Source organism: Arachis hypogaea, chromosome 12 (assembly GCF_003086295.3).
Source record: "Arachis hypogaea cultivar Tifrunner chromosome 12, arahy.Tifrunner.gnm2.J5K5, whole genome shotgun sequence".
NCBI lineage: Eukaryota > Viridiplantae > Streptophyta > Magnoliopsida > Fabales > Fabaceae > Arachis > Arachis hypogaea.
Window position 1 is genome coordinate 70,587,423 of NC_092047.1, and position 72,089 is coordinate 70,659,511.

Consider the following 72,089-nt stretch of genomic DNA (forward strand, 5'->3'; position numbering starts at 1 on the left):
CACAAATCCTAAATTGCTTGCTAATTGCCTTAGCAACAAATTAGCGTTAGTGGGAATAAGAACAATTAACAATCCAAGAATTGAAACTAAATGTTGGACATTTCAACTCTAGGAACCCAATTTCTCACTTTACCCAAGCCAAGAGCTAAAAATTTAGCCTAAAACCATGTTTGACATTTTGTCAAACACTTGGTGGGCATAAACCTTAAACATGGAAGAAATGAGAAAAGGCTTGAAACTAAAAGCAACAATTAATCTCAATCAACAAGAATAACACAAGAAAGCATGAAACAAACATCAAACATCAAATTCATCAACAAGAAATTGAAATTACAAGAGAGAAGTAAAATTGAACTATAACTTGAATTAGAAGAAAGAGTAATGACAATGTAACTATAAAGAGTAATAATAAGAGAATACTTACAATGAAAGCTAGCAAAATCCAAGATCAAAAATAGAAATGGCACTTGAATGTAAAACCCTAATATAAACCCTAACAGAGATGATGAAAAACTTAGAGAAAAAACTAAACTAAAAGCTTCCTACCACTACTCTTAAACTATACTAATGATATGCTATGTTATCCTCCTCATTTTTCCTTCAAATATGAGTTAGAAGACTTCAGAAATGGGCCTCCAAAGCCCCCAAAACACGAGTCACGTGCCATTTTAATGAAGTCATGCGCGGACACCTGTGCGGACGCACAGACGTGTGCGTTCACACACTTTGCGAAAAATCCCATCATGTGCGTACGCACAAGCAGCTGTGCGCATGCACACTAGGCGATGCTTGAATGGACGCGCGACGTGCTCGAAGCAATCCACGCGTTCTGATTGGGCAGCTGTGCGTACGCACAAGTAGCTGTGCACACGCACACGGCTCTGAACTCACCTCCTTTGATTCTTTTTGTTTCCTCCACTTTGCATGCCCTTCTTCCATTTTCTCTAACCATTCCTATCTTATACACCTGAAATAACTCACAAACAACATCAAGACATCGAATGGAAGGAAAATGGAATAAAATAGCTTAAATCAGGCACGAAAGAGCATATTTTCATAATCAAGGGCAATTCGGGATGAAAGTTCAAAAGCATGCTATTCCAGGGAATAAGTGCAAGTTTATGTGATGAAAATCCATTCAATTCTAACAAAAAATCATCATCAAATATGAATTCATTAATTCTCCCACACTTAAACACTAGCATGTTCTCATGCTAAACACACGCAAAAGAGATAGATGAAAGGGAAAATGACTTATGCTATATACTACTTAAATGCATGCAACTATCCTAACGCTAATCGCCAATATGTACTATGATGAGAGTTGGTAGAAACAAACTATGAAATTCCAATCTATCACAAGAAAATTTTAGAGCCAATGCAAAGAGTTCTTGCACTAAGATCAATGTCCAAAGAATTGAATTGAAGTTATCAAAACTATCCAATTAAACAACTTGCAAGAAGATACAATATGAGGCGTAAGAACATAGAATTGAGCGATCGAACCCCTCACCGGATGTGTATCCACTCAATTCACTCAGTGTTTAGGGTTTAACCACTCAATTCTCCTTTTATCATGCTTTCAAAGATTTGCAACTCATCTAACAATCAACTAGTATTTAATGCATGAATAACAAATATCATGAGGTCTTTAAAGGGATGTAACGGGGTTAGGGTTTAGGTAGGATAAACAATACAACCTTTCTACCCATTTTCTTTTTCTATCTCACTTTACCCATGCATTTTCTTTTCAAACATGGCATATGCATCCTTTATTTACTCTTTTATTTCATACTTTGTTATGCACAAGTTTTTTTTTTTAATTGAACTATGAATGCATATGTTTTAATTAATGAAATGCATGAGCATTACCTAATTGCCCAAAAATTTTCACAAAGAGTTCATGCCTCTATCACCAATGCTTCTCGAAATTTCCCCACACTTAGAATTTACACGCTAATCCAGCTAAGCTAATCAAAGAGTAATTCAGGAACATCAATGGTTTTCCACTTAAGGGGAGTAATGTGCTTTCATTAGAATAAAAGGGGATTCATATGCTCAAAGGGGGTTCACAAAGGTGAATGCAAGGGTTGGCCATGTAGATTGGTGAGTTTATCATCAAAGATGGCCTCAATAATGCTAAATGCATCCAAACACAAATACAGGACATAAAGAATCATGCAAATCAATGATCACAATAAAAAAGGAGTATGATCTCACACAAGAACAACATTATGGCTGAAAGGTGCAACCATCTATTAAAGCTCAAATCTCACAAGGTATGTTGTTCTAACTCTTTTCCATGTTCTACAAACAAAATACTCCAAACAAGTTGGTAAACACAATTTTTCTTCAATTCAATCAATGCTATGCCCCTAGAAAAGGTTTCATGGAAATTCTTTGGTGTTTCACCAACTTATTCCTTCTATCATGCAACATGCAAATATTAACTACTAAGTATCCATAAACGATAAAGAAGTATTTACAGCACCAAACAAGATGCAATAGGAATAAAGCTACTCAAAATGAAGAATAAGTACTACAAGAAGCATTGCAAAGTGTCTTTAAAAGAGAAATTTTTACCCCTTTGAAATCATCGATCCTCCCCCACACTTAATCTGTGCACGGTCCTCCGTGCATGCTTACGCTCCGGGAGAATGAAGAGGGGTCACCTTCAGCTGGTGGACTCAGGAGTGAGTTGGTCAACTGCATCATGCTCCTCCCCAGCTAGCTCGGATAAAGCTATAGGAATTGGGCCGGGGTCTCTTCCTTCTAGATTTGTCGCTATCCACTCAAAACGTTTGTGCTCCAAATGCTCCATGTGGTGGATATCGTGCAAGATGTCTCAGAATAGATCCAGAAGAGATCGGAGAAAGGGTAAAGCAGTTGATGAAGTTGGTAGATTTGAGGGTGGTGCTGTGGGTGTCTTCCTCTCGGAGGGTGTAATGTTTGTTGATCTTTCTAAATCTCCCCTCGGAATGAACTTGTTACCTCTAGGAACTCGGAACATAATGTCCATTGGTCGCCTCTCCACCCCCGCTACGTTTGCTAAGCGCATCACCATCGACGGAAATGGAATGCTGATATTCTTCTTCTCAACCAATTTCCAAATCGATTTGTGCAATAAAGGCAAGATGGCTATATGCTTCCTTTGCATAATAGCCCACAGTGGCAAAGCAGTTCTAAATCTCACATGGGTAGTGTGGGTGCTCGGGATGATGTAGTCCGCCATAATCTGATGCCATATACGAGCTTCAGCATTCAAATCAGAGTATGCAATACTAGTGAAAACAGAATTTCTCCCTTTGCTATACTCCCAAGATGCACCAGGACGGCCTATTCTCTCAAGAATGGGAGTTAGAGATACTCTTCCTTTGAAGACATCCACTTTTATCTTGAAATATTAATCCTTCTCAAGTGGAATGTGGGGGATGTTCAGAACAGCTTCTAGAGCTTGATTGGATGTATCCAACATCTTTCTCCAAAGGAAAACTGACTTTGGTTCCCAATCTTGGCAGTTCGCATAGAATTCCCGGACCATAGTCTCATTGACTTCAATGGGTTCTCGCTCGAGAAACTCCCAATGAAGCGAGGCAATCCTTTGGTGAATAGTCGCCTTGTATTAGCTTGGAACCTTCAACGGCCGCTCCCAATGGATTGTACGCTTTTTAATAGCCTCGTATTGAGAGTCAGCTCTTCGGTTAACCAAGGTGTTTGGTCTATCACCCTGGCGATTCCACCAAAAATCAGGAGAGCGAGCGGTGGTTTGCTCAAGCGGCAAAGTAACCGGTGCCTTACCTTTCTTTCTCATCCTAAAAATAAAAATAAAAGAATTTCGAGATCATAGGGTAACAATAAAGTAAAATCATTGAGGAAGCACTAACAAGGTTAAAAGAAGCTTATAGAAATAGTGTGATTTACAAAAACACGGTGTGTATATTCCAATGATGCGCGTGGTTGGAACACGCACCCCGGCCGGATATCACAGCAATCACACCCTTAAGGCAATTCACAGCTCAAAGCTTCACGACTTAGTGCTCAAGTTGCAAATATAAAAAAGAGAAATGCAAGCAACTTCAAGCAAGCACCTAAAGGGAATTGTCAATTGTTCATCCTCAAAAAGTGGTAATCACACATATAATGTTCTTAATTAGAAGCCAAAAGATGTTTGATCAAGACATCATTAAAAGTTGAACAATCGTAAAGTGATTGCCGAATTAAAATTTCAAGATGAACAATGTCAATTGGGTCTTATACAACACAATGCATTTTCAACCAAAATTGCACATCGACAAACAAGGAATTGCATTGGTCAATTCACTTAATTACCATCAAAAGTCACAATAGAAGTTGCACAATTCATACAATATGCCTATCGAGAGATAAATTGAACACATACGATGACCAAGTCATATGAATCAAACAAAATGTTCATTGAGGTATTTTATCGAACATGTGGTATGCAATGTGCAAGTTCATCACAATTAAGCTCAAATTTTATCATAACCAATCCAACAATCAAGCAACAACACTTTGCAATACAAAGAAACAACAAAGAAAGCAATTAATTTAATCTAAGCAACATAAAAGGAATGAAAGCAATTGCAAAAATATTAATACCCTAAATAGAAAGGAAAAACAAGAACCTGAGATATAGAGGTTGAAAAGAACAAGAACTAGGGAGGAACAATGGCACTTCTTATAGCCACTGCAAAATCACGGCATTTGGGTTTGCCAGAAAAAGAAGCACCGGAAGAGAGAACTCACCGGTGGTGAATAGAGAAAAGAGAAGGAAAAAAAAGAAAGAAAGAAAAGAGAAGAGAAGAGAAGTAACAGAAAGAGAAAAAGAGAAGTCACCAGCGATGGGCTGACGGCGGCGATGGCCGGCGGCAGGGACCGGCAGAGATGTGCAGAGAAGAGAGAGAGAGCAGCTATGAAGAAAAGAAGAAAAGAAGAAAAGAAAGGGCTGCCTCTCAACAGGGCAGGTTGCCCTGTTAATGCTCAGAACGCAATGTGTGCGGGCGCACAGGGACCTGTGCGAACGCACAGAGAGCGCAACTTAGAAAGGGTGCGAACGCACACGGCGTGTGATCGCTGCAACCAGAGAGGTTGCATAAAGACGTGCGGACGCACAAGGACGTGCGACCGCACAGACAGGCTCTCTCTCTTTTTTTTTTTTATACTTGAGGACAGAATCATGTGTGCGTGCGCATGCACAGAGGCTAAAAATGGGGGAGGTTGATCAGGCGCACAAGCTGTTCCCTCGCTCCCACCAGAGGGGTCTGCAATTGGTATGTGGGCGCACACGTCTGTGCGGCCGCACAGATGAAGCATGAAAGGGAACGTGTGCGTACACACGCAGTTGTGTGCACGCACAAATCAGAGAAAACAGGGCAGCGTACACGCACAAGCTGTGCTGGCCCTGCGACCAGAGGGAATATTAAGGTGTGTGCAGATGCACAGGATCGTGCGACCGCACAGATGGTGAAAAATACAGTTTTGTGCGCACGCACAGCTTGGTGCGTACGCACAGATGCCCTGTTTCAGCAAATTCTTTTTTCTTTAAAACTAAGGTTCCTATCCTTTGCATATCAACATACGAACTCCAAATCATGCAAACAAGCACAATTTCATAGTCCACAAGTAATTTAACTTATTCAACTCAAAATCATCAAACCAAACCTAAGCTAATCATTATATCACAAGAAAGCAAATAATTCAAAAGGCTATAAATAAGAGATAAAATTGGAACAATGTTACCATGGTGGGGTGTCTCCTACCAAGCACTTTATTTTAGAGCCCTAGGTTGGACTTGCATGGCTTCATTGGTCACTTGGAACCTTCTCCAAAGAGGAAAATCTCCAACTCCTTGGCATTCTTGGGTTGAGTGTGATAAAGCTTCACCCTATGACCATTAACCTTGAACTTAACTCCATTGATAGGGTGAATCACTTCCACCACCCCATAAGGCTTGACATCTACAACTCTAAATGGCCCGTCCCATCTAGATCTCAATTTTCCGGGCATCAATCGCAACCTTGAATTGTACACAAGCACTTCATCACCTGTCTTGAAGTTCTTCCTCCTAATATTCTGGTCATGGAAAGCCTTAGCTTTTTCCTTGTAGAGCTGAGCATTCTCATATGCTTCCAGCCTAAGGCATTCTAATTCCTCCAATTGAAGCTTACGTTCCATACCCACCCCCTTTAAGTCCGGATTGCAATTCTTCACCGTCCAATAGGCTCTATGTTGGATTTCAACCGGAAGATGACAAGGCTTCCCAAAAATAATACAGAATGGGCTCATTCCGATTGGGGTCTTGTAGGCGGCCCTATAGGCCCATAATGCATCTCCCAATCTAGAACTCCAATCCTTCCTCTGTGGATTAACCACTTTCTCTAAGATTCTTTTGATCTCCCTGTTGGATACTTTCGCTTGCCCATTAGTTTGGGGGTGATAGGCTGTAGAAACTTTCTGAATGATCCCATACTTTTTCATCAACGCCTCAATTTTCCTGTTACAAAAATGGATTTCTTGGTCACTCACGATTGCTCGTGGTGACCCAAATCTACAAATAATGTTATTTTTCAAAAATGAAGCAACGGTGTTAGCGTCATCGCAACGGGTAAGAATTGCTTCCACCCATTTAGAGACGTAATCCACTGCTAACAATATGTACACAAACCCATTGGAATTTGGAAATGGCCCCATGAAGTCCTTGCCCCAAACATCAAAAATTTCGCAAAAAATCATCGGTTGTTGGGGCATCTTATCCCTTTGTGAGGTATTTCCAGATTTCTGGCAATGATGACAGGATTTGCAAAATTGGTTGGCATCCCTAAATAAAGTAGGCCACCAGAATCCACAGTCTAAAACCTTTCTCGTTGTTCGTTGCGGGCCAAAATGACCCTCACTCTCAGATGAGCGGCAAAATTGAAGGATAGACTGGAACTCAGATTCTGGCACACACTTTCTAATTACTTGATCCGCCCCACACCTCCACAGATGTGGATCATCCCAAATATAGTATTTACCATCGCTTCTCAATTTATCTTTTTGATGCTTTGAAAATTGTGAGGGAAAAACGTGAGCGACCAAGTAATTAGCTATCGGGGCAAACCAAGGGGTGCTATGGGATATTGCTTGGAAGGTATCTAAGGAAAATGAATCATTGATAGGAGTGGGATCCGGAGTTAAATGTTCGAGCCGACTCAAATGGTCCGCCACTAGATTTTGGGATCCACTTCTATCTTTGATCTCCAAGTCAAATTCTTGCAAAAGTAATATCCACCTAATGAGCCTAGGCTTTGACTCCTTCTTCTTTAGCAAATATTTCAAAGCGGAATGGTCCGAATACACCACCACTTTAGAGCCTAGCAAATAAGGTCAAAATTTTTCTAGAGCAAAAACAATGACTAAAAGCTCTTTTTCGGTGGTGGTGTAATTCGACTGAGCCGAATCCAAAGTTTTTGATGCATATGCTATAGTGTTGGGAGCGTTACCATCGCGTTGTGCTAGCGCGGCACCTACGGTGTGATTCGAGGCGTCGCACATGATCTCAAAAGGTTGATTCCAATTTGGGCCTCGCACAATAGGGGCTGTGGTTAGCGCTTCCTTCAACTTGTCAAAAGCCTTTTTGCAATCTTCTCCGAAATGAAATTCCACGTCCTTTTGCAGTAGGCGGGAGAGAGGTAAGGCGACTTTGCTAAAGTCCTTGATGAACCGACGATAAAAGCCTGCATGACCAAGGAAGGAACGGATCTCCCTCACTGAGGGTCGACGGAGATTCCGTCTTTATAAACAACATGACCCAATACTATACCTTGCTTCACCATGAAGTGGCACTTTTCAAAATTCAAAACAAGGTTAGTATTGGTGCATCGCTCTAGATACCCTAACTAAGTTCCCTAAACAAGCATCAAAGGAGCTACCATACACACTGAAATCGTCCATGAAGACTTCCATACAATCCTCCAAAAGATCCGAGAAAACACTTGTCATGCATCTTTGAAACGTTGCCGGTGCGTTGCATAAGCCAAACGGCATTCTCTTATACGCAAACGTTCCAAAGGGGCAAGTAAAAGTAGTTTTCTCCTGATCCTCAGGAGCTATGTGAATTTGAAAGTACCCTGTGTATCCATCTAAAAAATAGTAATGGGATTTACCTGCCAAGCGATCCAACATTTGGTCAATGAACGGCAACGGGTAGTGGTCCTTTCGCATTGCTTGATTCAGTCGGCGGTAATCAATGCACACTCGCCAAGTATTCTAGACTCGGGTGGCCACAAGCTCTCCACTCTTCGTCTTCACCATTGTTACTCCGGACTTCTTCGGCACTACTTGGATCGGACTTACTCATTCACTGTCGGAAATGGGGTAAATGACGTCCGCTTCCAAGAGGCGAGTTACTTCCTTCTTGACTATGTCAAGGATTGTGGGATTTAGCCATCTTTGCGGCTGTCGAACCGGCTTGGCACCTTCTTCCAAGAAAATCCTATGGAGGCACACTTGAGGACTTATTCCCACAATGTCACTCAGGCTCCATCCGATCGCCTTCTTATACTTCCGGATAACCTCAAGGAGTTGTTGCTCTTCTTGATCGGAGAGATCGGTTGCCACTATCACCGAAAATTTATGTTCCTAATCAAGAAACAGATATTTAACATGGGGTGATAGTGGTTTCAAATCTTTTCTTGCTTCTTGGTGGGGTAACTTATCCTCTTGGTTGTGGAGACTTGGTGGGGCACTTTCATCTTCTTCATCCTCAAGGTCTCCCGCTTGTAAACTCTCTTCATCACTCAGACCTTTTTGAAGCTCATGGTGGCTACCTTGAAGCTCATGGTGACTACCTACCTCAAGTTTCTCCTCTCTCCCATCTTCAATTAAATTCGTGCCCCTATTAATAGATTCCTCCTTCGGAAGAGCGGGTTGAGGGTTTATCTCATTAAGCGGCTCACTTCCTTTCGGAGTTATAGCATCAATGCTAGATTTCGGGGTTGATGGGTGTGAAAAGGGTGGAGGGGCAAGGCTACTAGGGGTGGAGTGAGAGGGTGCTAGACGTGACAAAGCCTCGGCAAGAGTTGTCATGCAATTCTCTTGCTTCCTTTGAAATTTCCTTTGCTCTTGGATGAGGGCTTGAAAGCTAGGCTCTCCATAAGGGAAGTTAATGGGGATGGGATGGTGGTGAAAGCTACATTGTCCCGAAGGTGGCGGTAGGTAGGTGGGTGGAGAGGGAATTGGTGGTGGAAAGGGTAAAGGAGCTTGAGGGTATGATGGTTGTATCTCATGTCGAGGGTATGGAGCATGAGCATATGGATGGACAAAATTGTAATAAGGACGTGTTTCCGCTAGGTGTGAGAGGTTGATAGATGTTAAGATCATAGGGGCCCCGCAACAGTCCTTGTCGCCAAGAATTGATTGCTTGTGACCCTTCCTCGAATTGACCGCCCCTACCTTGAGTTGAACCAACGTTGAAATTGCTACCCCCTACAACATGATAACAACTAGACTCCAAGCCAAAAGGGTGATAATTCATTATGAATAGGAAAAATAGAACACAATGATATCAATAAAAGCAATGAACAAATGAGTATATATGTTCTAATTATATCTACTCATCTAGGACTAGAAAAACAAAAAGTGTTAGTTGTTATCAATACTAAGACAGAGGCGCCTCCTACCAATTAGTGCCAATTAGCAAACCAAAAATCAAGTATTTATACTACTCACATATTTACAGCAACCAAATTTGTAGCACTCATTACACTTAAAGTGAACTCCCCGGCAACGGCGCCAAAATTTGACAACGCCCAAAAGCACCGGTTAGGAACTTGATTATCAAAATGGAATTGGCGTTGTAAGTATAGTCCTAACCCAACAAATTGGCCATCAATCAAATTGTTAATCCAAAAGATAGTCACAAGCAAAACCAATTCAAAACCGAGAGTATTTGACTCCCGAGTCGTCTCCTAAGGACCACTTTAGAGCAATGAGTGTGCAATTCCGATTGTAGTGATCAAGGGACTGTCAATGAAGAAATGAACATATAAAGCAATGAAAGAACATGAAAAATTGTAATGATTTAACAAATATAGAAATTAAAGAACCGACTATGTAATATAAACAAGTAAAGTATAAAAGAGATTAACATATAAGCGTATGAAAGATTCAAAGCATAAAAAGAGTCTTGGCTTGGAGTGAGCAAAGGGTCCTTTCCTTGTTGGAACTACAACTATGACAATTATGATGAATTAATCTCATTTGATCAACCCTCACATCGGAAAATAAGTTAAATGAGCATAAGTGTTCTCAACCCACAAATCCTAAATTGCTTGCTAATTGCCTTAGCAACAAATTAGTGTTAGCGGGAATAAGAACAATTAACAATCCAAGAATTGAAACTAAATGTTGGACATTCCAACTCTAGGAACCCAATTGCTCACTTTACCCAAGCCAAGAGCTAAAAATTTAGCCTAAAATCATGTATGACATTTTGTCAAACACTTGGTGGGCATAAACCTTAAACATGGAAGAATTGAGAAAAGGCTTGAAACTAAAAGCAACAATTAATCTCAATCAACAAGAATAACACAAGAAAGCATGAAACAAACATCAAACATCAAATTCATCAACAAGAAATTGAAATGGCAAGAGAGAAGTAAAATTGAACTATAACTTGAATTAGAAGAAAGAGTAATGACAACGTAACTATAAAGAGTAATAATAAGAGAATACTTACAATGAAAGCTAGCAAAATCCAAGATCAAAAATGGAAATGGCACTTGAATGTAAAACCCTAATATAAACCCTAATAGAGATGATGAAAAGCTTAGAGAAAAAACTAAAATAAAAGCTTCCTTCCACTACTCCTAAACTATACTAATGATATGCTATGTTATCCTCCTCATTTTTCCTTCAAATATGAGTTAGAAGACTTCAGAAATGGGCCTCCAAAGCCCCCAAATCGCGAGTCACGTGCCATTTTAATGAAGTCATGTGCAGACACCTGTGCGGACGCACAGACACTTTACAAAAAATCCCGTCCTGTGCGTACGCACAAGCAGCTGTGTGCACGCACACTAAGCGATGTTTGAGTGGGCGCGCGACGCGCTCGAAACAATCCACGCGCTCTGATTGGGCAGCTGTGCGTACGCACAAGTAGCTGTGCGCATGCACACGTCTCTGAACTCACCTCCTTTGATTCTTCTTGTTTCCTCCACTTTGCATGCTCTTCTTCCATTTTCTCCAACCCATTCCTACCTTATACACCTGAAATTATTCACAAACAACATCAAGGCATCAAATGGAAGGCAAATGGAATAAAATAGCTTAAATCAAGCATGAAAGAGCATATTTTCATAATCAAGCGCAATTTGGGAGAAAAGTTCAAAAGCATGCTATTCCAGGGAATAAGTGCAAGTTTATATGATGAAAATCCATTCAATTCTAGCCAAAAAGCATCATCAAATATGGATTCATCAATTCCCCCACACTTAAACACTAGCATGTCCTCATGCTAAACACACGCAAAGGAGATAGATGAAAGGGAAAATGACTTATGCTATATACTACTTAAATGCATGCAACTATCCTAAGGCTAATCGCCAATATGTACTATGATGAGAGTTGGTAGAAACAAACCATGAAATTCTAATCTATCACAAGAAAATTTTAGGGCCAACGCAAAGAGTTCATGCACTAAGATCAATGTCCAAAGAATTGAATTGAAGTTATCAAAACTATCCAATTAAAGAACTTGAAAGAAGATACAATATGAGGCATAAGAACATAGAATTGAGCGATCGAACCCCTCACCGGATGTGTATCCACTCAATTCGCTCGATGTTTAGGGTTTAACCACTCAATTCTCCTTTTATCATGCTTTTCAAAGATTTGCAAGTCATCTAACAATCAACTAATATTTAATATATGAATAACAAATATCATGAGGTCTTTAGAGGGATGTAATGGGGCTAGGATTTAGGTAGGATAAATTATGGTTAAGTGGACTTAAAGAATTAGTTCTTTGATTAGCTTGAGTGTCCACCTAATCCTACGTCACCTATGTACAGATAACAATACAACCTTTCTACCCATTTTCTTTTTCTATCTCACTTTACCCATGCATTTTCTTTTCAAACATGCCATATGCATCCTTTATTTACTCTTTTATTTCATACTTTGTTATTCACAAGTTTTTTTTTTAAATTGAACTATGAATGCATATGTTTTAATTAATGAAATGTATGAGCATTACCTAATTGCCCAAAAATTTTCACAAAGAGTTCATGCCTCTATCACCAATGCTTCCCAAAATTCTCCCACACTTAGAATTTACACACTAATCCACCCATGCTAATCACAGAGTAATTCAGAGACATCAATTATTTTTCGCTTAAGGGGAGTAATGTGCTTTCATCAGAATAAAAGGGGATTCATAGGCTCAAAGAGGTTCACAAAGGTGAATGCAAGGGTTGGCCATGTAGGTTAGTGAGTTTATCATCAAAGATGGCCTCAATCATGCTAAATGCATCCAAACACAAATACAGGACATGAAGCATCATGCAAATCAATGATCATAATAAAAAACGAGTATAATCTCACACAAGAACAACATTATGGCTGAAAAGTGCAACTATCTATTAAAGCTCAAATCTCACAAGGTATGCTGTTCTAGCTCTTTTCCATGTTCTACAAACAAAATACTCCAAGCAAGTTGGTAAACACAATTTTTCTTCAATTCAATCAATGGTATGTCCCTAGAAAAGGTTTCATGGAAATTCCTTGGTATTTCACCAACTTATTCCTTCTATCATGCAACATGCAAATATTAACTATTAAGTATCCATAAACGATAAAGAAGTATTTACAACACCAAGGATTTGGAGCATTCAGAGCGAGGTACATCGTCCAGGCGACGCGTATGCGTGACAAGAAAAAAAAAGCCAGACGACCCGTACGCGTGACCCATGCGTACGCGTCACAATCAACACATGACCTCATTAAAGTGAATTCGCTATGGGCGATTTCTGAGCTTTCAAGGCCCAAATTCAACTAGTTTCTGAGGCTATTTCATGCAGAATTGAAGATAACATTGTACCTTCTTCCAGTGTTGGAGTTGACTAAATAGGATAAATTCTTGTTAATCATTGTATTATGATTGATGACTAGGATAGAATGCCTATATTCTAAATCCTTGCCATGAATGTCTCTCTTTATTAGTTGCTTCCTTTAGTTGTTACCTTTATTTCCTTACCATTTGCTTTCTTGTCTTTTTACCAACCCACCCCTTGGATACCATAACCAATAATATGCATACCTCACTGCAATTCCTTGAGAAGACAACCCGGGACTAATACCCTCGGTTATTTTAATTGGGTTGGACTTGTGACAACCAAAACTCTAAACTTTGATTGAGTATTATTTGTTGGCTAAGAACTATACAATCAACGAAATTATTGTGTGAAAATTCCTAACTGACGGTAATACTCTTTCAGGTTTTGACAAAGCAAGAGGAAGGAGAAGTGAGCCTTAAGGAGCCTAAGAGGAAGGCTATATTGGATGAATCCATTCTCATTCCATTCCCTTTCATAGTAAAGAGGGCCAAGAAAACTCTGGAGTCTGATCCAAACATGCTTCAAGTGTTCAAGAAAGTTGAGGTAACCATCCCACTTGTTGATGCCATTCAACAAATTTCGAAGTATGCTAAGTTTTTAAAGGACTTGTGCACACACAAGGATAGAATTGGTGAGTTCAAAACATTGTCATTGGGTAGTTCCATCTCTTCATTGATGAAGCCTATTCCGGAAAAGTGTAGTGACCCCGAACCATGTCTAGTATCTTGTTAGATTGGTGGAGTTGCTTTTTATGATTACATGTGTGATTTGGGGGCTTGTGTGAGTATCATGCCACTCTCTATATATGCAAGGTTGAAGTTATCCCCATTGAAAAGGTCGGCCGCCAAATTTGTCTTAGCCGACAAGAGTGTGATCACCGTAGTAGGGATAGCAGAAGATGTGCTTGTGACAATCAAGGATTTAGTGTTTCCGGTTGATTTCTATATCCTTGAAATGCCTCGGAAGGATAATGGAAGTTCTTCCTCCGTTTTGCTTGGTAGACCTTTCTTGAAGACCTCTAAATTTAAATTGAATGTCTTTACCGGCACATACTCTTTTGAGGTAGGTGACAAGACCATCAAGTTTAACTTGGAAGAGGCCATGAGACATTCACCTGAAGAGCACTCCGTCCTCCGTTGTGATGTGATTGATGAGGTAGTAGCGGAGATACAAAGAGAAGATTGCAACAGGTCGTACTATCCTGTTATTGAAGGGAAGGATAAATAAGAGAAAGCTGATGAGGATGAGCTTCATGATCCTGGTGAAAACGAACCTCAACTTGAATCGAAAAGTGAATTGAAGCCTCTACCTTCTTACTTAAAATATGCATTCCTTGAGGACAACCAAGGACTTCCTGTAATTATTACTAGTGAGCTCTCTAGCCAAGAAGAAGAGAAGCTCATAAAGGTCCTAAGAAAGTACAAGAAAGCAATCGGTTGGAGCTTGGCCGACATTGTGGGGATTGACCCCCGTATGTGTATGCATCGCATTTTCCTTCAAGAGGGAGCTTGGCCAGTTAGACAACCCCAAAGAAGGCTTAACCCCACCATTCTTGATGTGGTGAAAAAGGAAGTCACAAGGTTGCTTAATGCGGGTATTATTTATCCGATTTTCGATAGTGAGTGGGTGAACCCAGTTCAAGTTGTTCCAATGAAATCAGGAATCACTGCTGTAAAGAAAAATGATGGTGAAGTGGTCACAACAAGGGTGCAAAATGCTTAGCGGGTATGCATTGATTATAGGAAGCTGAATGCCGCAACAAAGAAAGATCATTATCCCTTGCCATTCATTGACCAGATGTTGGACCGACTTGTAGGTAAATCTCATTACTCCTTTGTTGATGGTTTTACTGGCTACTTCTAGATACATATTGCTCTTGAGGATTAGGAAAAGACCACCTTTACTTGTCCTTTTGGCACCTTTGCTCACAAAAAGATGCCATTTGGGTTATGCAATGCACCCGCCACTTTTCAACAGTGCATGACTAGTGTCTTTTTTAATCTTATAGAGAGCTGTCTGAAAGTCTTTATGGACAATTTCAGTGTATATGGGACTTCTTTTAATAGATGTTTAGGGAACTTGGCTAAGGTCTTAGAGAGGTGTGTTGACACTAGCCTTGTCCTCAATTTCGAAAAATGTCACTTCATGGTGAGACAAGGCAGTGTTAGGACACATAGTTTTAGATAAAGGCATTTCTGTGGACTCGGCCAAGACTGATGTCATTACCAGTTTACATCACCCCTCTTCTGTGAGGGAGGTCCGTTCTTTTTTGGGGCATGCAGGATTATATAGGCGCTTCATCAAGAATTTTAGCAAGATTGCATTGCCGTTATCGCACCTGCTACAAAAGGACGTTGACTTTGAGTTTGATAGTGCTTGTGCTGAAGCATTTGAGGAGTTGAGAAGAGCTCTTACCATGGCACCAATGTGAGGGGCCCTGACTGGACGCAGCCGTTCGAAATCATGTGTGATGCGTCAAATCACGCCGTAGGTGCCGCGCTTGCACAGCGCGATGGTAAGCTCCCTTACATTGTTGCTTACTCCTCAAAGACATTGGATGCGGCGCAATCCAATTACACCACTACGGAAAAAAGAGCTTCTAGCAATTATTCATTCATTGGATAGATTTAGATCTTATTTGCTAGACTCCAAAATAGTGGTCTATACAAATCATGCAGCTCTAAAATATTTGTTGACAAAGAATGAGTTGAAATCTAGGCTCATGCGTTGGATCTTGCTCTTGCAAGAGTTTGACGATGAGATTAGGGATCGAAGTGGGTCACAAAATTTAGTTACGTACCATCTGAGCCGCCTCGAAAATCTAAAGTATGACCCATTTCCGATTGACGACTCATTTCCTCTGGATGGTTTGCATGCTATTTTGGATAGTATTCCTTAGTTTGCACCTATGATGAATTACTTGGTTCCCAATATCTTCCCTCCCAACTTTTCAAAACATTAAAGAGACAAATTGAGGAGTGATTCCAAATCTTACATTTGGGATGACCCTCACATGTGGAAACAGGAAGTAGACCAAGTGATTCGTAGATGTGTCACTGAATCCGAATTCCAACCTATTCTTGAATCTTGTCATTCATCCGAGTGTGGTGGCCACTTTGTCCCACAACAGACGGCTAAAAAAATTTTGAATTGTGGATTCTGGTGGCCGACATTGTTCAAGGATGTTAACCAATTTTGTGTGTCATGTCACTAATGTCAAAAGTCAGGAAATGTATCCCAAAGGGATGAAATGCCTCAACAACCAATGTTGTTTTGTGAAATCTTTGATGTATGGGACATAGACTTTATGGGGCCATTTCCCAACTCAGGTGGATATCTTTACATTTTGTTGGCGGTTGATTACGTATCAAAGTGGGTGGAAGTGATACCCATCCGCTTTGATGTTCCACCCACTTTGATGACGCTAATGCGGTGGTTTCTTTCATTAGAAATAATATTGTATGGCGCTATGGGTCGCCAGGAGCAATCGTGAGCGACCAAAGTATTCACTTTTGTAACAGAAAGATAGAAGCACTACTCACGCGATATGGTTCACCCACACGCACGATTTCTCGGTTCACCACTTTTTTCAAAACCTGCTTTATTTCCCTTGTAGTACCCCATATCGTTTGAGTAGTGCATCTATCTTCCTGTTGCAAAAGTGAGTACCTTGGTCGCTCACGATTGCTCGTGGCGACCCATAGCGGCATACAATATTGTTTCTAATGAAAAAAACCACAGCATTAGCGTCATCAAGGCGAGTGGGTATCGCTTCCACCCACTTCACTTTGATACGTAATCAACCGCCAACAAAATGTAAAGATATCCACTTAAGTTAGAAAATGACCCCATAAAATCTATGTCCCATACATCAAAGATTTCACAAAACATTGGTTGTTGAGGCATTTCATCCCTTTGGAATACATTTCCTGACTTTTGACATTGGTGATATGACACACAAAATTGATTAGCATCCTTGAACAATGTCGGCCACCAGAATCCACAATCCAAAATTTTTTTAGGGGTCGTTGTGGGACAAAGTGGCCAACACACTCGGATGAATGACAAGATTCAAGAATAGGTTGAAATTCGAATTTCGGGACATATCTACTAATTACTTGGTCTACTCTCTGTTTTCACAAGTGAAGATTATCCCAAATGTAATACTTAGAATCACTCCTTAACTTGTCTCTTTGATGTTTTGAAAAGTTGGGAGGGAACATATTGGCAACCAAGTAATTCGCCAAAGGTGCAAACCAAGAAAAACTATCCGAAATAGCATGCAAACCATCCAAAGAAGATAAGTCGTCAATCGGAAATGGGTCATACTTAAGATTTTCAAGGTAGCTCAGATGGTCCGCAACTAAATTTTGTGACCCACTTCGATCCCTAATCTTAACGTCAAACTCTTGCAAGAGCAAGATCCAACGTATGAGCCTAGGTTTTGACTCATTCTTTGTCAACAAATATTTTAGGGCTGCATGATCCGTTTACACCACTATTTTGGAGCCTAGCAAATAAGATCTAAATCTATCCAATGAATGAACAATTGCTAGAAGCTCTTTTTCCGTAGTGGTGTAATTGGATTGCGCCGCATCCAATGTCTTTGAAGAGTAAGCAATAATGTAAGGGAGCTTACCATCGCGTTGTGCAAGCGTGGCACCTACGACATGATTTGACGCGTCATACATGATTTCGAACGACTGCGTCCAATCAGGGACCCTCACAATTGGTGCCGTGGTAAGAGCTCTTCTCAACTCCTCAAATGCTTCTGCAACGTCCTTTTGTAGCAGGCGCCATAATGGCAATTTAATCTTGCTAAAATTTTTGATGAAGCGTCCTATAGAATCCTGCATGCCCCCCAAAAAAGAACGGACCTCCCACACAGAAGAGGAGTGAGGTAAACTGGTAATGACATCAACCTTGGCCGGGTCCACATAAATGCCCTTATCAGAAACTATGTATCGTAACACTATGCTTTGTCTCACCATGAAGTGACATTTCCGAAATTGAGGACAAGGCTAGTGTCAACACACCTCTCTAAGACCTTAGCCAAGTTCCCTAAACAGCTATTAAACATAACTCTCATATACACTGAAATCGTCCATAAAGACTTCCAGACAACTCTCCATAAGATCAGAAAAGACATTAGTCATGCACCGCTGAAAAGTGGCGAGTGCATTGCATAACCCAAATGCCATCCTTTTGTAAGCAAAGGTGCCAAAAGGACAAATAAAGGTGGTCTTTTTCGAATCCTCAAGAGCAATATGTATCTGGAAATAGCGAGTAAAACCATCAAGAAAACAGTAATGAGATTTACCTGCAAGTCGGTCCAACATCTGGTCAATAAATGGCAATAGGTAATGGTCTTTCGTTGTTGCAGCATTCGGCTTCCTAGAATCAATGCATACACGCCAAGCATTTTGCACCCTTGTTGTGACCACTTCACCATCATCTTTCTTTATAGCAGTGATTCCTGATTTCTTTAGAACAACTTGAACTAGACTCACCCACTCACTATCGTAAATCGGATAAATAATACCCGCATCAAGCAGCCTTGTGACTTTCTTTTTCACCACATCAAGAATGGTGGAGTTGAGCCTTCTTTGGGATTGTCTAACTGGCCGAGCTCCCTCTTAAAGGAAGATGTGATGCATACACATATAAGGGTCAATCCCCACAATGTCGGCCAAGCTCCAACCGATTGCTTTCTTGTGCTTCTTTAGGACCTCTAGGAGCTTCTCTTCTTGGCTAGAGAGCTCACTAGCAATGATTACTGGAAGTCCTTGGTTGTCCTCAAGGAATGCATATTTCAAGTGAGAAGGTAGAGGCTTTAATTCACTTTTCGCTTTAAATTGAGGTTCTTTTTTACCAAAATCATGAAGCTCATCTTTGTTGGTTTTCTCTTGTTTATCCTCGTGTTTATCGTTCCCTTCAATAACAGGATAGTACGACCTGTTGCAATCTTCTCTTTGTATCTCCTCTACTACCTCATCAATCACGTCACAACGGAGGACGGAGTGCTCTTTTGATGGATGTCTCATTGCCTCTTCCAAGTTAAACTTGACGGTCTTATCACCTACCTCAAAAGAGTATGTGCCGGTAAAGGCATCCAATTTAAATTTAGAGGTCTTCAAGAAAGGTCTACCAAGCAAAACGGAGGAAGAACTTCCATTATCCGTCCGAGGCATTTCAAGGACATAGAAATCAACCGGAAACATTAAATCCTTAATTGTCACAAGCACATGTTCCACTATCCCTACTACGGTGATCACACTCTTTTCGGCTAAGACAAATTTGGCGGCCGACCTTTTCAATGGAGCTAACTTCAACCTTGCAAATATAGAGAGTAGCATGATACTCACACAAGCCCCAAATCACACATGCAATCATAAAAAGCAACTCCACCAATCCAACAAGATACTAGACATGGTCTAGGGTCACTACACTTTTTTGAAATAAGCTTCATCAATGAAGAGATGGAACTACCCAATGACAATGTTTCCAACTCACCAATCCTATCTTTGTGTGTGCACAAACCCTTTAAAAACTTAGCATACTTCAGAATTTGTTGAATGACATCAAGAAGTGAAATGATTACCTCAACCTTCTTGAATACCTGAAGTATGTTTGGATCAAACTCCGGAGTTTTCTTGACCTTCTTTACTATGGAAGGGAATGGAATGGAAATTGATTCATCCATTATAGCCTTCCTCTTAGGCTCCTTAAGTCTCACTTCTCCTTCCTCTTGCTTTGTGTCTCCCTCATCCTCATGTGGAACTTCAACCACTTCCTCCTCATGAATATCTTTCATGGCCCTAGGAGGTATCTCCTCCAATGTAGTCCCCGACCGTATAGTAATAGCATTGAAATCGCCCTTTGAGTTTGGAAGGGGTTGGGATGGAAAGTTAGAAGAGCTTGAGGCTTGGTTGGTGTGGGTATTGTTGGAAGGAGGTAGAGACATCCTTGAAAGCATTTCGGTTATGTTGGACAATTGAACACTCATGTTACCAAATTGTGCATTGAGATTCCTAGTGTTCTCTTCATTTTTTTCTACCATAGCCCTAAGTCTCTTTTGCTCCTGGTAGAGTGCACGGTTAGAGTCATCACTTTGATTAGTGGAAGAGGAGGAGAATTGGTTGGATTGTTGTCTTTGGTGAAGCGTTTGGTATCTATGGTTGTTGTTTTGGTTTTGTTGTGAGTGTTGGTATGGTTGATTATGGTGGTTTTGGTGGTTATTATTGTGGTATTGGGAAGAAGATTGGTTGTTGTTATGGTAAGGAGAAGATGCGCTGTCTTGGTTCCATCTTTGATTATGGTTGTTCCTTTGAGCATTGTCCCTCCACCATTGATTAGAACTATTACATGAGTAATTGTTTTGACTTTGAGATTGATAGGGTGGGCGGTTGTTGTAGTTCACGTTGGCTACCGCGAGAGTGTAATCCTCTTGAATTTGATGGCATTGGTCGGTGTAATGTGCGGTACTAGAGCATAAACCACATACTCTAGGAAGTCCTTCAAACTGGAGAATTTGAGGTGGGGCTTGGATGACTTGGATTGATTGAAATGCCTTTTGTTCTTTGCGAATCTCCGTGAGGAGAGTGGTCATGTCTCCAAACACTTTAGTCAAAGCCGATTCGGAAGGAGGTGCTTCCACTACACTCTTGGGAGGATTGTCTCTCACTCTCACATGTTGGGTAGCCTCGGCGATATCATTGATCAAACTCCATGCTTCCGTCGTCGTCTTGTTCTTAAAAAGGAAACCATCACTAGAGGCGGTGAGCAATCTCTTATCTGGTGCATAAAGACCTCCAGTGAAATAGCTAATGAGCAAGTGAATATCTAACCCATGATGTGGACAAGATTCCAACAGCCTCTTGAATCGAGTCCAATATTCAAAGAGTGTCTCTTGGTCTTTTTGCATTATACCGAAAATTTCCTTCCGGATGTAATCGGTCTTCTTCGAGGGACTACTTTGTGAAAATCCTAACCGGCGAATTCCCTCCCATCAAGACTCTATGAAAGTAATTAAAATCATAAAGAAAACCTACTAATCGCTCGCAGCTTCATGTGAATCTTTAAACCTATGTCACTGAAAGGGTGAAAAATTTGGGGATGAGAACCAAACCACAAGTTCTCAGTAGAGGTCGAGAATGCCGTAAAAGTAAAGAATAAAAATGCAAATAGTTAATTTAATTCAACGATATTCATTTTCAGTAATTATATAAAACTCTTTGAAATTACGTTGAAAAAGAACTGGATATTAGCTTATGTCAATCTCAGTATGAATAGTCAACCTGTTCCAAACATAGGTTCATTAAGTCTATGCTGAACTAGTATGACATTTCATATAATATCTAACCCTAAGCGCAATTCAAAAACAGGCAAATAGAACACAAACAGACAAATAGAACACAAACAAACCAAACAAGGAACAACATAAAAGCACAGGAAATATAAAAAAGAATAATGCACAAACAAGATGATGCATGTCTAGCCCTAGTACAGGTAATAAGCTCATTTCTCGGTTTCTACCCGCTCCCGACATAAGCAGAAGCAGCTGAAACAGATATGTCTTTCCTGATGGCAACACCCACTGCATGCAGGAAATAACCCCTCTGCTCTGCAGGGTGGCATTCAGCCTGTGCTTGCCAAGACACCCTCTGTATGCAGGAAATAACCCTCTGCCTACAGAAATGATACAGGTGGTCACAATACCTCTATACGCAGGAAATAACCCCTCTGCCTTACAGGAATATAATATGAATCAATACCGCAGGAAACGCAGCAGATGAACATACATTAGATTAATATGTGATAAGGCTCAATTCTTTATTTTCTTTCTCATTCAGAGTCTCTTTTATAATTATAAATACGCAAGCGGAAAAAAACCCACGTCCTTGCAAACAACTTCATAAACCAAATATCTTTTCTCAAGAGAATCAGTGAAGTTATCACCAAGGTTGTCAAACTCGCGAGTCTAGGTAAACTCGTGGAGCTGACCTAGACTCGACTCGTAAACTCGACTCGTAGACTCGTACGAGTTTACCTGTTATAAATTTTTTATAAAAAATATATATATTATGTATAATATATATATTTAATCAAATATAGGCATTTAAACTTAACAATTTTAACATCAAAACACATAATAAATTAACATAATACTACAATTATAACAAGTACTCTAGACCACACATTCAAATCCTTCACAAATATGCATCTAGTTCAACATAAAACACACAATCACACAATCAAAGCTTCATATAACACAACCGAAAAACAAAAGAAAATAACAAAGCAACAACTAAATGTTCTAATAAAGTAAAAGTCTAAAACTGAAATCCTCCAATATCTTCATCTTCCATGGCATCAACATCATCATCTTCACCATCTTCATCAGAAACATCATTTGTTTCAGACATTTTGTATTTGTGTCCCTAAATCAACAAATCAACAAACTAAATAATTAATTTAGCAAAGTTATCCAGAGTTTCAAATTTCAATAAACTAAACTAAGCTAAACTAAACTAAACTAACATTTCAGATTTCATAAATTCAGATTTCATATTTCAATAAACTAAACTAAACTAACATTTTAGATTTTCTAAATTCAGATTTCAGCAATCAATAAACTAAACTAAACTAAACTAACATTTCAGATTTTCTAAATTCAGATTTCAGTTTTCAATAAACTAAACTAAACTAACATATCAGAGTTTCAGTATTTCAGATATTCAGATTCATTAATAAAAAATATCAAAGTAACTAACAGTCTAACTGTCCAAGTATCTAACACCAGAGTTTATTCAAAAATCCATATTTCATCATTCATTAACAAATATGTAACTATCAGATATTCAGATTCATTAATCCATATTTCGTCATTCATCACACCAGAATTCAAACTAAAAAAAATTTAAAAAGTTAATTTCAGAATCAAAATGGTAGAAATCATACCATTATACCAAAATTATTTAAATTTGTTCAACTACCAACATTACAGATTAAACTCACACTAACAAGTAACAACTAAGAAATGAATCAATTGATTCAATTCAGTAACTAATTTATTTTTAAACATACCTGAAGGCTAAGATGGCAGAATGAAGTAGGCTCAGCTGAGTAGCTGACACTGGCGTTGGCGCGTTGCTGTACTGTGCTCCCCGACGACCGACGGAACTGTGCTCCACAACGACCGACGGAAGCGTGTCTGACACTGGTGTCGCTGTGTTGTGCTGACTGATGTACTCCACGAATCTGTGTTCTTCGATGCAGAACAGGGAGCGAGAGAGTGAGAGTGTGTTGAGCTGAGTGAGAGAGCAAGAGTGAGAGAACGGTGGTTTGAGAAACGGCGAACGGCAGTGACAGATCGGGGACAGACGGCGGCAAGGGATGGACTGTTGATGACGAAACGCGAAGAAGAAGAGAGCTTGGAGAGGAGAAGAGAGTGAGTGCGAGTAAAGAGGATTTAGGGTTAGCTGGGTTAGTGGGTTGCTCCCTTGCAGCCTTTCTTTTTTTTTTTTCTTTGCCCAAAACGGGCCGTTTTGGCAAAAAACCCAACCTAAATCAAACTCGCTGACTCATGAATAAACTCGCGAGTTTGACCGAGTTTATCCTAGTCTACCCGAGTCTACTCAGAAACGAGTTTGTGTCTGAGTTAACTCGATTCCACTACCTAAACTCGTAAACTCGCACGAGTTTACGAGTTAACTCGCGAGTTTGACAACAATGGTTATCACCATTAAACAAGCATTAAATATTCATTTTAATTAAATCCTTATACTTTTATAAAAATTTGGACATACTCTCCTCTAAAAATAGAACTTAGCCACCCTTACAGGTTCCCTCTTTACACCAGCCTTTTATCAGCAATTGCCACAACAATATATTCTCAAAAACATCTGATAATAGTATAGAAAATCTATTCTTAAATCTCATATTCAAGGTTGTCACCAAACAACCTCGACAGTCTAATTTCAATTATGTTTTCAAAATACCAAATGAATTCGGAATTACACACACTTTATGTCCAGGCGGCCGTCTCGAATTAAGCTTTCTAATAAACTAAAAATCATAATTTTTTTTATCACTCTAGCCTTGGGAATAGAAGGAAAATCGTGACTGCTCTGCAGTACTTAAAAACTAGAAAACAGCAACAGCCTACAATATTCAAAATTCCATATATAATCCAAATTAAATTCAATGACCTTTAAAATTAATATGGTTTAACTTAACTTATCTAGGTCTCTTTTCCAATTGATTCCAGCCTTGGGAATAGAAGGAAAATCGTGACTACTCTGCAGTACTTAAAAACTAGAAAACAGCAACAGCCTACAATATTCAAAATTCCATATATAATCCAAATTAAATTCAATGACCTTTAAAATTAATATGGTTTAACTTAACTTATCTAGGTCTCTTTTCCAATTGATTCCAGATCAATACCATTTTTAATGAAGGAGTTATATAGCTTGAAAGTTAGATAGGAATATGTCAAAATCTGTTTTAGAAATCAGCAAGCTTAGTATCTTTCAACTTGCATAACCAGCAAGCTTAGTATCTTTCAACTTGCAAAACATATACTACAAAACTTCAATTAAGCTAAATTTTGGTTTGGAGACTCTTAACTTATCTAGCAACAATTGTGTCTTGGTTGCAACCCATTCGCTGTTCAATTCTAAGAGTTACAAGCATTGGAAGTTGATGCGTAACTTGCTGAAAACTGATTCTTTCCAACTTTGATCACCAATTTTCAAAAATTCACAACTCTCAATCCTTAACTCCTAAAATTCTGAAGTTTTACGGAAATAAACCAAGTTAATCAAATTTTAAAACAAAATTGATTTCGCTCTAGAACTCAGCTCGTAGAAGTTGTAGCAAGACAACCAAGTTGCTGCCCTATTCGAATTTTTTTGCAGCAGGAAAAATTCAACGACCTGACTTCAAAAATTCGCCATACATTGTATATTTAACGAAAATGTCTCAAATTTTCCAGTCCAGTTCCATCTATTCCCAAGTTTAACCTAGACTTGGCCCCACGCAATTCCGATCATTACAGAATTAGTTATAGTTTTTAACTTCATTTAAAAGTAATGCAGAAAATCATATTTTCAACAAAAAGTTTAATATTTCAAGATTCAACCTTCAATACCTCTCAAAATCAATTTCAAAACAATCACCAACCAAGTTCACCACTATTACAATATATCTAATAACTAACTCAACAGCAATCAACCAATATAATCCATCAAGATTCAGCATTCTCAGCAATTACTTATCCACAATTCATAATTCACACATAACCAATCAATTTCACAAAATCAACAAGCTCAATCACATTTGCAGCCACAACTCAACATCCATATAATTAATCAATTACTCACAATAATTAAACATATTTGCAGTTATTCAATAAATTTTGTAGGCATTTCTTAAATTAAAATCATTTAAATTAAATCCCCTACCTCAATTAGCTAAACCCAAGGAATTAACCACGATAAACCTGCTCTTTTTGAATTCACAGCAACAGCAACAATTCCAACATAATCAGGACGCGGCAGCAGCACCAACCATGATCACACTTGCAGCAACAACAATTTTGACAGTTCCAGCAGAACACATCAGCACTAAAACACTGGTATCGGCTACCGTAATTAAAATAAGTATATAGCAGAGAAACAAAATGCTAAACAGAACAAGAGTGGAAACGTTACAGGGTTATGAATGGAGGTTCAGAGTCAAAATGAAGAGGATGGCGCAACAATTTGTCTTCTCCAGAGCTCTAATTGTGGCGATTCCAACGAATACAGTATAATTAGGAATATTAGAGGCAGAGACAGGATCATTTCAAAGTGACAAGGTTTCAGAAATGGTAACTCTAGTAGCTAGGGCACAATTGACTCACCAGTAAGGACCAGGAATTCCAGCGACTAGCCCTAGCAGCAACGGCAGCGGCGCTGCCTCCTTCTAGTCGTCGTGCTCTCCTTCTTCCTGTACGCGTTCTACTTCGCTCATCACCTCCCTTCACGCAGCGGCGTTCTCCTCTTGTAGTGGCTTGAACGGCGTCGGCGATCCATGACAGAGCCAGCGGCGTCGTCTCCCCTTCTCTCCACGCGCAGCAGCTTCAATTGATGATGGTAGCAGCGACGGATGCACGAGGATGACGAAGTCAAAGCCTTCTTGATCGTCGCAGCGTCCTCCTCCCATTCCCTTACTCCCTGACTCTCGAGCTCTCCATCTCCCTTTCTCGATCTCTCTTCTTCCCCCTTCGAGCTCACCCTTCTCTCTTCTCTTCTCTGTTTCTTTCCTTCGTTCTTTTGTGTGTGTGTGCGTTTAGTGAATTTAGGGTAACAACTAGGAAAATTCATTCCAATGTATAATACCAACAATAAGCCAATGTAATAAATAATTTCTGTCGAGAATGATGATTTCTTTTTTTTAATTAATTAAAACATCTTTTATGATGCAGATATTGAAATTGTTTTATTTGATGTTTTCCTTCAATTTTCAATTGATTTCAGCAATCATAGTGCTAAAGTGATACATAAGGAATGATTATCATCTTATAAGTTATGTTTTATCTACTAACAATTACAATTGTATCAAGAGAAAACAAAATTAGTAAAAAGACAAAAGAGAACATGGACAAGTATGAAATTAACAAAATGTCCCTCCCTAATCCCTACACGTGCCTCACCATCTCTTGTTCTCAGTCCCTCAATATCTCAAAGCCTCATACCTACTTGCGCTGGGGTTTCTTTCCTTTCGTCTCAGTTTCAGCTACTGCAACAACTTTCTGTGACCCAAAAAGTTGCAAAGTTGAAAGCATTCGAGCTAGGTACTGTACTTATTTGTCCTACTCTGCTTCCTACCTGTTTTCATTTCCTTTCTTATCTTTTTCTCTCATGCCTTAGTATCAACATGTTTCTTTTGTCCTCTTTCTCTACAATACATTTATAATTTGCCTATTTAACTGAGCATGCTGCAAAATGGAATAGTTGTTTTTTATGGTTTGAAAAAGTGAGTTTTTATGGTCTTAGTTGAACTTTGAAGTTGGTACAAAACCCTTAGTTGCTTGTAGTGCATGTTTCTTCATTGTTTGCTCCCATTTTGAGTAGTACTTTATGCGTCTGTGAGTGGAAAACTTGTAACAAGTATCAGAAACGTGAAGTATGAACTTTTGAAATGTCCATTATCATACATATTTTAGTTCTTTTTTTTGGTAGTCTTTTGATTGTTTTCTTTCCTTAGGGAGCATGTTGTAGTGTAACCATTTTTGAATGTTGTTTTATTCTCTCCAAGTGTTGTACATAATATATTCTGTTTTGTTTTTTGATGGCTAAAGATTTACTCGGAAGTAACTTCTTTGCCTTTTTCTTCTGTGAATTTACATCCCAAAAATCTCAATCATTAAATAAATATATGACTATGTAATCCCGATTGTTATAGCTATTAATAGTGGCTCTTGCAGTTGATATGGCTGTAGTCGATAACGTTTATATCATAGAGTGGCAAAAGTTTTTCAAACAATAGTGATAATAATAACAGCAATATTGATTTCTTTCTTTTATCGGGACTTGTACTGACTATGTACATATTTTTATTCATGCTCTAGACAAATCATTTCAACCAATAGTCATTATTTTTTCCTCTTCAAAATGATATTTGTTTACAACTAAAATATCCCTAAACTTATTTTTAAGTTACATGGGTCTGAATTGTTCTTACTCATTGGCAACCTGACTTGAGAGTGACATTTTCTTACAAAAGCAACAAGAAGAAAGAAAAAGAGAGACATAAAGAAGAGAGAAGAGAAAACTATATTCTAAGTGATTGTGCAATAGGGAACTAGGGACCGAAAGAATCGAAGAAAAATGGACAATTGACCTGTGTCAATATAGGATGGCATATGGTGCTAATTTATACAAAAATATAGCATCCTTTCTTTAAGATAAACTTTTCAAATGATCCACAAAAAGCATGGGACTTGCACAATATTTAGTGAAATCCTAAAATGATAGCCCTGGGGACGAGTGTTCACCTTACCACACTCCTTTATTAATTATGGATATACTTATCATTTAATTTGTGTTTATGATGGTGCCACATATATATATTTATATTGGGTAGTGGAGACAGAACACATCTTATGCTTCCATATTTCGGTGTGATTTTTCATTGTCTATTACATATTTCATATACTGATGAGTTTGTACTTTGAAGTTCTAGATAACACATAATTCTGCTGCATACTTTTCACTATTGTGTTTTCAAATGTCTGTCCTTTCAGGAATGGAGGTTCTTGGTACCGTCGATGACCTCTTGGATTTCTCATCCGACGTAGGTGAGGATAATGATGCTGTTGTTGACAGACGCAGGAAAGGATTTCCTTGTAACCCAGAATGCAAGCAACCTTCATTCAATCCATTGGCCATGGATGATCCTAACTATTCATTCTCTGTAAGTTTTATATTCCATTTTCAGTTCTTTCGGAATCTTAATGCCCGAGAAAAAGAAAACAAATTTTTTGCTTTTTGATTGTGACTATTTCGGAATCTTGTGATTTTGAAAACAGAAATGTTAGGAAAAACGTTTATGTTTTATATGCTGATTTGGCGGGTATTGGGTGGAATTAAAATTTGGACTAAGCTTATTGAGTCAGTTGCATAGGGCATTAAGAGAAATAAGATAAGATGTATGGATTATCTTTTATTGAACATAAAAGGTTCTTGATTGGCTTTAGTTTCTTTTATAAGTGTGTACACTATACTTTAGGACAAGCTTTTACTCAAAATGTGGTGGTCATTTGTTAGTGTTAGTGTGTTACTACAGGATTTATCTTAATTACTCAAGGGTGTTATTGAAAAAATGGCAGTGAAACTTAATTTTTCTTTTTGTTTGCAAAATATGGGGGTACTGTCCTATAGTGCAGTTGGTTATTATAATTTTCTTTTCAAAAGTAGAACATTAACAGGTGCTTACATATTTTTATTTATGTGTTCATCATTGCATCGCAAACACTAGATCAGGTAATAAACATTATGTAGACTATATATTTGGTCATATTTTTCCACTTACTTTTCTTCCAAGCTTTCCTTGTGGTAGAGTCATTCATTTCTTCAGTCTGAAGAAAACAAATCATGTGGTCACTTGTTCCTTTTATCCAAAGGTCTGCATTGATTACTAATTAGTTGGGTATCCACTGAGTGATGTGAAGATCAATTTGCCCCCCATTTTCATCTATCAGGAGTTCGCCGAGGAAGAGCTTGAATGGTTGTCCAATAAAGACGCATTTCCTGCTGTCGAAACATTTGTCGACATACCATCTATTCAGCCTAACATGTCAAAGCACCAAGGGACAGCCTCAGTGCTTGAATATAGAAGGAGCATCCCCAATAATAACTGCACTAACAACATTACACTCTTAAACGGCTTTGATCACCTGAAGGTCCCTGTCCGAGCAAGGAGCAAGTGTCGTAGTAGGCCTCGCCTGGCTATTGCTGACGTCTCAAGTCATCAGTCCTGGTGGAGACTATCTAGTAGAGAAATTTCCGGAGTAGAAGTGATAAAAATCCCAACCATTGGGAGGAAATGTCAGCACTGTGGATCTGAAGAAACTCCACAGTGGCGATCAGGTCCGCTTGGGCCAAAAACACTTTGTAATGCCTGTGGGGTTAGGTTCAAGTCTGGTCGACTGGTCCCCGAGTACCGTCCTGCAACCAGCCCAACTTTTCGTCACGAGTTGCATTCTAATTCCCATAGGAAGATTATCGAGATGAGGAAGCAGAAGCAAATGGGAATGGTTTGAAGGCAATGGATCACAAAAGGCAATTTGATAGTGTGCAGTGCTTGTAACAATCAGTATTTTAGAGCTCAATAGTTTTGTTTCGATTTATTCTAATTATTTGTTTCTTTATCTGGGTCCATTTTTTCTGTGGGGTTGGTTAGATCAAAATCAAATTTCTTGAGGAAGAATCAAACTAGGGAGGTCGTAAAATTATGTATCCCATTGTTACGCTGTAATCAAGAAGCCAGCTTAGGATTATTATTCTTTTATTTTGCTGCTTTTAGGCATGTATTCTGTACTTTATTTGGGAGAAGCTCTTATACTTGTCTTGAACTAAGTATAAATTTTGATTTGATTACTTGGTTGTAGTTGATTGCTGAGGAACTGTGATACTATTCAGGTTGTATGTTGAGACATCATCCATTAATAAGAAAAACAAAGTTTTTTCACCACGCAAAAAAAAAAAGGGAATTTTCTTTGCATCTAAGATGTGAACACTCTTTTCTATTGTTTGATCTTCCATTAAAGCAAGTCAAAATTGAACTGATGGTAAATATTGCAACAAAAAGAGTAGAGAATATAATAGCACAATTTTTCAATGTGTATGCGACACACTCTCCTTTAAACTTAATTCGCATCCCCTAATTTAGTATGGTGTGTAAAATGGGCTACTACTGAGTACATGCAATATACAATTACGTATATGCAACTACGTACTCGTGAATAAAAAAAGTTTATTTCAAAAGATATAATTATTCAATGAATTATAATTTTTTAATAAGTTACAACTTTTGAATAAGTCATAACTTCACAAAGAGACGTAACTTTTCAAACATCGGTTTTCACATATTTTAAAAATGGGTTATGCTATGTGTACACCAAAATCAGCCACCAAAGTCAGCCACTAGTATAAAATATATGTTGGAATACAAATACACATTGAAAATAAATTAAACCACACATGTATTTATACACAAATACATTAGTGGTTGATTTTAGTGATTAATTTTGGTGTACAAATAGCATTTATCTTTAAAAATATATTTCGCATTGATCAAGATTGGGTTAATTCATCATTGTAACCATGTACAATAATATTAGAAACAAAAAGCTGCTCCATGTGATTCTTACCTTTGAAATTGCATATTGGCTTGCATATTTTAGCTCCCTCTTTTGGAACCTGTTTTTTCAACCAAATAGAATAAGAGTTTGTTGTTTAACAGAATTACCAATTCGTTTTTTATCCATGGTTTTCCAACCATTTGATTTTAGCCTTCGCATCTTTATTATGTTCCATAATTTCTTTTCTTAAGCTATAAGGCTATAACACCAATTGAATGCTGCTAAATAACAAACAAATTTAATTTAAAAATTTGAATGTGTTTTTATCTAATTAGTTGTCTAAGTATGAAGTTGAATAAACAGAAATTTTTTCTCTAGGCTAAAAAACAATCAACTGGATTTGAAATATTAAAAGGATACTCTTCTTTGTAAATGATCCTATAAGGTATATCTGGGTAACCGTCCACTTCAGAAGGAAGAATACTGACTAAAAAGGTCTTAAAAATAAAGATGTCATGTTTCTAACCTTGGAAGGAAGGAAGGATGTATCCCAGCTCCTCAGAATCACGTAACATACAACAAATAACTTTTGGCTTCAAATTACAAGCTACTCAACATTTCTCTAAAGGATAGTGTACTTCTACCTATTTTGAGCAATGTGATCAGACAAGAAAGAAAATGGGTTCCCAACAAAAAAGTCTTGCACTATCTCTATAAATATGAAGACTTGAGAACCCTAGAATACCAACAAAATGCTCTCTTAAAAAAATTGTGTGTTCATTTCTCTTTTTATTCATCAATTATCTAGTATTTTCTTATCTCAAAAGAGAAAAAAACTTAATCATTTTAATCGAGATTCTTTACTATAAACTAATAAATCGGTGATTTAGCTGGTTCCATTTAAAACTAAGACCATTTCTATATGTAGACTGGTCAATTCGATAATCGCATACAAAAACTCACGTGGTCCATGGTATACCAACACTCATGTACCAAGCTTGTGAACACTCTTCCTCTCATGAGTAATATAATTGAATTATATATATATATATTTAATTTCACCTTAATTTTAATTTAATACTCATTACATCCTAAATTAACTATACTTTTTTAATATACATTATTATTAATATAAATATTAAATTTTATTAAATATATACAAATTTTAAAAATATATAAAAAATATCCTTTATTATCTATAACATCTTTTCTCTTTTCATGGTTGTATAATATCTACTATTACTATTTTTTCAATAGATACATGAAGTATATAATAGTATAAACTAATTATGTGTTATCGAAATACAAAAATAATAGTCACCAAAAAAGAAATACAAAAATAATAATTAATTTAGTATAAAAAATAAAATACACATTTGTTATGAAAAATAGTCAAATATTATATAATTATTTAATTATAATTAAGTTAATCAATTTAACTAGTGACTCAATAATCTAGTATTCTGATGGGTCAGTTGTTAATTCAGTTTTGATAACTATGATTAAAACAACCCCAGCAACAGCTAATGAAAAAACAATTGTGGTTGGTGCATGTTAGTTGGTATATAAAGACAAATTACTCAAGAGCGGATGAATTAATGATAAACTTTTGATTAGCGAAAGCGTGCTTAAATTAAATGTACAAAAAGACTTGTACAAATACTTTTTAAGGGCTTTCCAGTAAAGTTCAAGAACTTATAAATAATTGTACTTTTCACATCACTTTGAAATGTGAAAGCCAATTTAATGGGAGATAGAGTTAGAGAGATTGCAAACATGAATTTTCTGCTAGTTTGGTTACATCTCTGTACCTATGTCTAGTCCTTTCTGTAAGAGATTTATCCACTTTCTATCAAGTTTGAAACGGATGCTTGACAAATCGCTAAAGCAATGAGTACTTTATACACATTCAGACTCCTCATGGATATTATATCAACTCTCAACTCTTATAGGTAGCGATTGGTAGAGAGACAGAGACTGAAAGATTGAGACTGAGAGATAGAGACTCAAAAACAGAGATTGAAATAAATCTTAATATTCTGTTTGATGTAAAGTAAGAGACAAAAATTGAAACAAAAATGAAGCTCTAATTTAATTTGTACAAAGGGTAAAATTGGAATTAATTAATTAAAATGATGGTATTTTAGGTATAAAATGTTATTAAAGTTTCAGTCTCCATCTCTAAAAATTTTAGTTCCATGTGTCTCCACTTTTTGGAGGTACTGAAATACTGAAATTTTGGAAACAAAGACAAAAATTTTAGTACCAGTCTCTGAACCAACAAACATGATACTGAATCTCAGTCTCCCAGTCTCTGTCCCAGTACCTCAAAACAAATGCTACCTTAGAGACACCACCTCTTAGTGACCCTTGAAGCAATCACAACTTCTAGAGCAAGAAGAGATACCTACTCTTTCATCACATCAACAAGCACTTGGCATACCTATGATATCCTTCTTTTATTGTGTATAAAACCTTGAACCCCTACAGATGTTAACTCTAAGTACACTTTGAAGTAATCCTAACTTCAAGAACTGAGAAAGAGGTACATAACTATTTTCTTACATTATAACACTCACAAGAACGATAAAAAACACTTTGGAAAGTATATGATTCAAATTGACGTTTTATGAACCAAACTTTGTGTAATGTCTCTTTAAAATTTGTGTAAGAACTCTTTGTAAATTTATAGAAAATGATAATGAATCACATGAATGCTTAGAATGATGCATGGTTATGTTTGGTTGCTGAAAAAGGCTTTAATGCCTCTATTTATAGGGATTCTGAACCTTATATATTATATAAAGTAGATGGAAAAGAGCCATTATGCCAAAACCCGTTGTTAATGACTTTCTAATATGTATCCATCAATCAATTGTTTCTTTAACCAATCGATTGGTTAACTAGCAATTGTATAAAATATTTAGCCATCCAATCAATTGCTTAAGCTACCAATATGATGTTTTTGATAAACCAATCAATTGGATAAAATCTTCAATCGATTGTATTGAATTAGAGAATAAAAATTCCATTATGCTCACTAGTATAGTAGCGCATTGGTGCACGAATTGTAAATCACACTTTTCACAACTCGTACCACTAACCAGCAAGTGCACTGGGTCGTCCAAGTAATACCTTACGTGAGTAAGGGTCAATCCCACGGAGATTGTCGGCTTGAAGCAATCTATGGTTATCTTGTAAATCTTAGTCAGTAAATTAATAATAAAAGTGATTGGGTTTATGAAGAGTAAATAGCATAAATTAAATAATACTTGTTATGCAGTAATGGAGAATAGATTGAGGTTTTGGAGATGCTCTGTCTTCTGAATCCCTGCTTTCCTATTGTCTTCTTCTTCACGCACGCCGGTCTCCTTCCATGGCAAGCTGTATGTTGGTGGATCACCGTTGTCAATGGCTACCATCCATCCTCTCAGTGAAAATGGTCCAAATGCACTGTCGGTTCTCAATCATGTTGGAATAGAATCCGTTGATTCTTTTGCGTCTGTCACTACGCCCAACACTCGTGAGTTTGAAGCTCGTCACAGTCATCCCTTCCCTGATCCTACTTGGAATACCACAGACAAGGTTTAGACTTTCCGGATCTCAGGAATAGCCGCCAATAATTCTAGCCTATACCACGAAGACTCTGATCATGAACCAAGGGGCTAAGAGATACACACTCAATCTAAGATAGAACGGAAGTGGTTATCAGGCACGCGTTCATAGGTTGAGAATGATGATGAGTGTCACGGATCATCACATTCATCATGGTTAAGTACGAGTGAATATCTTAGAATAGAAACAAGCGTGTTTGAATAGAAAACAGAAGTAATTGCATTAATTCATCGAGACACAACAGAGCTCCTCACCCCCAATCATGGAGTTTAGAGACTCATGCCGTAGAGATACAATGTAAAACGTGAAAATGTCATGAGGTACATAATAAATCTCTAAAAGTTGTTTAAATACTCAACTAGTAACCTAGGTTTACAGAAAATGAGTAAACTACTATAGATAGTGTAGAAATCCACTTCCGGGGCCCACTTGATGTGTGCTGGGGCTGAGACTTGAGCTTTACACGTGCCTAGGCTGTTTCTGGAGTAAAACACCAGGTTGTAGCCTGTTTTGGGCTTTTAACTCCAACTTGTAACCTGTTTCTGGCGTTTAACGCCAGAATGCAACATGGAATTGGCGTTGAACGCCAGTTTACGTCATTTATCTTCGAGCAAATTATGCACTATTATATATTGCTGGAAAGCCCTGGATGTCTACTTTCCAACGCAATTGAGAGCGCGCCATTTGGGTTTCTATAGCTCTAGAAAATCTATTTCGAGTGCAGGGAGGTCAGAATCCAACAGCATCTGCAGTCCTTTTTCAGCCTCTGAATCAGATTTTGCTCAGGTCCCTCAATTTCAGCCAGAAAATACCTGAAATCACAGAAAAACACATAAACTCATAGTAAAGCCCAGAAATGTGAATTTTGAATAAAAACTAATAAGAATATAGTAAAAACTTAACTAAATCATACTAAAAACTACCTAAAAATAATGCCAAAAAGCGTATAAATTATCTACTCGTCACGCATGTTATAACATCCTATCACACAGAACTTTACACCTAGGACATAAATTAAAGGTGGTGAGACGCTATGACCTCTAAAACAAAAATACGTAAATAGATATGTATGAAGAATAGTTTAACTAAGAGTTTTGGAAGAAAGGATGAACAAAACAAGACCGAAAATGCGTCACACTTGAAAAACGATAAGATAGAAAGCTTATACAGAAAACCAAAGAGACAGGTATACAAACAGAATTTCAAAAGATAGATACATAATTAAGCTCTAAACTCAACCCGTGAAGCAAAGACCTACTAGAGGGATAAAATAGAATATAATCCCTGTTTCTCCAAGTCAACCTCTAGGAGGGATAAAAAACAAATATATACAAGTGGATAACCTAAATACATGTACATATACAAAACATAAAGTATAACATCCCAAAGGTAGATCTTCGCGTCCCAAGAGTTTCCGGCAAGCTCAACGTGGTGTATCATGTCCTACATCTGAAAACAACAATATATGTATGGAATGAGAAAAACAACAATAAGGTCCCGGAGTTTACATCCTACCCACTAATTAGAAAGTTTTGCCCCCAAAATTCAATTACTAAAAGAAAAGCAGGCGAGTATGGCCCTTCTTATTTCAACTTCACAGTCCTCGATCCTCCTTCAAGTCTTGAAACAACCTTATATACGGAAGCTCCTCTTTTCCAATAAGCAACTCCTCCAATTCACCTTCGATAGGGTCCAAGGTTTATACTAGGGGTTTCAGACACAGCTTTAGGTTTAACTACAGGGGTCCTTCTAGCTTCATCTTGATATCTACATTCAAATTTTGGAATCCGAAGGCTACACACTTCTCACTACATTGACGCCCCAACCCGCTTCCGTTGCATCACTCTGATTATTTGTCATTAAAACTTAATCATTCACCTATTTGACCAGAAACCTGCTTGAATCTCTTTATCACACTAACTAATCGTCATCGACCTTTACTTTAGCTACACGAGTCTTAATCCCTTGGTTGTCTCCACCACTAGGCCCATTACCACTTCCATCAGTGTTCCCAGTTCGCTTGTGCCATCCTTTTAGCAGTAGCTCACATAACGGTAACCATCTTCTCTAGAGCGGCCATAAGAATCAACCGGATAACTTTGCTCACATCCACGAGATGTCTTTTGGGTCTTGTCCACACCGAACACTTGATATTAAGGTGATCAGTATTAATATCTCGAGTTTAGTGCTTTGAACCCCCAAAGTTATGCCCATGAACACTTATGCTATGTCAAGCAGACATTCTAAATAGCATGTACACAAGACTCAAAGTATGCTCAGAAATATAGTCAGTCTATTTTCCAGTATCTACGGGAACAAACTGCTCTGATACCATAATGTAACACTGATGAACAGATTTTTGATGGTCTAGAATTCACAAATGAATTCTCGTTGCAATATAGTTTCTAAAGCAACAAATAACCCTTTCATACAAAAGATTGTTTGTCACTAAAACAAACCCCTAAATTTATAAACTGAAGTATTGAAACCTCGGGTCGTTCTCCCTAGGAATTGCAATAAAGTGTCTTGTTGTTGGTTATAAGGTATGTTTGGGGTTTTTGGGTTAAGAGACATGAAATGTAAATGGCAATGAAAATAAACAAACAACTAAAAAGGTCTTGGCAAAGGTTGGTGGTCAAGGATCTCTATCCTAATCACTAACCACAACATGAAAATTGGCAAGGATCAATCCCACTAAGTCATCCCCTAACTAATAGTAGAGGAAAATCAAGTGAGCTATATCAATCCAAGTCCATAAGTCCTAATTCTCCACCAAATTAATTAGTGAGATCTAGAGTTAATGGCTCCCAATCGTCAATCACTTGGACATTAGTAACTCAAGAGTTCCTAAGTTACCTTCCCAAGCCAAGAGCATAAAATTCTACTCTAAAATCCAACCAAGCATTTTGTCAAACACTTGGAAGGAATAAAAGAAAAGCATAGGAAATTGACAACAAAAATAGAATCTAACAACAATTACTATAAGGAATTAACAACAACAATCAAAAGAAGCACAATTATTATGAATTACCTCTAATTGAATTGAAAGAGAATAGAAGGAACAAAAGTAGATCTACAACAAAGCATAGAAACAAAATAGAAGAGATTACAACAAAAGATTAGAGGAATCATGAATGTAACAACAAAGAATTAAGAAGAAGAAGTAGAAGAGAAAAGTAAATCAAAGCATCAAATTAAACTAGATCTAAGAGTTCCTAATCTAAATCTAACCTAATCCTAATTCTAGAGAGAAGTGAGAGCTTCTCTCTCTAAAACTAACCTTCCCTCCAAAACTAATCTAAACTACACTAATGTCAAAAAGTGTGTTGACTCCTCTTCATTCCTTGGGTTAAATAGCATCAGAAGTGAGTTGGATTTGGGCCTGGGAAGCCCAGAATTCGCCCCCAGCGGATTCACTTTAAGTGGGTCACGTGCGGACATCGGCGCGTACGCGTACAGTGCACGTGCGCGTCGATTGACAATTTTCCACCCACGCGTACGCGTCATGTGTGCGTACGCGTCACCATGCGACCTCACAATCCACGCGTGCGCGTCTGCTGCGCGTGCGTGTAGTTGATCTTATCCCAAATCCTTGCTTTTCCATGATTTCTCCACTTTGCATGCTTTTCTCTCCATTCCTTTGATCCATTCCTAGCCTTTCCGATCTGAAATCACTAACAAACATATCAAGGCATCTAGTGGGATCAAAGGTGAGTTCAGATCAACCAATTAAGGGCCCAAAAAACATGTTATCACACTTAAGTACAATTTAAGGAGACAATCATGAAACCATGCTATTTCATTGATTAAATATGGGTAAAAGGTTATAAAATCCCTTAAATCAAGCACAAGATAAACCCTAAATATGGGGTTTATCAACCTCCCCACACTTAAATCAAGCATGTCCTCATGCTTAAACCAAGAGAGAGTAGAGGGTATCAATATTTATTCAATGTGAACTAATCTAAATGCAACCTAAACTATATGTAACTATCTAAATGAATGCAATTGCTTGGTCGAAATAAATCAATTCCCAAGAAGCACATATGCACAAGGGCTAAGGACTAGCAAGTCTAATCCACAATTGAATTGAGTTATTAAATATTTTTATGAACTTGCATGAAAAGAGATGATCATAGGTGAAAACATGTAATTGAGCAATCGAACCTTCACCGGATGTGTTTACACTCTATTCGCTCAAGTGTTTAGGGTTGATTCACTCAATTCTTCCCTAATCATACTTTCTAAGATTTGTTTTTCTTTTAATAATCAACATATATTTCATACATGCATACACATATCATGAGGTCTTTTCATTGGTTGTAATGGGGTTAGGGTCAAGGTAGGATGCATCTTTGGTCAAGTGAGCTTGAAATTTGAATCTTTGATAAGCTTATACTTCCCACCTAACCTATAACACCCTATACAATTCCAAACTAACCTAATTACCCATTTTTTCAATTTTTCACATACTCATGCATTTCTTTTCTTGATTACAACCCATATGCATTGATCTTTATTGAGCTTTACTTTGGGGCATTTTGTCCCCTTTTTATTGTTTTCTTTTTCTTCTTTTTCTTTTCTCTTTTTTTTTCTATTTTCTTTTTTCTCTCTTATCTATATTATTTTTTTCTCTTTTTTTGTTTTTCTCATTTTTTTCTTTCTTTCAAGCTACATGCGGGAACGTCAATGCATAAGGTCTATACATTTAATCAATACATGAGTATGCACCCAATTCCCAATATTTTCAAAAGAATACAAAACTACCCTTTTATTCCACCAATGTCCCAATGTTCTCACACTTGAATGATACACACACACTAGCCTAAGTTAATCCAAGATCCAAATAAGGACATTTATTGTTTTTCACCTTAAGGCTTGTAATGTGCTAAAGTTAGAGAATAAGTGGGTTAATCGTAGGCTCAAAGTTGGCTAACAATGAAAGATAAAAGGTAGGCTTTTGGGCAAGTGAGCTAAATAAAATGATGGTCTCAATCATATAAATGCATGAATACACAAAATAATGGATATAAAGAATTAAATAAATCAAAGATTATAATCATAGAAAGAGAACAATTGCACACAAGAAGGGAAGATAAGTGGTTATAAAATGTAACCACACCATTAGGCTCAAGTCTCACTAGGTTGTGTGTTCTTAGCTCAAAACATGCTTCACAATATATATAATTCAAGCAAGTTCTATGAAAGATTTTCACTCAAATCAATTGGTGCCCTATAGATAGAAATCTTGAAAAATCTCATTATTTTGATGAAGCTTATTGTGTATATATGCAAAATTAAGAAAATGAAACAAAAATCCTAAAAGACCTAAGAATGAAATGCAAAAGTGTTGGGATTAAAAATTTGTCACCCAAAATCGCCGATCGGTCAGACGACCTCCCCACACTTAAAATTTTGCATCGTCCTCGGTGCATTCAAAGATGAGCAAGGGGGTACGGCGACTCTCTGAATCGCTACCTTCAGCTGGTAGATCAACCTGTGCTGCGTGTTCTTTCTCTTGCTTCCATTTTTTGCTTGCGGTGCATTGGTCATGAAAAATAGAAAATAACACCATAAGATAAGAAGAGACAAAAGCAAGGAAGCATAATTGTTGGACTGAGGTAGTAATCACTAGAATGAAGTGAGTGGATTAATGTGATATTAATGTGATAAGTAGGTGTGTGAATCCTAAATTAGGCACCTTTTAGAACACACATTAGCATAAAAAGTTATGTCACAAAAGAAGCATGAACTTCACTTATCCTAGTGCGCTTGAGATGCTTTAAGTGAACTTGTAAGGTAAAACAAGCATTAAAGAAGCATGAAAGCATTCAAGCCATAAACATATGGATGCATATAATCATGAACCACAATGCATTGAGATAAATGCGCAACATCCATCAAGAAATTGCCTAATCGAGGAAAGGGATTCAAATTACATGGTGGCCAAATCATGCAATTCAAGAGGATTTACAAGCTCGAAGGCAATTCTCATCATTTGGTGTTCCCAAGATTAAGTATGAAAAAGTCAAAAACCAAGTAGCAAAATATAACCTCAATAATAGAATCCAACAATGAATAACAACAATGATCATGCTAAGATAGCATGCAATTAGTAATAAGCAGCAATATGCATTAAACAAAATCCATAATCCAATACTTATAAGGAAAAAGAGAAAATGATATGAAAAACTAAACAAAAACTAACTAATTAGCTAACTAACTAACTAATTAACTAACTAAAATAAATGGTTATCAATGGTGTTTGGAAGTGTTGGATGAGTGATAGGAGAAGGGAAGAAGAAGGGAGAAGGAAAGAAATGGAAAGAGGAGAAGAAAAGAAATGTAGTGAAGGAAAGGCAACCACGCGTACGCGCACATGGCGCGTGCGCGCAGAGGGGTGAAAATGCTTAAGGCACGCATACGCGTGCGGTGCGCGTACGTGTGGATGGTGCTCTGTTTTTCAAAATTTTTCTATGTTTTTACACCAATCCAAGCTTTCTAAACCTCCAAACAGCTACCAAAACGCCATAAAACCTTATTTAACATACCATACTACTAACTAAACTCAACCAACTAATCTAAACATGAAATTAAACTAATTCTACCAATATTTACAAAAGAGAAAATGAAAAGATATTACCATGGTGGGGTGTCTCTGATAAACCACTATTTTATGGTTTATCTTGTGTTTAATTGAGTGGTTTCATCAAGTCTTCACCCACTTATTCATACTAATTGCATGATTTTTACAATCCCTTCCTAGTTTTGTTCCATGGTTGAAAACTTGCTTCCTAGAAATCTTTAATTTGTGTATTTTAATTCTCCTTTATACCATTCGATGCAGTGATTCATATGTTAAGTGTTTCAGGCTTTATAGGGCAGGAATGGCTTAGAAAATGGAGAGGAAGCTTGCAAAAATGGAAGGAACACAAGAAACTAAGGAGATGACCAGCGAGCATCGACGCGCACGCATGGCTCACGCGTGCGCGCGATATGGAGAAAATTGCAGCGACGCGTGCGCGTGCTTGACGCGTACGCGCAGATTGGAGTCTGCACAAATGATGCGCACGCATGGACGATACGTACGCGTGACAAGAAAAATCGCTGAATGACGCGCATGCGTGACTGACGCGTACGCGTGACCTGCGCGATCTGCAGAATTAACAGAAAATGCTAGGGGCGATTTTGGGCCACGTTTTGACCCAGTTTTCGGCCCAGAAACACAGAATAAAGCCAGGGAACATGCAAAGACTCAACACAAATTGACACACATTCTCATTAGGATAGTTTTAGGTTTTTAGATCTGAATATAGAGAGATTTTACTCTCCCTCTAGGTTCTCTTTACATTTATAGTTTATTAGTTTTATGCTTTTGCTTTGGATATCGAAGAGTCATCACCTCCGTTGAAGATACTATTCTAGTTTGTTTCCTTACTTGCTCTTTTATTTATTCCATATTCTTAATTCTTGTTTAAAGTGGTAATTGGATTATTTTCATGGATTGTTGATGCAAAGGATTACTTTTATTTTTAATTAATTAATTTTAAATCCTTATTTAATTTATCATGTCTTCTTCTTATATTTTTATGAGCATTATATTCATGTCAATGGAGTAGATTCCCTACTTGACATGGGGGTTGATTAAAAGGAGACACTTGAGTTGGAAGGCTTAAGTGAAGATTAAACTGGAAGTTGTTGGCTAGTTCTGTATTTACTAACGCTAGACCTTCCCAAGGGAGAGGACTAGGATTTGTGAATAAGAGTTAGCTCAATCACTTGACTTTCCTTTATTTAGTAAGGGTTAACTAAGAGAAAACAATAACCTTTTTGATACTACACTTAAGAGATCCCAACAAGGATAGAACTTCTAATTAATCATTCCCCCAGTCAAGGCTTTTTATTTAGAATATTAATAATCATTCTTAGTTTTTATTGCTTTAATTTACAATTATTTAATTGCTCATTATCCAAACTCAAACTCTTTTGAAAACTCCTGATTAATAAATTGGCACCCTTTCCTGCAACTCGTTGGGAGACGACCTGGGACTCATACTCCCAGTATTTTTATTTTAAATTTTTGTGACACCTTTCTAAATTGGTGAGGTGGATTTTAGATGGTTAAGAGCTATACTCGCAACGCTATTCTTATATTACAAATCTCTTAATTGGCCTAACTTCCGCCACGCACCAGTCTCCCACCTAGCACTTTTGTTTATTGTCCTTAAGTTGGACTTATGGGAGCTCCTCTCAAGGTGGCTTGTGCTTGAATTCTTGTTGGAACTCCCACCAATGCTTGGTTCTCCATGGTGCCCCAAGATTTTTCAAGAGTTGCACCAAGCTTTGATGGAGTTCTTCACAAGCTTGGGGCTCCCAAAATTGATTCTCCTTGTGCGATCCGGGATCCCACACTTTATTTTCACACCCGTCTTGAAGTTGATCATTATTAGTCCATCCGGGTGGCATGACTTTAGAATTCTCATGTAAGCGACCAAACATTCTCCTAGACCCAAGCAATCTAGCTCTATACCAACCCTTGTTATTAAGCCTTGAACATGTCACCATAACCATCTCCCTTTTACTCTTAAAGCCACAAATATTTCTTAGTTGACCATCCGTTTCAAGCAAACCATATTCAAGGGGAATAATAGAGCTTAAGTATAAGGAATTTACCCACTTGAATGAAAGAATGGATGGTAATGGCTTGGGGAGAGGTATCTCTAATGTCCTTGCAAGCTCTACTCCCTTATGTTCTTCTTTAGTTACCTCCACCTCCTCACAAACTTCTTCACTTTCAATCCTTTGTTCATCAATTTCATCTAACTCTTCTCCATCACTCAAATCATATATGGGAGGTTGAGAGAAATCTATCTTCACATCGCTTTCCATCTCATTGGGAGAAGGTTCTTCAAGTGCAAAAGATTCACCACCAAGAAGATTGGATGCTTGATCTTCATCACTAAGGGAACTCACCTCTTGCTTCATTCCCTCCAAGTCTTCATTTAAAAATTGTTTTGGAGGATGTGCACTCTCCTCTTCAACATCCAATTCAATCACCTTGGAGAGGTTCTCTTCGACTCTAGGTTCCCAAGGAGGTTTCGCATCTCCTAAGTCTTCAACCACTTCTTCCTCTTCGTCAATGATCATAGGCTCCTCCAATTGCTCTAATACAAAATAACATTCCTCCTTTTCTACCGGAGTTTCCAATCTCTCTTTCATGCTATGCTTTTCAATTAATTCTCCACATGTGACCAAGGGAGTTCTTTGAGTACTCAAATATTGGGAGGCTAATTGGCATACGACCTCGGTCAAGGTAGCCACAAATTCTAGTGTCTCTCTTTGTATTTCTCCTTGCCCTTGAAGTATAAGGCTAAGGGTTTCATCCATTGAGGATTGGAGTGGATAAGAGGGTTCATTGTCTTGGAGAAAGGGTTCATAATAGGAAGGTGGTTCTTCTTGGTAAGGGTGTGATGGTGTATATTGAGGTGGTTCTTGGGAGTATTGATATTAGAATGGTGGTTCCATGTATGGCTCATATGGTTCAAAAGGTGGTTGGTATAGTGGAAATGGGTTAAGGTCAAATGAAAGTGTTTGGTGAAAAGAGGTTTGTGAGTATGGTTGAGGTTCATGTTGAGGATATGATTTGTAGGCATATGGTGGTGGTTCTTGAAAGTCACAAGGAGATTCACCATAGCCATTGGATTGGTATGCATCATAGAATGGCTCTTCTTCATAGTGCATTGGTGGAGGTATTTGCCATGACGATTGATCATGTGCATATGGCTCCTCCCACCTTTGATTGTCCCATCCTTAATACACATCCTCATTGTAGCTCTCATTTCCTACAACATAATTAGAACCAAACTCATAGCCAAAGTGAGAATTCATAATGAAAAGAGAAAATAAGAAACAAAAGCTAATAATAAATAATGCAACAAAGTTCCAAAACTAGCAAAAATAGCATAAGAAGTGAGTTAGATTTGGGCCTGGGAAGCCCAGAATTCGCCCCAGCGGATTCACTTTAAGTGGGTCACGTGCGGACTTCGGCGCGTACGCGTACAGTGCGTGTGCGCATCGATTGAAGGAAAAATTGAAAAAGATTTGAAAAAGATAGAATTTTTAAATTGAAAATTTGATTTGACTCATAAGAAACAACTAGATTTTAAAATTTTTTGAAAAAGTCAACTCAAATTTTCGAATTTGATGAGAAGAAAAAGGGAAAGATATTTTTTTGATTTTTGAATTTTTAATGATGAAAGAGAAAAACATCAAAAAGACTCAATGCATGAAAATTTTGGATCAAAACACATGATGCATGCAAGAACACTATGAATGTCAAGATGAACACCAAGAACACTTTGAATGTCAAGATGAACACCAAGAACTTATTTTTGAAAATTTTGAAGAAGAGAAAAACATGCAAGATACCAAACTTAAAGAGTTTTAATTTTTAGACACTAACAAATTGAAAATGCATATGAAAAACAAGAAAAGACACAAAATAAGAAATTTTAAAGATCAAACAAGAAGACTTACCAAGAACAACTTGAAGATGATGAAGAATGCAATGCATGGATTTTCGAAAATGCAAGAAAAATAACATGCAATTTGACACCAAACTTAAAAATTGACACTAGACTCAAACAAGAAACATAAAATTTTTTGTTTTTTTTATTTTGTTAATTTTTTTTGGATTTTTTGAAATTTAATTTGAAAAAGAAAAATAAGGATTTCAAAATTTTTTTATAAGAATTCCAGGAATCTGCAATGTTAGTCTAAAGCTTCGGTCCAGAAATTAGACATGGCTCACTAGCCAGCCAAGCTTTCAGTGAAAGCTCCGGTCCAAAACACTAGACATGGCCAATGGCCAGCCAAGCTTCAGCAGATACCAATCAGACATACAACAGCTGATACTTCATCCAACTTCATATGCTGATAATTGGAAGCCTTGGTCCAAATGAATTAGACATGGCTTTACAGCCAGCCAGGCTTCAACGTGCTTCATGAAACTCTAGAATTCATTCTTAAAAATTCGGAAGAACAAAAATTTTTTGAAAATATTTATTTTTATTTATTTTTTTTTTCGAAAATAAGAATAATAAAAACAAAAAAAACTAAAAATTAAAATAAAATTACCTAATCTGAGCAACAAGATGAACCGTCAGTTGTCCAAACTCGAACAATCCCTGGCAACGGCGCCAAAAACTTGGTGTGCGGAAATTGTGACGGTTCCATTCCTTGGTAACGGCGCTAAAAACTCTATACACACGTTCATAATCTTAGTTCTTTGTCACAACTTCGCACAACTAACCAGCAAGTGCACTGGGTCGTCCAAGTAATAAAACTTACGTGAGTAAGGGTCGATCCCACGGAGATTGTCGGCTTGAAGCAAGCTATGGTCACCTTGTAAATCTCAGTCAGACGGATTCAATTGATTATGGAGATTTAATAATTAAAAGATAAATAAAATATAAAGATAGTGATACTTATGTAATTCATTGGTGGGAATTTCAGATAAGCGTATAGAGATGCGTTCGTTCCTCTTGAACCTCTGCTTTCCTATTGTCTTCATCCAATCATTCATACTCCTTTCTATGGCAAGCTGTATGTTAGGCATCACTGTTGTCAATGGCTACATCTTGTCCTCTCAGTGAAAATGGTCCAATGCGTTGTCACTGCATGGCTAATCATCTGTCGGTTCTCGATCATAGTGGAATAGGATCCATTGATCCTTTTGTGTTTGTCACTACGCCCAGCACTCGCGAGTTTGAAGCTCGTCGCAGCCATCGCTTCCCAGATCCTACTCGAAATACCACAGACAAGGTTTAGACTTTTCGGATCTCAAGAATGGCCGTGCATGGATTCTAACTTATACCACGAAGATTCTGCTTAAGGAATCCCAGAGATACTCATTCAATCTAAGGTAGAACGGAAGTGGTTGTCAGGTACGCGTTCATAGTTGGGAATGATGATGACTGTCATGATCATCACATTCATATTGAGGTGCGAATGAATATCTTAGAATCATAATAAGCTTGAATTGAATAGAAAAACGATAGTACTTTGTATTAATTCATGAGGAACAGCAGAGCTCCACACCTTAATCTATGGTGTGTTGAAACTCTACCGTTGAAAATACATAAGTGATGAAGGTACAGGCATGGCTGAATGACCATCCCCCAAATGTGATCTAAAGATGAAAACTAAAGATGTAAATACAATAGTAAAAAGTCCTATTTATGCTAAAACTAGTTTCTAGGGTTTACAGAAATGAGTAAATGATGCAGAAATCCACTTTCGGGGCCCACTTGGTGTGTGCTTGGGCTGAGCATTGAGCTTTACACGTGTAGAGGCTTTTCTTGGAGTTGAACGCCAGTTTGTAACCTGTTTCTGGCGTTTAACTCCACTTTGCAACCTGTTTCTGGCGTTTAACTCCAGAATGCAGCATGGAACTGGCGTTGAATGCCAGTTTACGTTGTCTAAACTCGAGCAAAGTATGGACTATTATATATTTCTGGAAAGCCCTGGATGTCTACTTTCCAACGTAATTGAGATCGCACCATTTGGAGTTTTGTAGCTCCAGAAAATCCACTTTGAGTGCAGGGAGGTCAGAATCCTGCAGCATCTGCAGTCCTTCTTAAACCTCTGAATCTGATTTTTGCTCAAGTCCCTCAATTTCAGCCAGAAAATACCTGAAATCACAGAAAAACACACAAACTCATAGTAAAGTCCAGAAATGTGATTTTTATTTAAAAACTAATAAAAATATACTAAAAACTAACTAAATTTTACTGAAAACTATGTAAAAACAATGCCAAAAAACGTATAAATTATCCGCTCATCAATGGTCACCTTGTAAATCTCAGTCAGGTGAATTCAAATGGTTATAGTGAATTGATAATTAAAAAATAAATAAAACATAAATTAAAGATAGAGATACTTATGTAATTCATTGGTGAGAATTTCAGATAAGCGTATGAAGATGCCTGTTCCTCTTGAACCTCTGCTTTCCTATTGTCTTCATCCAATCATTCATACTCCTTTCTATGGTAAGCTGTATGTTAGGCATCACCGTTGTCAATGGCTACATCCTGTCCTCTCAGTGAAAATGGTCCAATGCGCTGTCATTGCATGGCTAATCATCTGTCGGTTCTCGATCATACTGGAATAGGATCCATTGATCCTTTTGCGTTTGTCACTACGCCCAGCACTCGCGAGTTTGAAGCTCGTCGCAGCCATCCCTTCCCAGATCCTACTCGGAATACCACAGATAAGGTTTACACTTTCCGGATCTCAAGAATGGCCGTCCATGGATTCTAACTTATACCACGAAGATTCTGATTAAGGAATCCCAGAGATACTCATTCAATCTAAGGTAGAACGGAAGTGGTTGTCAGGCACGCGTTCATAGGTTGGGAATGATGATGACTGTCACGATCATCACATTCATATTGAAGTGCGAATGAATATCTTAGAATCGGAATAAGCTTGAATTGAATAGAAAAATGATAGTACTTTGTATTAATTCATGAGGAACAGCAGAGCTCCACACCTTAATCTATGGTGTGTAGAAACTCTACCATTGAAAATACATAAGAACAAGGTCCAGGCATGGCCGAGAGGCCAGCCCCCTAAACATGATCAAAGGATCAAAAGATAATCCAAAGATGATCAAAAGATGTAAATACAATAGTAAAAAGTCCTACTTATACTAAACTAGTTACTAGGGTTTACAGAAATGAGTAAATGATGCAGAAATCTACTTTCGGGGCCCACTTGGTGTGTGCTTGGGCTGAGCATTGAGCTTTACACGTGTAGAGGCTTCTCTTGGAGTTGAACGCCAGTTTGTAACCTGTTTCTGGCGTTTAACTCCACTTTGCAACCTGTTTCTGGCGTTTAACTCCAGAATGCAACATGGAACTGGCATTGAACGCCAGTTTGAGTCGTCTAAACTCGGGCAAAGTATGGACTATTATATATTGCTGGAAAGTCCTGGATGTCTACTTTCCAACTCAATTGAGAGCGCGCCATTTGGAGTTCTGTAGCTCTAGAAAATCCACTTTGAGTGCAGGGAGATCAGAATCCAACAGCATCTGCAGTCCCTCAATTTCAGCCAGAAAATACCTGAAATCACAGAAAAATACACAAACTCATAGTAAAGTCCAGAAATGTGATTTTTATTTAAAAACTAATGAAAATATACTAAAAACTAACTAAATCATACTAAAAACTATGTAAAAATAATGCCAAAAAGCGTATAAATTATCCGCTCATCACAACACCAAACTTAAATTGTTGCTTGTCCCCAAGTAACTGAAAATCAAATAGGATAAAAAGAAGAGAATATACTATAAATTTCAAAATATCAATGAAACTTAGCTCCAATTAGATGAGCGGGACTAGTAACTTTTTGGCTCTTGAATAGTTTTGGCATCTCACTTTATCCATTGAAGTTCAGAATGATTGGCATCTATAGGAACTTAGAATTCAGATAGTGTTATTGATTTTCCTAGTTCAGTATGTTGATTCTTGAACACAGCTACTTTATGAGTCTTGGCCGTGGCCCTAAGCACTTTGTTTTCCAGTATTACCACCGGATACATAAATGCCACAGACACATAACTGGGTGAACCTTTTCAGATTGTGACTCAGCTTTGCTAAAGTCCCCAATTAGAGGTGTCCAGGGTTCATAAGCACACTCTTTTTTTTTGCTTTGGACCTTGACTTTAACCGCTTAGTCTCAAGTTTTCACTTGACACCTTCACGCCACAAGCACATGGTTAGGGACAGCTTGGTTCAGCCGCTTAGGCCAGGATTTTATTACTTTAGGCCCTCCTATCCACTGATGCTCAAAGCCTTGGATCCTTTTTATTTACCCTTGCCTTTTGGTTTAAAGAGCTTTTGGCTTTTTGCTCTTGCCTTTTGGTTTAAAGAGCTTTTGGCTTTTTCTGCTTGCTTTTTCTTTTTCTATTTTTTTCTGCAAGCTTTTGTATTCATTGCTTTTTCTTGCTTCAAGAATTATTTTTATGATTTTTCAGATTATCAAATAACATGTCTCCTTTTTCATCATTCTTTCAAGAACCAACATATTTAACATTCATAAACAACAATTTCAAAAGACATATGCACTGTTCAAGCATTCATTTAGAAAATAAAAAGTATTGTCACTACATCAAAATAATTAAACTAGTTTCAAGGATGAATTCAAAATCATGTACTTCTTATTCTTTTGTTTTTTGGAACATTTTTCATTTAAGAAAGGTGATGGATTCATAGGACATTCATAACTTTAAGGCATAGACACTTAGACACTAGTGATCATATAGTAAAGACACAAACATAAATAAAACATAAAGCTCAAAAATCGAAAAACAATAAAATAAATAGACAAGGAGGTTAAGGAATGAGTCTACCTTAGTGAGGGTGGCGTCTTCCTCTTCTTGAAGAACCAATGGTACTTTTGAGCTCCTCTATGTCTCTTCCTTGCCTTTGTTGCTCCTCCCTCATAGCTCTTTGATCTTTTCTAATTTCATGGAGGATGATGGAGTGCTCTTGGTGCTCCATCCTTAGTTGTCCTATGTTGGAACTTAATTCTCCTAGGGAAGTGTTGGTTTGCTCCCAATAATGTTGTGGAGGAAAGTGCATCCCTTGAGGCATCTCAGGGATTTCATGGTGAGGAATTTCCTCATGCTCCTGTTGAGGTCCATGATCTCTTGTTTGCTCCATCCTTTTCTTAGTGATGGGCTTTTGAGATGAATCTCTCCATCTTCCATGGCTCAGAGGTGGAAGCAATTGCCTTCCCTTTCCTCTTTCTAGATGTTTCTCTGGCCTTAGGTGCCATTAATGGTTATGGAAAAATAAAAAGAAATGCTTTTACCACACCAAACTTAAAAGGTTTGCTCATCCCTGAGCAAAAGAAGAAAAAAGTGAGTAGAGGAAGAAGAAAATGGAGGAGATGGAGGTGTGTGAATGGTTTAGCCAAGGGGGTTTTAGGTGGTTATAATGTGTGAAAAGAAAGGAGTGATGGTTTGAATTTGAGTGGGTGGGTGTAGGTGGGTTGTATGATCGTTTTGGAGGAGTAATGGAGGTGATTGGTAGAGGGTATTTTGGGGAAGAATGTTATGGAAAAGGTGTGAAGAGGAGAGAAGAAAAGGTGGGGTCCATAGATCCTGTGGGGTCAAGGACTTAACATTCCTGCTCCAATTAAGTAGTTTTTGATTTTTCAGTAGTTTTTGTGACTCCACATGATCATCAAGCTAATAAAGCACAAAATAACAATAAAATAGATTTAATTAAATAACATTGGGTTGCCTCCCAATAAGCGCTTCTTTAACGTCAATAGCTTGATAGTGAGCTCTCATGGAGCCTCATAGATGTTCAGAGCATTGTTAGAACCTCCCAACACCAAACTTAGAGTTTGAATGTGGGGGTTCAACACCAAACTTAGAGTTTGGTTGTGGCCTCCCAACCCCAAACTTAGAGTTTGATTGTGGGGGCTTTGGTTGACTCTGCAGTGAGAGAAGATTTTCATGCTTCCTCTGCATAGTTACAGAAGGAGATCCTTGAGTCTTAAACACAAGGTTGTCCTTATTCAGTTGAAGGACCAACTCTCCTCTGTCCACATTAATCACAGCTCTTGCTGTGGCGAGGAAGGGTCTTCCAAGGATGATGGATTCATCCTCATCCTTCCTAGTGTCTAGGATTATGAAATTAGCAGGGATGTAAAAGCCTTCAAACTTTACTAACACGTCCTCTACTTGTCCATAAGCCTGTTTTCTTGAGTTGTCTGCCATCTCTAATGAGATTCTGGCAGCTTGCACCTCAAAGATCCCAAGTTTCTCCATTACAGAGAGTGGCATTAAGTTTATTCCTGACCCTAGGTCACACAGAGCCTTCTCAAAGGTCATGGTACCTATGGTACAGGGTATTAAGAATTTGCCAGGATCTTGTTTCTTTTGAGGTAATTTCTGCCTATCCAATGCATTTAGTTCATTGGTGAGCAAGGGAGGTTCATCTTCCCAAGTCTCATTACCAAATAATTTGGCATTCAGCTTCATGATTGCACCAAGGTACTTAGCAACTTGCTCTTCAGTAATTTCTTCATCCTCTTCAGAGGAAGAATACTCATCAGAGCTCATGAAGGGCAGAAGGAGGTTCAATGGAATCACTATGGTCTCTAGATGAGCCTCAGATTCCTTTGGTTCCTCAAAGGGAAACTCCTTATTGGTCACTGAACGTCCCAGGAGGTCTTCCTCACTAGGATTCACGTCCTCCCCCTCCCTTGTAGGTTCGGCCATGATGGTCAAATCAATGGCCTTGCACTCTCTCTTTGGGTTTTCTTCTGTATTGCTTGGGAGAGTACTAGGAGGAGTTTCAGTGACCCTTTTACTCAGCTGGCCCACTTGTGCCTCCAAATTTCTAATGGAGGACCTTGTTTCATTCATGAAACTTAAAGTGGCCTTAGATAGATCAGAGACTATATTTGCTAAGCTAGATGGATTCTGCTCAGAATTCTGTGTCTGTTGCTGAATGGATGATGGAAAAGGTTTGCTATTGCTAAACCTATTTCTTCCACCATTGTTAAAGCCTTGTTGAGGCTTTTGTTGATCCTCCATGAGAAATTTGGATGATTTCTCCATGAGAGATTATAGGTGTTTGCATAGGGTTCACCCATGTAATTCACCTCTGCTATTGCAGGGTTCTCAGGATCATAAGCTTCTTCTTCAGAAGATGCCTCTTTAGTACTGTTGGATGATTCCTTCAATCCATTCAAACTCTGAGAGATCATATTGACTTGCTGAGTCAATATTTTATTCTGAGCTAATATGGCATTCAGAGTATCAATTTCAAGATTTCCCTTCCTTTGAGGTGTCCCATTATTCACAGGATTCTTTTCAGAAGTGTACATGAACTGGTTATTTGTAACCATATCAATGAGTTCTTGAGCTTTCGCAGGCGTTTTCTTTAGGTGAATGGATCCACCTACAGAATGGTCCAATGACATCTTAGATAATTCAGATAGACCATCATAGAATATATCCAGGATGGTCCATTCTGAAAGCATGTCAGAAGGACACTTTTTGGTCAGTTCCTTGTATCTCTCTCAAGTTTCATAGAGGGATTCACCTTCTTTCTGTTTGAAGGTTTGAACATCCACTCTAAGCTTGCTAAGCTTTTGAGGAGGAAAAAACTTGGCTAAGAAAGTCGTGACCAGCTTATCCCAAGAGTTCAGGCTGTCTTTAGGTTGAGAGTCCAACCATATTCTAGCTCTGTCTCTTACAGCAAACGGGAAAAGTATAAGCATGTAGACCTTGGGATCAATCCCATTGGTCTTAACAGTGTCACAGATCTACAAGAATTCAGTTAAGAACTGAAAAGGATCTTCTGATGGAAGTCCATGAAACTTGCAGTTCTGTTGCATCAGAGAAACTAATTGAGGTTTCAGCTCAAAATTGGCTGCTCAAATGGCAGGGATTGAGATGCTTCTTCCATGTAAATTAGAATTTGGTGCAGTAAAGTCACCAAGTATCTTCCTTGCATTGTTATTATTTTCGGCCATGTCTCCTTCTTTTTCGAAAATTTCTGTCAGATTTTCTCCAGAGAGTTGTGCTTTAGCTTCCCTAAGCTTCCTCTGCAGATTCCTTTCAGGTTTAGGATCAGCTTCAACAAGAATGTTCTTATCCTTGTTCCTGCTCATATGAAAAAGAAGAAAATAAAAAAGAAAATATGGAATCCTCTATGTCACAGAAAGTATGGAATCCTCATATGAAAATATGGAATCCTTTATGTGAGTAGAAGAAGAAAAGAAATTCGAACACGGAAAGAAGAGAGGGTTCGAATTTTTAGATGAAGAGAAGTGTTAGTAAATAAATAAAATAATTAGAAAGAGATGAGGGGAAGAGAATTTCAAAAATTAAATAAATTAAAATAAAAGTATTTTTGTTTTTAATTTAAAATTAATTCGAAAATTAAGAAAGGAAAATAAAATTAAATCAAATTAAAATTTGAAACAAATAGTTAATTAAAAAGGAATTTTGAAAAAGAGGAAGGTGATTTTCGAAAATTAGAGAGAGAGAATTAGTTAGGTAGTTTTGAAAAAGATATGATTGAAACAAAAAGATAGGATTACTAAAAAAAAAGGATTTGAAAATTAATTTTGAAAAGATAAGAAGTTAGAAAAGATTTTGAAATTAATTTTGAAAAAGATGTGATTGACATTGAAAAAGATATAATTGAAAAAGATTTGAAAACGAAATTTAAAAAAAAGATTTTGATTTTGAAAATTAAAGTTGATTACTTGACTAACAAGAAACAAAAAGATATGATTTAAGCCTTAAAGATTGAACCTTTCTTAATAGGCAAGTAACAAACTTAAAATTTTTGTATCAATCACATTAATTGTTAGTAAGGATTTTGAAATTATGAAACAATAAGAAAAAGATTTTTGAAAATCAATTTAAAATTTTCGAAAATATGAAAGAAAAAAATGAAAAAGATTTAATTTTTGAAAAGATTTGAAAAAGATAGAATTTTTAAATTGAAAATTTTGCTTGACTAAAAAAAAGATATGATTTTGAAAATCTTTGACTAATTCAATGCAATTTTCGAAAATTAGGAGTAAAATAAGGAAAAGATATTTTTTATTTTTGAATTTTAATAAGGAAAGAGAAAAACAACAAAAAGACTCAAGACATAAAAATTTTGGATCAAAACAAAGGAAACATGCAAGAACACTTTGAATGCAAAGATGAACACCAAGAACACTTTGAAGATCATGATGAACATCAAGTATGTATTTTTGAAAAATTTTTTAACAAAAGAAAACATGCAAGACACCAAGAATTCAAGAATGCATATGAAAAACAAGAAAAAACACAAAACAAGAAATTTTAAAAATCAAACAAGAAGACTTACCAAGAACAACTTGAAGATCATGAAGAATGCAATGCATGGATTTTCGAAAATTTTTTAAGAAAAATGAAAGAATGTAATTGACACCAAACTTAAAAATTGATACTAGACTCAAACAAGAAACATAAAATTTTTGGTTTTTATGATTTTATTAATTTTTTTGGTTTTTTCGAAAATTATTTTGGGAAAAACGAAAAAGAAGAATTTTTTTTTGTTTTTTTCGAAAATAAGAAATAAAAAGCTTGAAAATAAAATAAAATTACCTAATCTGAGCAACAATATGAACCATCAGTTGTCCAAACTCGAACAATCCCCGGCAACGGCGCCAAAAACTTGGTGCGCAGAAATCGTGACGGTTCCATTCCTTGGTAACGGCGCTAAAAAACTCAATACGCACATTCATAATCTTAGTTCTTTGTCACAACTTCGCACAACTAACCAGCAAGTGCACTGGGTCGTCCAAGTAATAAACCTTATGTGAGTAAGGGTCGATCCCACGGAGATTGTCGGCTTGAAGCAAGCTATGGTCACCTTGTAAATCTCAGTCAGGCGAATTCAAATAGTTATGGTGAATTGATAATTAAAAGATAAATAAACCATAAATTAAAGATAGAGATACTTATGTAATTCATTGGTGAGAATTTCAGATAAGCGTATGAAGACGCTTGTTCCTCCTGAACCTCTGCTTTCCTATTGTATTCATCCAATCATTCATACTCCTTTCTATGGCAAGCTGTATGTTAGGCATCACCGTTGTCAATGGCTACATCCTGTCCTCTCAGTGAAAATGGTCTAATGCGTTGTCACTGCATGGCTAATCATCTGTCGGTTCTCGATCATACTGGAATAGGATCCATTGATCCTTTTGCGTCTGTCACTACGCCCAGCACTCGCGAATTTGAAGCTCGTCGCAGCCATCCCTTCCCAGATCCTACTCGGAATACCACAGACAAGGTTTACACTTTCCGGATCTCAAGAATGGCCGTCCATGGATTCTAACTTATACCACGAAGATTCTGATTAAGGAATCCCAGAGATACTCATTCAATCTAAGGTAGAACGGAAGTGGTTGTCAGGCACGCGTTCATAGGTTGGGAATGATGATGACTGTCACGATCATCACATTCATATTGAAGTGCGAATGAATATCTTAGAATCAGAATAAGCTTGAATTGAATAGAAAAACGATAGTACTTTGTATTAATTCATGAGGAACAGTAGAGCTCCACACCTTAATCTATGGTGTGTAGAAACTCTACCGTTGAAAATACATAAAAATAAGGTCCAGGCATGGCCAAGAGGCCAGTGCCCTAAACATGATCAAAGGATCAAAAGATAATCCAAAGATGATCAAAAGATGTAAATACAATAGTAAAAAGTCCTATTTATGCTAAAACTAGTTTCTAGGGTTTACAGAAATGAGTAAATGATGCAGAAATCTACTTCTGGGGCCCACTTGGTGTGTGCTTGGGCTGAGCATTGAGCTTTACACGTGTAGAGGCTTCTCTTGGAGTTGAACGCCAGTTTGTAACCTGTTTCTGGCGTTTAACTCCACTTTGCAACCTGTTTCTGGCGTTTAACTCCAGAATGCAACATGGAACTGGAATTGAACGCCAGTTTGTGTCATCTAAACTCGGGCAAAGTATGAACTATTATATATTGCTGGAAAGCCCTGGATGTCTACTTTCCAACGCAATTGAGAGAGTGCCATTTGGATTTCTGTAGCTCCAGAAAATCCACTTTGAGTGTAGGAAGGTCAGAATCCAACAGCATCTGCAGTCCTTCTTCAGTCTCTGAATCTGATTTTTGCTCAAGTCCCTCAATTTCAGCCAGAAAATACCTGAAATCACAGAAAAATATACAAACTCATAATAAAGTCTACAAATGTGTTTTTTATTTAAAAACTAATAAAAATATACTAAAAACTAACTAAATCATACTAAAAACTATGTAAAAACAATGCCAAAAAGCGTATAAATTATCCGCTCATCATATATATATATATATAGCCAAAACAATACTAGTCATAGCCCGCAGAGTTTAGGCCGACTAGTTAATACAGACAATGTTGATTGTTTGATTTAAAACAGCATACACATCCTATCTCTCAAGTTTAGCCTCTAAGGCATCAAAGATACAAAAGTGAGAGAAGTACAACAAAATAACCAAAATACAAAATAAGATAGCAAGAGATGCTCCGCTTTGTCACCATCCCGTAACTCACCGAGGTGGGTTACGACCTGCATCTAAAAAATAATAACAACATATGTTATGAGATTCGGAGGTTCTCAGTATAGTAACAATGCCCAATATATAAGATATAAGGTTCCAGGACGCCAAATGTAATCCTAGGACTTAACATCAATGCAGATATTCAACTTTAACGAAAATATAAAATATAAACTATAAATAGGATATTCTAACTTAGGAAATTTCTAACTAATATAACACCACTATCCATAGCCTTTGCCAGCCTTAGCTCCATGCGATCTCATCGCCATCGCCTACCGAGCCTCCTCAATCCCAGTAGAAAATACAGGTAATGCATACAAGTAAAGCACAAGTAATATACATATACAGCAAGTAAAACAAATAGCAAGTAGGCATGTGATTTATTTAGGCATAACAGAATTTAAGCAAAGCAAACAAACATATAGAAGATGCATATGATGGATGCCTGTCCTATTGGCTCGTGATATCACTTGTCGGTCCATAAATGCCAACCCAACACATCCTTTCAGATGTAGCCTTTTTACCACGTCAGGGATATAGTGCCCTACACATTATCTTTCTGAGTATATAGTGCTTGGCACACTATCGTTTCGAGGATATAGTGTCTGGCACACTTGCATACTCATTCCAAGAATATAGTGCCTGGCACACTCTTACGGCAAAGAAGGTTATGTAAGCGGGATACTACCCCAGCCCTCACATCTTAACGTAAGCGGGATTAACCACCGTCCATACGCCAGTGCCGCGACCTCGACAAGCGGGACTCACCACCGCCCTTTCTCGAGGCGAATAGCGAATCATCCATCTCAAAACATCAATATCATGAAAATTTAGTCTAAGTGATCATTGTCCATTCAATCCAAGTCCATTCATATTCAAGTCATCAATCTCATAACCATACTTATAACGACCTACAATTTTGAAAATCTAAATATAAATAAGTTATATTTTATAAATTAGAGTTCTTTATTTTTAGAAATTATTTTATTATAAGTAATTAAATTAATTTTATAACTATTTGAATTCAATCGAATTCATATTCTTATATATATTTCTATTATGATGAAATATTTTACATAATTAAAATTATATTCTAGTAATTTATAATTAATAAAAATTATATGTATATTTTAATTTGAGTAATTGATAATTTTATAAAAATAAAGTTTAGTTAATAATATTATTATCGAGTTCGATATACGCCGATATGAGTAAATATCGATACTTTTCGGTGAGCTTAGCTTAGTTTTGCTAATGCTTCATCAAATATCTTTTATCCTTAAATTACTAATGTCATTTATATTAGTAACTCATATATATTTAATCCTAAAATAATTTAGACAAAAAAAGAATTACTCATATATTATTAGTTGTCGATTTATTATTATTATTATTATTATTATTATTATTATTATTATTATTATTATTATTATTATTATTATTATTATTATTATTATTATTATTATAAATAAAGTATGACACATCATTATCATTAAGTTAAACTTTCTTCATGTTCAATTAAAAACCACCGAAGCCAAGAAAGAACAAATATAGAGAGAACGTAAAACCATGGCCAACCTCCTTTTGAGTTTGATTTCTTGAGATCCAATAAAAAATCTAATTCAATAAAAGTATTTGTATCTTCTTGTTCTATAAATTGGCATTACTTTTGTTGGGTAGAGATGAATGGTGATGTAGCTCTTTTTCCCTTTGAGTTCGGCCAATTAGAGTTATAGGAGGTACAGATGATTTCTGGTATTTTTTTCCCTAGCCGCTTAGTCAGAAAGCTTCTCCTGAACTTCCGTTGTTTTGATTTCGTATAGAGGTAGGATTTGATAATTTTATATTAATTAAAAGTAAATTGGATAAGTGAATGTTGGTTTGATTGATTACTGTTTGAGTTTGATTAAGTTTATGTCAAATTATTATTGTTTGCTTGAGATTTTGGGTCGGCTATGTATGAATAACCAACTGGGGTATTTTGGTGATTTTGGAGATGTTATTGTATGCATAAATGGATAAATTTGGCGAGATTTAATAATGGCCGAGAGATTATACTAAAAATTACAAAGAATCGATAACCGAAAAACTCAAAAACAGATTAAAATACAAGTAATATTTTGAAAGGAAAGGGTTAAGGGTTTCGGTTTTGGTATAAGAGAAAGATTAATACTTAAAATTTATTTTTGACGGGTAACATTGTATTTGTATATAAAAAATTGAGGTACAATTTATAATTATATAAGTTTTTGGGTATTTTTGGTAATAAGAAAAGTTTAAGGATAAAATGGGTATTTTATAAAAGTTCAGCATTATTTTTTATAAATATGAAAATAAGTGAAGGTTCAAATATAATTTTATAAAATATTAAGATTAAAAATAGAAAATTAAAAAGTTTGTAATTTCGAAAGTAATTAATAATATTTAAGTTAGAGAAGAGCAAATAGAAGAACTCTTAAAAGCTTTAAAGGACGCAATTGATTTAAGAATTTTATGATTTTTTTTTCATAAGACATTAGGAAAAGGCGACGGAAGAGTGTGAAATTGAAGTATGATAAAGAATTAAAAGATTGGAGAAAAGAAGAGTGAAAGAAAAGAAGTAAGATAATAAAAGAGAAAGATGAGAAAGAAAAGAAAAGAAAAAGGATAAAAAGAGAAGGATATATTAAGTAAAAGGATCTCTGCCAGAAAAGAATAGAGAGCAATGACTGAAAAGATTTTTAATGAATGTCTGCCACAGTAGCACAGATAGAAAAGAATGTATTAATTAAAGGGATATCTACCGCAGTAGAGTAGAGAGTGAATATTGAAAAGAAATTGAGTGTTGTTGATCCTTAGTGCCAAGTATCTAGTGAGGAAGGGGATGCGTAACGCTCACTTGTTACTACAGTGACGGCTCAGTGAGGACGGCTGATAAAGGACCAAAAGTGGGTTAGGAGTTTCACGAAATAGATTTTCGTTGCAAGTATTGCTCCAAACCAACAATTGACCCTAATCAAATTTTAATTCTAGAAATTGTCACAATCCAAAGCAAAATATAAACCGAGAGTATTTAGATCCCGGGTCGTCTTCCCTAGGAGTTGTAATTAAGTGATCAATCATTGGCTAATGGCTATGGGGGATTTTCGGGAGGTTTTGATTATAAGAGGCAAGAAGTTAAAATGGCAAGTAATTAAATGGAAAGCAAGTAAAAGCAATGAAAAATGAAAATTACATGGCAAAAGGGGCTCTTGGCAAGAATTGGGGAATTAAGTATTCCTATCTAAGTTATGGGCTACAAACATGGTAATTGTGTAGAATTAATCCCAATTAGTCAATCCTAACATCGAGAATTAGTCAGAAGGGCATAGTTGATCCCAACCCATAAGTCCTAGCCAACTCTATTAATGGAAGGCTTAAAGTTAGTGGAAACCAAATCAACTAGCAATCCTAACACAATGTGAAATAGATATCCACAACTCAAGTTCACACAATCACCCAAATTTCCAACCAAGAGTGTGAAAAACTAGGAAAAAATCCAACCAAGCATTTTATCAAACACTTATAAAGCATAAAAAGAAAGCATGATAAAATAACAAGGAATAATAAATTCTACAACTACCAAGCAAGGAAAGTAAGAATAACAACTTAACTAAACAATAAAGGAACATAAAACATAAATTGCATTAAATAGAGATCAAAATAACAAGAGTACTCATAAATATAAAATACAACAAAAATGAGAAATTAACAAGATAACATAAGAAAATTAAGGTAATAGAATAAAGAAAGCTAAAAGAAACTAGATGAAAAGAAGAATTGAAAGTAGAAATTACAAAGAAAATAAACTATAAACCCTAATTTCTAGAGAGAAGGGGGAGCTTTGGTGCGTGGCAGAAGTTAACCAATTAAGAGATTTTTTTAATAAGAGAACAGCGTCGCACATATAGCTCTTAACCAGCTAAGATCCGCCTCACCAATTTAGAAAGGATTGTCACGAATTTTAAAAATAGAAATACTGGGAGTATGAGTCCCAGGTCCTCTCCCAACGAGTTGCAGGAAAGAGTGCTAATTTATTAATCAGAAAATTTCCAGAAAGTTTAAGTTGGATAATGAGTAATTAAAAGTAATTGTAAATTAAAGCAATTAACTAAGAATTATTATTAATATTAAAAGGTCTTGACTGGGGGAATAATTAATTGGAAGTTCTATCCTTGTTGGAATCTTCTCAAGTGTAGTGTAAAGAGGTTGTTGTTTTCACTTGGTTAACCCTTACTGAATAAGAGAAAGTATAGTGATTGAACTAACTCTTACCCGCAATTCCTAGTCCTCTCCCTTGGGGAGGTCTAGTGTTAGTAGGTACAGAATTAGCCTACAACAACATCCAATGTAACTAAGCACTTGAGCATTCCAACTCAAGTGTCTCCTCTTAATTAACCCCATGTCAAGTGGAATTTCTACTCCATTGACATGGATTTAATAATTATAAAAATATAAGAAGACATAATTGAATAAAATAAAATAGAGAGATTTAAAATTAATTAAAAATAAAACTAACTCTATATATTAATAAACTCAAAACGCAACATAATTATCTAAACAGGGTCAATGAGTAATTAATTAAGAATAAGGGAATAAGGAAACAAACTAAAATAATGTCTTCAACGGAGGTAATGACTCTCAGCATCCAAAATCCAAAACAAAAGTATAAACTATCAATGTAATACTAATCTAGATTCAGATATAAAACTAAAGTAATCCTAATGTGATGAATCTAAATGTATGTGGATGCCCCCCTTTGAGTCTCTGCATATTCCCTCGCTTTATTCTGTGTTTTCGGGCCGAAAATTAGGTTAAAACGCAGCCCGCAATTGTCTCCAGCATATCTTGTAATTTCTGCAGATCGCGCAGGTCACGCGTACGCGTCGTCCACGCGTTCGCGTCAGTCAGCGATTTTCCTTGTCACGCGTTCGCATCGTTCACACGTTCGCATCATTCGTGCAGATTCCAATCCACGCGTTTGTGTCAGGCACGCGTTTGCATCGCTGCGATTTCTCCAATTCGCGCGTTCGCGTGAGCCATGCGCTCGCGTCAGTGTTCGCTGGTCATCTCCTTAGTTTCTTGTGTTCCTTCCATTTTTGCAAGCTTCCTTTCCATTCTCTAAGCCATTCTTGCCCTATGAGGCCTGAAACACTTAACACACGGATCACGGCATCGAATGGTATAGAGGAGGATAAAAATACGTAATTAAAAGATCTCTAGGAAGCAAGTTTTCAACCATGGAACAATTTTGGGGAGGAATTTGTAAATGCATGCTAATCATATGAATAAGTGGGTAAAGACTTGATAAAACCACACAATTAAACACAATATAAATCATAAAATAATGGTTTATCAAGCTTCTCTCTCTAGAAAATGACCTACATAATGCTAAACTAACCCTAATTTCTCCCCCCTTTCACATGGAGTGATGACCCTTTGATATAGCAAGAATTAGCTTCAGAAAGTCCCAAAACTGGGCTCTGAAGGCCCAGAAATCGCCCCCAGCGATTTGCATTAAGTGAGTCACGTGCACTGACGTGTGCGTACGCACAGAAGGTTGTGCGTACGCACACTCCAATGTGTGCTTCTCCTTTGTTTTCTTCATATTTTCTCCCTCTTGCATGCTCTTCTTTCATCTTTCCCAAGCCATTCCTACCTATTGCATCTGAAATCACCCACAAACAACATCAAGGTATCGAATGGAATGTAAATGGAATACAATTGACTAATATTAATCACAAAAGAGCATGTTTTCATAATCAAGCATAATTTAGGAGGGAAACTCAAAAGCATGCTATTTAGGTGAATAAATGTAGGTTTATATGATGAAATCCACTCAAATCAAACCAAAATATATTGTCAAATATGGATTCATCAATTCTCCCACACTTAAACAATAACATGTCCTCATGCTAATCACAATCAAAGGAGAAGGATAAAAAGGGCAAACAACTTATCCCATGCAACTACCTACGTGCATGCAAATATACTAAATGCTAACTATCTATATCTATGCTATGGTTCCTATTGAGTTTGGCAAAAACAAACAATAGAATTCCAATCAATCAAAAGTAGAGACTTAGGGCCAAACAAAGAGAATATAACAATATGATCGATGTCCAAAGATTTGATTTGAAATTTCCAAAAACTAACAAGCAACTTGCAAGAAGATTTAGGATAAGAGATGGAAACATAGAATTGAGAAATTGAACCCCTCACCGGATGAATCTAATCGCTCAGTGTGTAGGGCCTAATCACTTAATTCTCCTTTAATCATGTTTTTCAAAGATTTGCAAGTCATCTAACAATCAACTAATATTTGATGAATGAATGCAAATATCATGAGGTCTTTGGAGGGTTGTAATGGGGTTAGGATAAAGGTAGGATCAATATGGTTAAGTGGGCTAATAGATTGGATCTTTGATTAGCTCAAGTATCCCACCTAATCCTATATTATCCTATGTACACAAAAGACAACAACCTAACTTCCTATTTGTAACAACCCTGTTTTTCGAGTTTGCGAGATCTTTTCTGAAGACACGGATTTCTCCGGAAGTTCAACAAAGGGAAAACCTCTATTATATTATCAAGAATCTCAATCCTTATTGTCATTATGTCATCCTTAAGTTAGGACCTCAGTTGAGATAGGCTCGACAACGCAATCGCGAAGAACCTAGTTTTTGAACCGTATCGGTTAGGAGTTTTGATTCTAGTTTTCGTAAATAGTCTCTATTTGACGAACTGACACGATTCATGAGAAAAGAGAGATAATATTATAATATTATCATTATATTTATATTATAAGATGCTTGAATGATATTATAAGGTTACCTGGTCTATTTTAGTTAAAAACAGAAAATCTGTTTAACCGGGTTCACAGTTTACTGGTGCAGCTTAGCACCAGAACTCTTTGATGACTTTAGTAATGCTAATGCCTCATCATACATGTTCTATTATCATATTAAATATGTTATTAGTGTCATTTATGCTAGTAGCTCATTAAAGAATTTTTAGAGATGTTTTTACAAGTGTTCCGATACATCTAGTTTTAGTAGTTATACACCTGAGAAATTTTAGTATTATTTTAACCACCTCCCAATCCAACCAATCACAGCTCTCCCATCACCCACAAGACCTCCAAGGCTGCCTTATTTGCTCATTGTGGACGAAAATTATCAAGAGAAAAAGGAGAGAAAGTTCTTGGTTCATAAATCTTCAAAGCTTGATTTCTTCTGAACTAAAACTCAAATCAAAACTCTGATTTCACCAAAATGATCCTCTCTTATTCCTATATATAACCATGTAACTTATCAAGGATGGAAATAAGATGAGATGGCTGTTCCTTTCTGTTCATACCCTGGGTCAAGCTATCCGACCTGGGATGATTAACGACAAAGTGACCGACCTCTTCAGGTCAAGCGGACCGACTTCTTCTTAAAGAACTCGGCCAAATCGACAGGAAAGCCCATAAAGGGCCCAAGTAGAGGAACACGACCCAAATCCAAAGGTCGTCTAAGCCTATAGAGATAAGGGCGGTTCCCTTGAAGATAAGCTGACCTCAATCCAAAGATAAAGATAAGATAAGATAACTAACTTATCTTATCTAGAAAGGTCACTCTACAACTATTATAAATACACTGGAACACCCAGGTATAACTCATACTCTGATTCTACTAAAAACCTGCTTAATACCCGTGCTAACTTAAGCATCAGAGTCTCTTGCAGGTACCCCCACCCTCCGGTGGCCAAGGATCAGCAGTGCAGTAAATCCAACAAGTCGGACACAATAGCTCCGGTTGCCATTAGCTAGCCGGACACGTCAACTCCGACCAGTACAGGCGATCTCATCCAAGATCGACCTCTAGTTTCAGGTAACCCTCGGAACATTGGCGCCTTTGCCAGGGAACCTGGAAGTCATCCCATCACCATGGCGGATAACCGTGACAACGACCACGATTCAGATCTAGAAAATAGAACGCCGCACGAAAATACGGACACCCCACTAGAAGACACCCCAGAATCCAATGGAGACAAAAATACATCTAAACCGGGGGCAATAGAAGCTCTTCAAGATCGCTTGAAACAACTTGAAAAAGAATCCCAACAACAACGAGAAATCGGAAAGGATCTACAAAGAGAGGTAAGGCGACGTCGAGAGTTGGAAGAAAAATTACAGCAATTAAAAGCCGATCTCAAATTGAAGGCCCCTCGGATCACTCCTGAGGAAAGCTCACGTAAAGAACAAGATCCATTCACCAGGGAGATCTTGAAAACCAAAATCCCAAAGGACTTTAAACTCCCAGATATGACTTTATATGACAGTACCACAGATCCCAACCACCATCTCAGCAATTTCAGAAGTAGAATGTACCTTACCGATGCCTCAGACGCCGTTCACTGCAAAGCTTTCCCAACAACTCTCACGAGGACAGCAATCCGATGGTTCGACAACCTACCTCCAAAGTCCATCTCAAACTTCGACGACCTGGCCAAAATGTTCCTGGCCCGATTCTCCATCCAGAAAGATAAAGCCAAACATGCCCCCAGTCTACTAGGGATCAAGCAAGGAGATCGGGAGAGCCTCCGCAACTACATGGAAAGATTCAACAAAACATGCATGGACATACAAAGCTTACCAACAGAGGCCGCCATCATGGGACTCATCAATGGCCTACGAGAGGGACCATTTAGCCAATCTATATCAAAGAAGTACCCTACTTCATTAGACGAAGTACAGGAGTGAGCAGAAAAATACATCAACATGGAAGAAAATGCTCGGTTGGGAGAAACCTCAAAATCTGGGAACACCTACTGAGATAAAGACAAGGAATCCAAAAAGAAAGAAGATCGACAGGGGGAGAAAATCAAAAAGTACCATAATTACACCCCTCTCAGGGCATCCCTGGTCGACGTATACAAAGAAGTCTGCCACACAGAGAAAATCCCCCCAGCGCGACCACTCAAAGGCAAAAGGGGAGGGGGAAACCGGAAGGAATATTGTGAATACCATCGAGTTCGAGGGCACTCCACCAACGAGTGCTTCGACTTAAAGAATATCATAGAAAAATTAGTGAGAGAAGGAAGATTAGATCGATTTCTGGCTACCCGAGATGATGACCAAAGAAAAAGACAAAGGGACGAGGATGACGGACGAACAGGACGATCACCTCGGACACCAGAAAGACATGTCCACATGATACATGGCGGATTCGCAGCAGGAGGGATCTCCAAATCCTCTCGCAAAAGATATCTCAAAGAAGTATATCATGTCGAAGGAGAGGAAGAAGTGCTCAACATCCCAGCGATAACATTCACTAAGGAAGACGCGTCGGGCGTCATCACAGGACATGACGATCCCATGGTTATCACCATCATATTGGCAAACGCCAACCTACACCGCATCTTAATAGACCAAGGGAGTTCTGCCGACATCTTATTCAAAACAGCCTTTGATAAACTCGGCTTAGAAGCAAAAGAACTCAAAGCATATCCAAACAGTCTGTTCGGGTTAGGAGATACCCCGGTTCGACCACTAGGATACATACCACTACATACAACCTTCGGAAAAGGGGACCAATCCAGGACCCTCAAAATAGATTACATCGTAGTCGATGTAAGTTCAGCTTACAATGCTCTCATAGGTCGGACAACACTCAACCAACTCGGCGCAATAGTCTCGACCCCACACCTATGTATGAAATTCCCAACTCCGAAAGGGATAGCCACGATAAAAGCTGACCAAAAGATAGCACGTCGCTGTTATAACGAAAGCCTAAACCTCAGAGGCAAAGGAGAAGAGTTTCATACAATTGAAATGGGCGGAGCCCAGCGACGAGAAGAACTCCGTCCACAACCAGAAGGCGAGATAGAGAAGATTCAAATTGGAGACACCTCGGACAAAATGACCAATATTGGCACGATCCTAAAAGGAGACTCAAAAGAATTACTGATACAATTCTTACGAGATAATATCGATCTCTTCGCATGGAAAGCCGCAGACATGCCAGGCATACACCCTAAGCTAATGTGCCACAAGTTGGCGGTCTACCCAGGATCTCGGCCGGTGCAGCAGAGACGAAGGAAACTCGGGCCAGAACGATCCAAAGCTGTGGAAGAACAAGTACAAGCACTACTGGAGGTAGGATTTATAAGAGAAGTCAAGTACCCACTGTGGCTAGCTAACGTCGTCTTGGTGAAAAAATCAAATGGGAAGTGGCGAATGTGCACCGGTTACACCGATCTCAACAAAGCCTGCCCAAAAGATCCATACCCACTCCCAAGCATCAACGCTCTGGTAGATGCTTCCTCCGGATACAGATACCTCTCGTTTATAGACGCATATTCGGGGTACAACCAAATCCCATGTATCTACCAGATCAAGAAAAGACCTCGTTCTTAACACCAAAGGCAAACTACTGCTACATCGTGATGCCTTTCGGTCTCAAGAACGCAGGAGCTACTTATCAAAGGCTAATGAATAAAGTCTTCTCAGATCACATCGGAAAAATCATGGAAGTTTATATGGACGACATGTTGATAAAGACACAGAGCGAAGATACATTATTATCCGACCTGGCTCAAGTGTTCGACACCATAAGGAAGCACAACATGAAACTCAATCCCGCAAAATGCACCTTCGCAGTAGAAGCAGGCAAATTCTTAGGTTTTATGCTCACACAAAGGGGAATTGAAGCAAATCGAGACAAATGTCAAGCCATACTCAACATGAAGAGCCCAACCTGTGTCAAAGAAGTACAACAACTCAACGGGAGATTGGCTGCCCTATCCCGATTCTTAGCAGGAGCTGCGATAGAATCCCTCCCCTTCTACGCTACGTTAAGAAATGGAAAACAATTTGAATGGACGACAGAATGTGAGCAAGCCTTCCAAGAGTTCAAGGAGTTCTTAGGACGGCTACCTATCCTATCCCGACCACGAGAAGGAGAACCGCTCATATTGTATCTCGCAGTAGGGAACCGGGCAATAGCCTCGGCACTAGTCAGAGAAGACGAAAATGGGCAACAACCTGTCTACTTCATTAGCAAGGCACTACAGGGATCCGAGCTGAACTATCAGAAAATAGAAATATTTGCCTACACTCTTATCCTAACATCTCGACGACTCCGCCCGTACTTCCAGGCTCACACCATTAAGGTTCGAACTAACCAGCCCATAAAAGGAATATTACAGAAAACAGATCTAGCAGACAGAATTCTACAATGGGCAGTCGAGTTGTCAGAGTTCGATCTCCAATATGAAGCTCGAACGGCAATCAAATCACAATATCTGGCCAACTTTATCGCAGAATTCACAGATGCCCTAGAAACCTCCACAGAATGCAACCTTTACGTGGATGGTTCTTCAAATAAAACTGGAAGCGGCGCAGGCGTGATAATAGAAAGCAACCAAGGAACCCAAGTTGAGCTCTCCCTCAAGTTCGGGTTCCCGGCCTCAAACAACCAGGCGGAATATGAAGCATTATTAGCTGGTTTAAAGTTGGCTAAAGAGGTCAGAGCTCAAAAACTCAACATTTACAGCAATTCACAAGTGGTTACATCACAAATAATAGGGAGCTACCAAGCCAAAGATCCCACCATGAAAAAGTATTTGGATAAAACCAAGGAACAGCTCGGACAAATCAGAGAGTATAAGATCTGGCACATATCCGCGAACAAAATGCCCGAGCTAATGCACTCTCAAAACTAGCCAGCACCAAACCAGGGGATAACAATAGAAGCCTCATCCAGGAAATGCTACAGAACCCGTCAATCTCGGAAGAGGAAAAAGTCCTGACTATAACAAGTCAGGACCAAGGATGGATGACCCCTATAATCAACTACCTCAAAACAGGGACACTCCCTACAGAAGAAAAGGAGGCAAAGAGATTAAAAAGGAAGGCACAGTACTACACCATCATAAACAACATCCTGTACAAAAAAAGAATCTCAACACCTTTACTAAAATGCGTGCCGACCTCCAACACAAGGGAAGTGCTAGAAGAAATACACGGCGGTATTTGTGGCAATCATCTCGGAGCACGAGCTCTCGCCAAAAAAGTACTCCGGGCGGGATTTTATTGGCCGACTCTACAGAAAGAAGCCACAGAATTTGTAAAGACATGCCCACCATGTCAGAAACATGCCAACTTTCACGTCACCCCGCCAGAAGAGTTCATCAGCGTGACCTCGCCCTGGCCGTTTGCAAAATGGGGACTCGATCTTCTCGGCCCCTTCCCACAGGGATCAGGACAAGTTAAATACCTCATAGTAGGGGTAGATTACTTTACAAAGTGGATCGAGGCAGAGCCCGTAGCCAATGCCACCGTTCAAAGAAGCCGGAAATTCTTATATAGAAATATTGTCACAAGGTTCGGGGTTCCATATTCAATAACCACAGACAATGGCACTCAATTCACAGATGCAGGCTTCAGAAAACTAGTAGCCGATTTGAATATAAAGCACCAATACACCTCCGTTGAACATCCACAAGCCAACGGACAGGCCGAAGCTGCTAACAAAGTCATACTGGCCGGATTAAAACGGAGATTACAAGATGCAAAGGGAGCCTGGGCAGAAGAGCTTCCACAGGTCCTATGGGCATATCGAACAACGCCACATTCCACCACGAAGGAATCCCCCTTCCGATTAGCATACAGAATAGAGGCGATGATTCCAGTAGAAATTGAGGAAGGGTCGCCCAGAGTAGTTCACTACAATGAGGGAGCAAACTCCCAACTTCAGAGAGAAGAGCTCGACTTGTTATCCGAACTCCAGGAAAGAGCTCGGATCAGGGAAGAAGCTCTAAAGCGCCGAATGGCTTCCAGATATAATGAAAAGGTAGTGTCGAGAAGTTTTGCAGAGAATGATCTCATCCTAATCCGAAATGATATCGGTACAACTCGACCAGGAGAAGGAAAGCTCGCAGCAAACTGGAAAGGACCCTACCGAGTTGTAGAAGTACTCGGAAAGGGCTACTACAGAATGTCTGAGCTCGATGGACGAGAGCTTCCCAGGTCGTGGCACGCTTGCAACCTAAGAAGGTACTACAGTTAAGAAGAGATAAAAGATCTCATCATTGGATGCACTCTTTTTCCTGAAAAGGTTTTTTGATGAGGCACCAAGTTGAGACTCAGACAATCCCATATGTATCTATTTGCACTTTTCCTTTAAATAAAATATATTTTAGATATTCTACAAAGATTTCAAGACGCATTAATCTGAAGCATTCATCGTCCGATTATAAAGCAACAGATCGGCAGAAAGTGAAAAAGAATTTCACTGCACGATCACGATAAAGACAACCGTCCGATAAAGGTGAAAACGCGATTCACCCAAAGGACGATCTAGAGATGACAACCACTTTCTACAAATCAGCAAAGATGAACACAGAATAATGTAAGAAGTTATCGAAAGTGATCTAAAAAAGAACCTGACGAGGTCTTACGGATCGCTAAAATAATAACTTAAAGACTGGTCGAACATTAAGAGGTCGAACCAAGTCAAACCAAGTTATAAGTAAACCCTGGAAAGAGGTCTGGCCAACCCTATTAAAGAGGATTACTTTAACTTAGAAGGGCCCGACATAACAAAGTCAGCCCAAAACGAAAAGTTATCAAAGTAGTCCCTGAAAGAGATCTGACAAAGATCCAAGAAAGAGGACTACAAAAAATAACTTAAAGGAGACCGATATAACCAAGTCGGACTCCTACTACTAAAAAGTTATCAAAATAATCCCTGAAAGAGATCTGACAAAGATCCAAGAAAGAGGACTACAAAAAAAATAACTTAAAGGAGACCGATATAACCAAGTCGGACTCCTACTACTAAAAAGTTATCAAAATAGTCCCTGAAAGAGATCTGACAAAGATCTAAGAAAGAGGACTACAAAAAATAACTTAAAGGAGACCGATATAACCAAGTCGGACTCCTACTACTAAAAAAGTTATCAAAATAGTCCCTGAAAGAGATCTGACAAAGATCCAAGAAAGAGGACTACAAAAAATAACTTAAAGGAGACCGATATAACCAAGTCGGACTCCTACTACTAATAGTCCCTAAAAGAGATCTGACAAAGATCCAAGAAAGAGGACTACAAAAAATAACTTACAGGAGACCGATATAACCAAGTCGGACTCCTACTACTAAAAAGTTATCAAAATAGTCCCTGAAAGAGATCTGACTAAGATCCAAAAAAGAGGACTACGAAAATAACTTAGAAGGGGACCAACGCAAAGGAATCAGTCACAAACACAGAAAACCGAGTAAAAAGTTGGATCTATACAATCACAGCCTCAAAAGATCCAAGATACAAGCAAATAAAGTAAAGTAACCCAAGGAGGTCGAGCAGCATGATTTTGAACATCAATAGAAAAACAAAAAAGATGTCAAGTCAAACAACTGCTTCTACTCTATAAAGTTATATGGGCTCGAAGGCCACTAAAACCTACCACAAAGAGATAACAAGTTACCTTTTATTTTTCAAAATAAAAAGTTGCTAGACAAGCAACTAGGAAGCGTCAGCAAATAAATAAAAAAGTTCTAAACGAGCCCACAAGCCGGGCCAACTACACAAATTTTCAAGAAGAGATCAACAAGCATCGGGAGCCTTCTCGGCAGCATCAGGACAAGGAGAAGGAGGGCGATTCTGAATCAGCACAGCATCCACAGTTCCATCCTCCCGATTTAGGATCTGACAATCCGAGTTAGGGACAGCAGGAGGAACCGAAGAGGTCGGTACTTTGGTAGAGGACACAGGGGGAGGAACATCATCATCATCATCACCCTCATCATCAGGGACAATCTTGCCATCCCTGACTACATTATCCAGGCTAAAAAGGGTGAGGTCGGCTTCGGGGGCAATGACATGAACTTGCTCCCTCAAGTTCTCATAAGCAGCAGTCACGCTGCCAACGAGATGACTTTGGAGCTCAGCATAATCTTCCCGAACACTGTCAAGCTCCCCCGTCAGGCGCATCACCTCCTGATAAGATGAAAGGTAACTCTCCTTGTGCATCAGGACTGCGTCCTAAGCCAACCTCAAAGAAGCCGCCAACGACTGAGAACTCGCCTCCTCATTCTTCAAGTCCTTCTCCAACTTGGCTACCTTCGTCTCAAGCTCCTCCTTTAACTCCTTCATCCGATCAAACTCTTGTTTTGCCTCCTCCATAAGCGCTTTAGTAGCATGGAGAGGGAGATTCTGAGTAGTCCGATATATGGCAGCCGACATATACACCATCTTCACATGATTTTGGGCCATGAATTCCAAGTGATGGAGGATGGACACATCGTCCATGGAGAGAGCGCCGTAGGGACCGATTTGTTGATCCACGAATTCAATAGCATTAA

The 72,089-nt window shown here is 38.0% G+C and overlaps 2 protein-coding genes, 1 long non-coding RNA gene and 1 other non-coding gene across 10 annotated transcripts; 2 read left to right on the forward strand and 2 right to left on the reverse strand.

Annotated features, from left to right (window-relative positions):
• Positions 1-5,829: 5,829 nt before the first annotated feature.
• On the reverse strand, positions 5,830-8,223 carry LOC140176752 (uncharacterized). Its single transcript, XM_072208299.1, has 4 exons — positions 8,166-8,223; positions 7,503-7,736; positions 7,121-7,373; positions 5,830-6,514 (listed from the first exon to the last, which is right to left on the reverse strand). The coding sequence occupies exons 1-4, from the start codon at positions 8,221-8,223 to the stop codon at positions 5,830-5,832; spliced, it is 1,230 nt and encodes a 409-aa protein (XP_072064400.1).
• A 2,435-nt stretch (positions 8,224-10,658) lies between these two features.
• On the reverse strand, positions 10,659-26,171 carry LOC112727509 (uncharacterized). Of its 7 annotated transcripts, none has more exons than XR_011868620.1 (5): positions 26,023-26,171; positions 25,832-25,899; positions 25,583-25,698; positions 23,202-23,547; positions 22,247-22,555 (listed from the first exon to the last, which is right to left on the reverse strand). It is a non-coding gene; the product is annotated as an uncharacterized lncRNA (long non-coding RNA). The 7 variants fall into 7 exon arrangements; XR_011868623.1 differs by having other exon boundaries at positions 22,247-22,576; XR_011868621.1 differs by lacking the exons at positions 22,247-22,555; positions 23,202-23,547 and adding an exon at positions 10,659-11,268.
• A 597-nt stretch (positions 26,172-26,768) lies between these two features.
• LOC112727508 (GATA transcription factor 1) lies at positions 26,769-30,262 on the forward strand. Its single transcript, XM_025777277.3, has 3 exons — positions 26,769-26,955; positions 28,408-28,577; positions 29,365-30,262. Exons 1-3 carry the CDS (start codon positions 26,769-26,771, stop codon positions 29,923-29,925), a joined length of 918 nt encoding a protein of 305 aa, XP_025633062.1. The 3' UTR covers positions 29,926-30,262.
• A 22,377-nt stretch (positions 30,263-52,639) lies between these two features.
• LOC112730759 (small nucleolar RNA R71) lies at positions 52,640-52,747 on the forward strand. The gene has a single exon (XR_003166569.1). It is a non-coding gene; the product is annotated as a small nucleolar RNA R71 (small nucleolar RNA).
• The last annotated feature ends 19,342 nt before the right edge of the window (positions 52,748-72,089 follow it).

What these genes read in the sequence shown, in the direction of transcription:
- LOC112727508 (XM_025777277.3), top strand. Translation starts at nt 26,769, where the DNA reads ATGAAATTAACAAAATGTCCCTCCCTAATCCCTACACGTGCCTCACCA. An exon ending in GTTGAAAGCATTCGAGCTAG is followed by an intron (nt 26,956 to 28,407) that starts GTACTGTACTTA and finishes CTGTCCTTTCAG; the next exon opens with GAATGGAGGTTCTTGGTACC. An exon ending in ATCCTAACTATTCATTCTCT is followed by an intron (nt 28,578 to 29,364) that starts GTAAGTTTTATA and finishes TTCATCTATCAG; the next exon opens with GAGTTCGCCGAGGAAGAGCT.
- LOC140176752 (XM_072208299.1), bottom strand. Translation starts at nt 8,223, where the DNA reads ATGCGAAAGGACCACTACCCGTTGCCGTTCATTGACCAAATGTTGGAT. An exon ending in CGCGCTAGCACAACGCGATG is followed by an intron (nt 7,374 to 7,502) that starts GTAACGCTCCCA and finishes CTTATTTGCTAG; the next exon opens with GCTCTAAAGTGGTGGTGTAT. An exon ending in ATATCCCATAGCACCCCTTG is followed by an intron (nt 6,515 to 7,120) that starts GTTTGCCCCGAT and finishes TTTTTGTAACAG; the next exon opens with GAAAATTGAGGCGTTGATGA.